General features: G+C 37.3%; 1 protein-coding gene across 1 annotated transcript, besides 1 other annotated feature; it reads left to right on the forward strand.

Moving 5' to 3' along the window:
* Nucleotides 10,806–45,786, forward strand: TRHR (thyrotropin releasing hormone receptor). The gene is made up of 3 exons (NM_003301.7): nt 10,806–11,104; nt 11,646–12,522; nt 43,269–45,786. The coding sequence occupies exons 2-3, from the start codon at nt 11,734–11,736 to the stop codon at nt 43,674–43,676; spliced, it is 1,197 nt and encodes a 398-aa protein (NP_003292.1). The 5' UTR covers nt 10,806–11,104; nt 11,646–11,733; the 3' UTR covers nt 43,677–45,786.
* Nucleotides 56,608–56,808: a silencer, noted in NCBI's record as "peak7149 fragment used in MPRA reporter construct". NCBI's record gives its function as "represses an SCP1 promoter by STARR-seq MPRAs in K562 erythroleukemia cells {active_cell/tissue: K562}" and the evidence as "EXISTENCE:reporter gene assay evidence [ECO:0000049][PMID:32103011]".

The following is a 60,948-nucleotide window of genomic DNA, read 5'->3' on the forward strand; positions in this document are numbered from 1 at the left end:
GTGGGAAGATCACTTGAGCCCAGGAGTTTAAGGCTGCAGTGAGCTATGATCACACCACTACATTCCAGCCTGGGCAACAGAGTGAGATCTTGTTTCAAAAAAAAAAAAAAAAAGTTACCCTATTCATTCCCTTCATCATTGAATAGATTTGAATTCTGTCTTTTCCCTGTCAGTTCTCTGCAATACAATGAGCATGTAGCTTCCTGTAGATACCCTGCCACTTCTTGAAACCGTTTATGAGGTGGGTACAACTTCAGAAGGCTATGCCTCAAAAACCAGAAGAATTAGAAAACAGTTATTTTCTTCTACTGTAATTATAGTAACTGCTAACATTTACTCAGTACCTTCTTTGTGTGAGCTTAGTTCTAATAATTTTAATTCATATTATTCTACTTAATCCTAGAAAAAAATACACAACCCTATGAGATAGCTACTATTATTATTTACTTTACAATGGAAGAAATTGGGGTACAGAAAAGCTAAATGACTTACCGAAGTCCCACAGACAGTAGGAAGTGCTCTAGGACTGACTAATGACCAGTCAGCCTGAATCAGGAGCCACGGGCTTAGCATGTGTCTCTGCAATAGGACTCTGTGCCCAAAGAGGACTCAGGGCCTGCATGGGACATTCTCAGAGAAAGACAAGGCACCTACTGCTGTGTCCTCTGGATTTTCTCTGATGGTACCTTATCTCTACCCCAACTGGTTGGCCAGGGGCTATTTATCCAACCCGTTAGTTTTTTTCTAAATCCTGGGTTGGTCCTGTTGACCTTCTCTCTGGTCTTGTGAAATTACGCTGTACCATTTCACATGGAATTAGTCACTTTTAACCCTATACACCCTTAAAAATGTGCACATACCTCAATTACGGGACATGACACACTGCAGTATAATTGGCACTCTGTGTAAGTCACCCATGCCAAGCTGGGGACTCCTCTGTGATGTTCATATTCACATTTTTATCTGCAGTGTCTGGCATAGAGACTTTGAAATAATTGGCCCTCAATAAGTAAGCACTGAACAAGCATGAATGGACAAACAGTTGACTCTTCACAGCGAAGGTGAGAAATCACTCTGTAATATCTCCTCATTCTTATTTCCTGCCATTCTTCTTCACAGAGGCTTTGCCAGCAGACTGGAAAGTTTATGAGAATAGCCAATAAAATATTTCAGAATTGTCTTGCTTTAAAGGAAATGACTGTGACAATTTTATAAACTGAGGTGTTTTCCACACTAATGTCTCTTTTTAATTTTTTAATCATTGCCAATATTAAAGTGGCTTCTAATTCTCTAAGATGTTATACTTTTGACTTAGGCAGATCTTGCTTACCTCCTTCAAATAAATCATCATTTCCTATCATTGTCACTCTCAACAAGTTCCCACCCCACCCACTTCTCTGAGGGTGTGGGCCACTTCTGGGACTGTCAGAAAACATTTCCTCATGGAGATGTGGTTTGTTCTGCACATCAGTGCTAGAATAATCTCATCAATAAACCCAAATATTCAACTACTATTAACAAACTAAAAATTAAGTGACTAAATTTCTATCTGTAACTACTGTCCTTTTCTCTTTCAAAAAAATATATCCAGCTTCAATATTCTGTATTCTCCTTTCTGTCTTAAGGTACTACTTAAGCCAACAATTCTTAACAACTCAAACAAATATTTTATAAAGGTTTTCTATCACAATTATAATTTCAAAAACATAGGAGCCGGGTACAATGGCTCACGCCTGTAATCCCAGCACTTTGGGAGGCTGAGGCGGGCAGATCATGAGGTCAGAAGTTCGAGACCAGCCTGGTCAACATAGTGAAACCCCATTTCTACTAAAAATACAAAAATTAGCCAGGCATGGTGGCAGGCACCTGTAATCCCAGCTACTCAGGAGGCTGAGGCAGGAGAATCGCTCGAATCCAGGAAGCAGAGGTTGCAGTGAGCCGAGATCACACTACTATACTCTAGCCCAGGCAACAGTGTGAGACTCCATCTCAAAAACAAAACAAAACAAAACAAAACAAAAGTTAGAAATGCAATTCTACAAATGCCCTCATTTGTCATAATTAGGGTGAATGAACAAATTCTTACATTTTTATTACTTTTTAGTTCATGAATTTACTGAGGCTTGAACATTTATGTTATATATTTTATTAACTCAGTTTTAGAAGAGTAAGTGTACACAATCAATAATATGGCACTGGGATCTTCATAAAGATATATCGTACCCAAACCACCAAAAAACCCAGCAAGTTTAATCATATTATTTTTCATGATCCAAATGTGTTTATACAGTCATAAATATATTACACTTTTATTATGTGCCAAGTGCTGCACTAAGTACCTGAGATGTATATGTCATGTACACACAACTATTCTATGGATTATATTTTAAGTCAATCACTTCGGAAAACCAATTCACTCATTTATACAACATTTTGTACTATACACAAACCACTTTCTTTGTGTAGCGATGTGCTCTGTTACATGCTGGAGAACACACAAAATACATTAAGGAAAGTTTGCCCTAAACACAAAGAGTTATTTTCTGCTTTGAATTCTATATATGTAGTCCTTATGTAGATTTGTATGAAAACAAATTTGAGTTTTCTGAACTATAATTTCAAATGGCCTGGATAGCCTTTTGGGTGAAAAAAACAATCTGGTGTATAGAAGTGCAGCGTGACTCTTTGGGACACAGTAGAACAAATTAGTTAAGTGTATAGATTTTGGTGGCTTTTAATTCCTGCTCTGCTACTCATCAGCTATATAGTGTTGAAGAAATTGTTTAAGTTTAATGTCTCAATTACCTTATCTGAAATATGGACAATAATAATTCCTTTGTGGTGTCATTATCAGGCTTAAAAGTATAGTGCTGGCCGGGTACAGTGGCTCATGCCTGTAACCAGCACTTTGAGAGACTGAGATGAGTGGATCACAAGGTCAGGAGATCGAGACCATCCTGGCTAACACAGTGAAGCCCCGTCTCTACTAAAAATATAAAAAACTAGCCAGGCATGGTGGCACGGGCCTGTAATCCTAGCTACTCAGGAGGCTGAGGCAGGAGAATCGTTTGAACCCAGGAGACGGACGTTGCAGTGAGCCAAGATTGCACCACTGCACTCCAGCCTGGGTGACAGAGCAAGACTCTGACTCAAAAAAAAAAAGTATAATGCATATACAGTGCTTAAGACTTAATAAGTGCTTAATAACCAACAGCTGTTCTTGATCATAATCATCATTAGAGATAATATTAATCAAAAATAGAACAAAAAGAAAAAGAGTTGACAAAGTATGCTAACATCTTAAAAAATAAGTCTTTCTGTTGACAATGTATTGCATCTTTACAAATGTTATCTTTTTAAATACAAGTGTATATTAGTAAAAGATAAGTTGAGATCTGTATCTTAAATCAAAATAGATGCCAGATGAATTAAAGAATTAAATTTTAAAATGAAATGTTTGAAATATTAGGAAATAAGATTTGAGGTCTGTAGTGATAGAAGAAAAGATTAAAATTTTACACTATGTAATAGTAAAAAGCTCCGTATTTAAAAAGACAATGATATAAAAACACAGATACATTTAATAGATAATTTAATGGATATATCTTTTATATAATGAGTTTAAACAAATAAGAAAAACACTAGCTTCCAAAGGTAAACATGTACAAATACGTCACATAAAAATATTTCTAAAGCATTAAGAAATGTGAAGATAAATTGATTTCAATATTATTTTGTCTATTCAACAAAGATATATTTAAGAAGGGAACGTTTTGTGTGGGAAAGGATACAGAATATGAGGAAATAAATATAAAATAAGTAGCCACATGGTAGATTCAAACCTAACCCCACTGATAACTACATTAAGTGAAAATGATTTAAACACTTTGATTAAAAGTCACATGTTATAAGATTGAGTAAAAAAGTAATATTCAACTATATGTTATTACAAGAAACCCATTTAGAGTAAATATACAGAAAGGTAAAAGGATAGAAAGGAATACAAATGAAGAAACTAATTATAAGTAAGATAGAATGACTATACCAATACCAGATAAATAAACTTTAAAATAAGTTGTATTGGGGATAAAGAGGGACATTTCATAATAGTAAAGGGTACAATTAATCAAGGAGACATTGAATAACAGAGTTCCACAGGACATGGTTCAAGAAGTGACAGAAGTGAAAATAAGAAATAGGAAACTCCACAATTATCTTTGGATACCTCTGCACAATATCTCTGTAATTGATAAAACAGAAAAATCAATAGCGATATAGAATGCTTAGCCCTACAATCCATCTTGAACTAATCGACATTCCAGAATGGTCTACTCAACCAAAGAAGAACACATGGAGCATTCACAAAGATAGACTATATGATAGTCTATAAAATAAATCTTCATAAGTGGAAAAGGACTGACATCATGCAGAGTATATCTTTGGTCCACAATAGAATTAAAGTTGAAATCAATAACAAAACCCTATATGGAAAATCTGCAAACATATGAAAGTTAAACAGCACACTTCTAAAGACTATAAAAGGAAAACTGGAAAACATATTTAAGTGAATGAAATTAAAAATACAACATATCGAAATTAATGGAACTTAAAGAAATATTGGGAGGGAAACGTATAGTTCTAAATGCTTACATTTTAAACAGAGAGTTATAAATCAGTGATCTAAGCTTTCACCATAAGAAGCAAATTGGAAGGTGGTCAGGGGAGGGAGAGGATCACGAAAGATAACTATTGGGTACTAGGCTTAATATCTGGGTGATGAAATAATCTGTACAACAAACCCCTGTTTACCTATGCAACAAACCTCCACTGGTACCCCTGAGCTTAAAAGGTAAAAAAAAACAAAAAAAAAACCACTGTCCCTTTAAAATAATTACTTCTCATATCTTTTCTACATGTATGCATAATAAACCATGTCTTCCTCATTTTACATTGTGTGTTTTGTGAACCAAATATTTTATAATTATCTACTTTTTAAAGAAGCAAATTGAAGCCAAAGTAAGAAGAGAAATAATAATGATAATAGAGAAAATAGTAAACAATTAAACTAAAGGTTGATCATTTGTAAATGTCAATAAAATAAATAAACCTATAGCTAGACTTATCATGAAAATAAGGAGATTGCATGAATTGCCAATAGAAAAAATAAGAGTGAACATCACCATACATTGAGCAGATATTATAAAGAGGGAAATGTTCTGAAAACTTAATGCAAATAAAATAGACAACATTAGCTAAACAGGATAAATTCACTGAAAGACAAAGTAATCAAAACTAGTTAAGAAGACATAGATAACATGAATAGCTCCAAATAAAAATCACATTTCTAATTAAAAACTTTTCAACAAAGAAAACTCATGGTCATATGACTTCACTGATGAACTCTACCAGATATTTAAAGAGGAAATAATACTAATCCTGTAAAAATATTTCAAAATATATAGGAAGTGGGAAGACTTATCAACTTATTTTATCAGATCAGTGTTGACTTGTTACAAAAAACAAAGACATTATAAGAAAAGAACTACGTGAACTGGGTAATTTATAAAGAAAAGAAGTTTAATTGACTCAGAGTTCCACACGGCTGGGGAGGCCTCAGGAAACTTATAATCATGGAGGAAAGTGAAGGGGAAGCATGCACCTTCTTCACAAGGTGGCAGGAGAGAGAGAGTGAGAGGGAAGTGCCACACTTTTAAACCATTAGATCTCATGAGAACTCACTTACTATCATGAAAACAGCATGGGGTAAATCCATCCCCATTATCCAATCATCTCCCACCTGGTCCCTCCCCTGACATATGGGGATTACAATTCAACATGAGATTTGGGTGGAGACACAGAGGCAAACCACATTATTTTGTGCCTGGCCTCTCCCCAATCTCATGTCTTTCTCACATTGCAAAATACAACTGTCCTTTCCCAACAGTCCCCCAAAGTCTTAACTCATTCCAACATTAAGTCGAAAGTCCAAGTCCAAACTCTCATCCGAGATAAGGCAAGCCCCTTCTGCCTATGAGCCTGTGTAATCAAAAACAAGTTAGTTACTTCCAAGATACAATGGGGATACAGGCACTGGGTAAATGCTCTTGTTCCAAATGGGAGAAATCGGCCAAAACAAAGAGGCTACAGGCCCCGTGCAAGTGCAAAATCCAGAAGGACAGCCATTAAATCTTAAAGCTCCAAAATAATCTCCTTTGACTCCATGTCTCACATCCAGGGAATGCTGATGGCAAGAGGTGGGTTCCCAAGGCCTTGGGCAGATCCATCCCTGTGGCTCTGCAGGGTACAGCCCCCGCAGCTGCCTTCATGGACTGGCATTGAGTGTCTGTGGCTTTTCCAGGTGCACAGTGCAAGCTATCAGTGGATCTGTCATTCTGGGATTTGGAGGAAGGTGGTCCTCTTCTAACAGCTCCACTAGGCAGTACCCCAGTGGGGACTCTGTGTGGGGACTCCAACCCCACATTTCCCCTCTGCACTGCTCTAGTAGAGGCTTTCCATGAAGGCTCTGCCCTGCAGCAGACTTCTGCCTGGATATTCAAGCATTCCCACACATCCTCTGAAATCTAGGTAGAGGTTTCCAAACCTCAATTCTGGCCTTCTGCACACCTGCAGGCCCAACATCACATGGAAGCTGCCAAGACTTTACCTACTGATTCCAGTGACCAAATCTTTGCCGTGGTTTCTGTGTCTGAATCTTAACTCACTCAATACACTGCACCACATTCAGCACTTCTAAATCCAAAAACCTGAATAGTTATTTCTCACAGGAACCAGAGTCTCGTGCCAGTGCTCTCTGTTGCCAAATTTTCTACAGCTGTCACCTTTCTGAACATTGGTGGTTACTTAAGACTCAGTTTATTTCAGCTGCCTGGCCCTCCCGCAGCCTGGATTAGCCCATACCACCAATTTCCCGTCTCCAGACACCAAATTTTATTGGCACGGCTCAGTGGTTCTCAAACATCATTGTACACACCAAAGCTTGGATTTCACTTTATGACTAATTAGCTAAGAATGTCTGAGAGAGGGACCCACGTTTCTGTAATTTTAAAAACTCTCCAGTTGATTCTGAAATTCAGCCAGGGATAAGAAGCCTGAGAATAGAATGAGGTAAGTGATGGCACAAAGTGTAGGGAGCTCCAAAAAACTCAGCTATCAAGATAACATTTTACTATTAAAATACCTTTAAAAATCAAAATCACTGGAAAATAATCCATAATAAGCAAAACATCAAAAATGTAAGTAAGGGATTAGCACTTGGAGTCTGAGGCAAAAGGCAAAAATCATAATACTGATCTTGCCTTTTAAAAAAAGAAATGTTCTCCCATTTTTGTGCAGTTGTTTGCACATAGGGAACATTTATATTATCTGAGTTTACAAATAGAAAACCTACCTTATGAAATCATGCTTTGAAAATATAATTTTGCAAAGAGCATGAAATTGATTGAAAGTTTATTGAGAAGATGAAAGTTGATTGATAGTACCGTACTGAATAGGCAAGTCTGGGGTGGTAAACTCAGAAATGTAGCCTCTCCAGAGTTGAAAGAACAAGTTTAGGGGTAGAAGGAAGCGGGACCAAGGACAGTCTGAGTCAGTGCACAAGGGAGAGCGCCTTTATTAGAAAACCTGCCTGGTGGTCATCAGATGGTTGTCTCATCACCAGCTCAAATGCCTCATGGCCAAAGCTGAATCATAAAATCACTCCCCTGTCTCCCCAAATCCCTGGCCATTTTACACAGCTGACTCTTGTAATATTCTATTACTTCTAGTCAGAATGTCTTCATTTTCCCCACCTTTCAAAGGAAAGCTGTGCTTTTCTTCAAGGCTGTTCCTGAGAACAGAAGTTCTCAGAGGTTACGTTGCCTTAGAAGCCCTCTCTGTGCCTCAGCTGACTGCCCTGACCACCCACAAATGCCTTCCTTTCATAGTCCAAACCCTGTGATTGCACATTTTTAGTGCATATCTCTCTGTAACTGTTTACAAACCTGCTGCTCCCAATAGACCACAACCTACTTGGAGGTAAAAACAAAATTTTATGTACTAGCTGCCTGACACATAGTAGGACCTTAATAATTATGTGTTAAAAAAAACAGAGACACAGAAAAGAGACTCCGAATAATGGCCTTGCCTGTAAGTGTTGAAGAATGGCAATAAGAAAAGAATTGGAGTGGAGGTGGAATTGAGACAGCAGGTAGCAGTATATGGGTTCTCTCCTCTCATCTTGACAACTCAACTATAAGATTTGAAGTAAGCTGTTTTTAGGAGGCCTGAAGGCCAACTAAACTCCTTAGGGGAACAAGATGGGAAGATGGGATTTACGAAGTAAGACTTTTCAAGAGGAATTTTGGTTTGGAAGTGGTGGTGGTAGGGTGCAGTAAGGAGGAAACACCTTCATCTTAGAAAGCATTTTTCATTCTGAAAAGCAGGAGGCTAGACAAGAGACAAGCTTTTCACAGTAATCTCTGTCCTCTAGGCCAGGGAGAAAGGCATAGGGAATATCCATTGTCCAGCCTCCTAAACCAGGTGGAGGAGAAAACTAAAACTCAGACAAAAATCCTGCTTGGGATAAAAGAATGTGCATTTGGCTGGTGCCCTCCCTGTCTCTCTCAGGAACTTGGGTTTGATGCAGGGGTCAGAACTCAAACGGTGGCAGAAGGCAGGTATGCATGACTGAGAGATGCTGGAGGTAGTGTGGAGTGAGGAACCGGATGCACTTCCTGCACCAGGGACCCCTACAAACTCCTGACCACAACACCCACTCAGCCACAAATGATTATTTCTGTGAAGAAATGCAAGCCCCTGGTTGCCAGACCTTTCACGTGTTTCTGATAACAATCCCTAAAATTTAATATTCAATTTCTCAATTTTGAAAGGTAAAAAATAATAAATTGTGTTAAATCCCTTGGGCTTACCATGTACAGGCCAAACAATACATGTCTGAAGGCTGAACGTGGGCTCATAACTACAAATAATTGGGAAGGAGAAATGGGTATTCAAGGATTCCTCAATGGTTCAACGGGTGAAAGCCATTCAATATCATCCAGAACTTCACTTTCACCTTCATCTCATTGTTACCCATCCTTGTGCATGTTTTTGATATCCCTATGGTCCTGTCTACTCAAAATAGACTCTTCCATTGACCTCTTCTAGAGGTTTTGGTGTTTTTTGTTTGTTTGTTGTTGTTGTTGTTGTTTGGGTTTTTTTGGTTTTTGTTTTTTTGAGACAGAGTTTTGCTCTTGTCGCCCAGGCTGGAGTACAATGGCGTGATCTCGGCTTACTGCAACTTCTGCCTCCCAGGTTCAAGAGATTCTCCTGCCTCAGGCTCCCCAGTAGTTATGATTACAGACGTGTGCCACCACACCCAGCTAATTTTTGTATTTTTAGCAGAGACGGAGTTTTGCCATGTTGGCCAGGCTGGTCTCAAACTCCTGACCTCTGGTGATCTGCCCACCTCGGCCTCCCAAAGTGCTGGTGTGATCACAAGCATGAGCCACCGTGCCCAGCCTAGAGGTCTATTCTTAATCCACCAGTTACCTTACAGGAAATTTAGCTAAGGGTATTTTTCATTGTCAGTTAATAAAATAAAAGTGGAGAAGCATCAGCATTTGATGTATTCAGTTGGTATCTTGAGAAAAGATACATGTTTTCTGAGCTTCCATTAAAAAAATAGATTTAAGACAAGGCATAGTGCCTCACACCTGTAATCCCAGCACTTTGGAAGGCTGAGGTAGGTGGGTCACTTGAGCCCAGAAGTTCAAGACCAGCCTGTGCAAAATAACAAGACCCCATCTCTACAAAAAAATACAAAACTTAGCTGAGCGTGGTGGTGTGCACCTGTAGTCTCCGCTACACAAGAGGCTGAGGTAGGAGGATCACTTGAGCCCAGGAGGTCGAGGCTGCAGTGAGCTGTGATCATGCCACTGCACTCCAGTCTGGGTGACAGAGTGAGATCCTGTCTCAAAGTTAAAAAAAAAAAAACAAACTGTAGATTTGCCCACTGGCTACTTTAGAGAAATAATAATGCTGAAGTGTACTTTTCTTCAAAAGATGTGTCTATTAATTTTCATTTCAGAGGTTTGGTAACAGAATGGCACTGGTATAGATTTTTACTAGATGATTTTTCCACCTAGAAATAAACTGAGACAAAACATTGCTAGGTGGTTCATGTGACTGGAAATCCAGAGGACAGGTGAAGGTGAAAAGCACCCAGGGCCGATAGAGAGATTCTATAAAGTGGTCCAGAAATAAGAGTTGAAAAACTTAACAGACCCTACGCAGTTTAAATTGATGTTCTTAGCTCAAAGAGGCCTTTTAAAAATAATTGTTATAAGCATCAGAAGATTGCAGCTGAAATGGTTTGAAATCAACTTTAACTAATTTTCCATTCACAAAATATGAGAGGAGGAAGCCAATTGTACTGATTCACTTGAGAAACAGTACAAGGGTTTTCATAGTAGAGAAAGAGGTTGATTTCAGCTCAGACAGATATTTCAAGCTTCAAGGGCCATGTCTAGACTGAGAAGGATTTGCTAACCCCAAAGTCCTATCAAGCAAGGAGTGTAAATGTATTTCAGAGCAGCTCAGGTACTAGAGTTTCTGCAGAACTTAGATGATAAGCAACGACAAAGCCAGCTGCTTCTAGACCCCTGGCTTATGATTTCAGCTTTCCAAATTAAAGACTGTCTCATCAGCACATTTAATAGTAAATCCTCCAAGAGCAGAAGACTCTGAATCAGTGAGGACTGACTGGCATCTGTGAGTGTGTGTGAATGTATGTGTGTGTGTGTGTGTGTGTCTCTGTGTGTGAGAGAGCGAGCGAGCGTGTATGTTCTCATTAGGGGACGATCTATGATTTGACAGCCTCACTGCTGCTGCTCCTGCTGCTGCTTCTGCTTCTGCCGCGGCTGTATGGTTTGTCATTAGTTGGAAAGGGCTGTGAGGGTTTGGAGAAACTGCAGTTTTAAAGACTGAGCACTGCTAAGTGGTCTCCCTCTCAAATAGAGTAGACAAGATTTTCTGCAAGATTAGAAACTTGGAACTATTACCACTTCATCTACCCAGAAAATCAGGCAGCGCTACAGAGGATAAGGTAAGAGAAGAAATTGTCCTCTCTTGAATCTGTGGGGCAGGGGGCATGGGGAAATGTCATCTCAAAGGCTTGCTATTTTATACCAAAGACATCTCACCCTCTGAGAGCAAAAGAGGCAACAGCTAAATTTGTAACAAGCTTGATTATTGAGCTTCTTGGCTTTTTCCTCTGGTATCTTTTTCTTCTTTATTATACTTTTGCCAGGCATCTAAGAGGTGTATTCATATTTATTTTTCAGTTAGCAGATATTTAGTTTTTTTCAACTGGGCACTGTTTCAAAACAATTAGTTTTTACTGTTTCTCTTTCCTTAAGCATTTTTCTCCATTAAGAGGGAACTGGTCCCTCTTAATGTGAGCTGGTCAAAACAGTTACTCCATTCTACACTAGAGATGCAATAAAAGAAGTTTTAAGAAGTACACATGAGCCCTATTCCCATAGAAAAATGGGAAGTGAAAGGAGTGGAAGTGACGGTTATTTGTGATTGGGACTTGATCAGAAATTGTAACACTGTTAATGAATATGTACTATGACCCTTCACAGGGGGATGGAACTGCTGCAATAAAGGTGGGCGCTGGAAAGAAGATGTTTTGAGAAGTCAGTGTTTCCGAGAAACTTTAAGCTTCTAAAGATGGAAAACGAGACAGTCAGTGAACTGAACCAAACACAGCTTCAGCCACGAGCAGTGGTGGCCTTAGAATACCAGGTGGTCACCATCTTACTTGTACTCATTATTTGTGGCCTGGGCATTGTAGGCAACATCATGGTAGTCCTGGTTGTCATGAGAACCAAGCACATGAGGACCCCCACAAACTGCTACCTGGTGAGCCTGGCAGTAGCTGATCTCATGGTCTTGGTGGCCGCAGGCCTCCCCAACATAACAGACAGTATCTACGGTTCCTGGGTCTATGGCTATGTTGGATGCCTCTGCATTACTTACCTCCAGTATTTGGGAATTAATGCATCCTCTTGTTCAATAACAGCCTTTACCATTGAGAGGTACATAGCAATCTGTCACCCCATCAAAGCCCAGTTTCTCTGCACATTTTCCAGAGCCAAAAAGATTATCATCTTTGTCTGGGCTTTCACATCTCTTTACTGTATGCTCTGGTTCTTCTTGCTGGATCTCAATATTAGCACCTACAAAGATGCTATTGTGATATCCTGTGGCTACAAGATCTCCAGGAATTACTACTCACCTATTTACCTAATGGACTTTGGTGTCTTTTATGTTGTGCCAATGATCCTGGCTACCGTCCTCTATGGATTCATAGCTAGAATCCTTTTCTTAAATCCCATTCCTTCAGATCCTAAAGAAAACTCTAAGACATGGAAAAATGATTCAACCCATCAGAACACAAATCTGAATGTAAATACCTCTAATAGATGTTTCAACAGCACAGTATCTTCAAGGAAGCAGGTAAGCAAAACTGAAACTCCAAGTCAATAGAGGAAATGTGGGATAGAGTTCCTTGGAGATGGGAAACAACTTTTCCCTGTTTAGCTGATGGCGAAACCAAAATACAATCATGCAAATGTTTCACAGTGTAAGCTTCTGCCTAACATATTAAATCCATCTCTAAAGCAACTGAAGATCTAAAAATAGATAGGGAAAATTTGATAGCACATCAGCAGGCATCAGTTCAGGTGCTATTAAGATACAAAGAAATATAAACAGAAACTCTAGAAATTCACCTTTAATATGTTTATGCCTCTCTGGAAATGTTATCAGAATATTTGGAGAATTTCTGGCTTCTGTAGGAAATAATTCTATTGCATGATAAAGAATTATCTTTAAAAATTCTATTGCACAACAAATATTTGACAAGACAGTTTGAAAACAGGTTAGTTTAAAAATAAATGAAACTTTCTTTGCCATTCTATGGTTACTCACAATGGAGACATATACCTGAGAAAGGTTCCTGGACTTATTTTTGGTAGTCTTAGTGGGGAAAGATTCTATCACCCTCTCCTCCAGCTCCCTACACAGTGTCCCAGCATGCAGAAGCTGAAAATGCACTTTGCTCAGGAAATGTTCCAATAAAAAAGACAACATCAAGCTCAATTTTTCATAAAGAATGATTGAAATTTTTTTAAAAATCGGTTTTTTCCTGCTAAGCATACCTAAAAATTCTGTTATACTTTTAGATCACCTGAATGTGCATATAATTAGTTGAATAGTGGTTTTACTAGTGAACCAAGTGCAAAACTTTGTTGCAGTGTTTATGAAATGATATAGGAATAAAATACTTTTATATCATTTACACATTTATCTATATACAATTGTTCTAGGTTACTGACAAACTTAGCTTGAAGTTTCTTTTCCTTCTTTGTTAAACATAATGAACAGATGATAAATATTTATTCTCATAGCTGAAAAAAGAAATCTAAACTTGAAATCAACATGCTGATACTTTTAAATGGGTTGAATTTTCTCATATTTCTTGAAAGGAATATAGTTCTGTGTACATAGCTAGAAACTGAGTGTACTTTGTAAAAAAGTATACATATAATCATTCACACTGTTACTTCATAAACTCCAGCTGATATATGCATCGTAACTGGACACAGCAAAATAAACTGCTAAAAAATTTAAGTGTTTTAGATATGCATGAAATGAATAATGAGCCATAACTTAAAGGAAACATATACTGCATTTTAAATGGTGCTGTAATACTTGGTTTATATAATACTTATTATTAAAGATAACTAGATGACAGAAGAAAGACCTAAACAACTATTGTCAGCTCTTAGATTTCTTTTGCCTTGGATCTAGTAGTGATACCTAATATAAGGCTTATTCAGCCATTTATTACCCAAAACTTGATTAATGGAAATTTAGAGAGATCTATTGACTATCTTCCAAGACAAACATTGACAAATATAATAAGAAAGCAAAGAATATGTACATCTCAATTAGACACCAAACATGGGTTAATGTCTGCAGCAAGGAAGATCAGGGAGTAAATTCATTCATTAGACTCCAATTTGCATTCCTGCTATACATTTTTAAAACTTGTTTGTCTTGTCTAATGTCCTTTCTTTCCATTACAGTCATTAGTACCTATCAGCATTAATATGCTTTAATTTGCTAATTATGTTACATGTTCACAGTCTTATTTCAAAGCTGTTACCGATAAGCTGTCCTTACAGAGGCTGTATGATAGAAGAAAAAGCCAAAGACTTGGCTCCAAACAACCTTGGGCTTAAATGCCAGGATTCCATTCAAACTCTATAAACTTGGATAAGCAGAACTCTGTGAGCCTTAGTTTTGTCATCTGTTAAATGAGATAAATAGCAATATCCAAGATCAGTGTAAGGATCCATGAAATACCTCATGAAAAATGCCTAAATTGGAGTGGTGATTAACAACTGAGTATTAACTGGCTCCTTCTCAATTTTTAAAAATATTTTGGCAACTGTGAGGGAACTACAGGTTTTTCCTTAAAAATACACATTCACTGCTTTAACAAAGATTACTTGTTGAACAAATGTGTATATGACGTGGTAACTTCTTTAAGGAGTTTTTTTAAATAATTAGAGCATTTGGAAATACATTCTGAGCATTTGGGGTTGTCACATTAACACCACTGTCAGTTAGCCTCCAAGAATAAGGAATGAAGTTCCCTTGTTGCAAATACCAATAACACCCTAATTGAGAAACATGGAGTGACACATAAGCCAATAGGAGTGTATTTAAGTAGTGTGTCTTGTAATTCAACCCTGATTATAGATGGGATGTGAGTTCAGAGAAAAGAAGGAAAATTACTGGGCTACAGGGATCAGAGAAGTCTTTATGGAAGAGGTGGCATTTGAGATGGCTCTGGAAGGATGAAGATAATTTGAAAAGTAAAAGTCAAGAAGGACAGTATTCCATGCATAAAGGACAAGACATAGTGGCTGGGATGAGAATGGCATGGGTTTGGAGAGGGGCCAAGAAGGGGCACATAGAGTGGGACTTATGTGATGGAGCGACTTAGTTGTCTGAAATGAATGATGTATTTGTGGGAGTGGTAAAAAGTAAGACTGGATTGATGTGTGAAAGTGAAAGAAGAGAAAGAGACAGAGAGACAGAGAAGGCTGTGGAGGATCCAGACAATCAGGCAAAGAAAGGAATTTGCACTTAATGCAGAGGCAACAAAGAATGTGAGTGATGAGCAGGGAGCAGCAGTGATGAAATGGTGTTCAGGGATGAGAAATCTGACAGCCGTCGGGGAGGCAGATTTGAAGAGAGAGAGATTGGTGGAAGAAAGACCACTTTGGAAGTTGTTAGTAGTGATACAGGCATGAGGCAGTAAGATCCTCTATCAGGAGAATTTAAAGTAAAGAGTATACCAGAAAGATGTTTCAAAGAAAGAAAGGGTGTGATGTGAACATATTAGACATAAAGGATGAAGAAAGGACAATTCAATATGGCCCCAGGATTCTGAGTCTGGAAGAATGTGGTGCCCCGATCAGTGGGAATGAGAACAGTGAAGGGGAGCTAGTTTTGTACAAAATTAGTGACCTGCTTTTTTCTTCTTCCAAAATAGTTATTTTCTTAAACCTTTGAAAGGTTCAAACCTCCACCTTCTATAGCCAAAGGACTTTAATTTTAATATTTTCTCTGCATTTTTTTCTTTTAGGAAAGTTTAACTTACAGTTTAATAAATACTCATCTGGGTCAGGTCTTTCTAATCAAGTTCTTAAATTCAAATGTGCATAGCCTAAAAGAGAAACATTTAAAAAGGAAGTAAAAGAGCATTTACATGTAAGGGACAAATGTGAGTTTCTTCCTTATTTGTTTTTAACTTTCATTCTCTATGCAGAAAATCCAGGCCAAAATCTTTGTTTTCTTTTATTCAGAGATTCAATTATATTTTAGGAAAACATCTAAATGTTGGGTAAATTCCGTAAGATAAATTACCCAAACTTATGGCTTGGAATTGTGTAAACTAAACGGATTATCTGACTAAATACATTGCTTTTATAGTTTGTTATTTTAATATAAAGGAGACATTGTTTAAATTATCATATTTGTCTCATTTCAGCTCTATCTACACAATGCCTCAAGAGTCCCTCAGTTCAGTCAATTCAGGGGTTCAACATTATGTAGATACAATATCTCTATCATTGACTGTGTATTTCTATGTAATTGATTGGATTTTTGGTATTTTGAAAGCACAGAAACACCTGAACATCTTAGTAAAATGTAATATCAATAAATACATTCAATTCAAATATGTACTTTCTACAGGATGCAGAAATATGCAGAATATTTTATAGATTTATAAAACAGGCTACCAGTTTTATTATCAATGGAGTTGCTTCAATAATTTTTTTCTTAATTCTTACACAATAACAAGTAGAGAAACCATGTAACATAGTCTTAATAGAAGCTCTAAGAGTAATGGCAGAATTTTTACTATGGAATTCACTTGACTCATCAAGCCTTAAAAATATCGGTCTTTGTTTCCATGAAACTATTAAACATCTAGAAGGAATATTGGTAGCCCAAGAAACAGAAACAACTTTCCTTTTTATTTATTATTTATTTATTTATTTTTATTTTATTTATTTATTTATTTATTTTTGAGATAGAGTCTCCCTCTGTAGCCCAGGCTGGAATGCAGTGGCAGTATCTCAGCTCACTGCAACCTCTGCCCCCAGGATTCTAGAGATTCTTCTGCCTCAGCCCCCTGAGTAGCTGGGATTACAGGTGTGCGCCAACACACCTGGCTAATTTTTTTCTATTTTTAGTAGAGACAGGGTTTCACCATGTTGGCCAGACTGGTCTTGAACTCCTGACCTCAGGTGATACGCTAGTCTCGGCCTTCCAAAGTACTGGGATTACAGGCTTGAGCCACCGCACCCGGCACAACTTTCCTTTTTAAAGTAATGCACGCCTTTTGCTGTTATTGGTGATAATGACAATGATGCTATAAAAGCAGTCATGTGTATTATGGAAAATATAGAAAACTAGGAATAGGCAAAAGCCATCTCTTACCTCCTGACCCCACCTCTCAAAGACCAAAATCATCATCATTTTGTTATACCGCTTTTCTTATGTTTTCACTGGATCTTTTTTTTTTTTAAACACAATTATAGTCAAATGTATATGTAGTTTTGGCTTCCTGGTTTTCCACATACAATTTTGGAAATAATATTCTCAAAGAGAAAGCACAAGGCAAAGCAAAAGAAAGTGATCAGGATTAAGTTTGTTTCTCTGAGCCTCAGTTTTCTCATCAATAAAACAGGAAAAATAATGACCTCATAGTGCTATTGCTGAAGTCATATGAGATATATCAGAAAAAATTCAGATCTGCTTTCCTCCCACCTGTCCAGCCACCTACTCTTCCCTCTCTCCCATGTGTCTCAGTGATCCCCACCTCGCTGGGCACCCTCCTGACCCTCTCTTAAGCTCTCCTCAGTCATACAATGCTCATGGAAAATGAAGACACTCAGATAAAGAACTGGCTTCCATGTGTCTTCCGTCTTCTCCCCTGCCTCACTCCAACTCCTACCTCTAGTGCTATTTACTTTTTTTTTTTTTTTTTTTTTTTTGAGACAGAGTCTCACCCTGTCACCAGGCTGGAGTGCAGTGGTGCGATCTCGGCTCACTGCAACCTCCGACTCCCGTGTTCAAGCAATTCTCCTGCCTCAGCCTCCCGAGTAGCTGGGATTACAGGCATGCACCACCATGGCCAGCTAATTTTTGTTTTTTTAGGAGAGACGGGGTTTCACCACGTTGGCCAGGATAGTCTCGATCTCCTGACCTCACGATCCGCCAGCCTTGGCCTCCCAAAGTGCTGGGATTACAGGCATGAGCCACCATGCCCGGCCTATTTACTTTTTAAAGAATACATGTTTTGGGGTATGAATGAATGTTTAATTAAATTTGGGGAAGATATTGAACAATAATGACCTACTGCAAAATTTTACTTAGTGTTGACCCAGCTCTACCTTTAGAACTTTTGCTTTCCCTCCAACTCATTTAAAAAAAAAAAAAAAAGACTAAGAAGATAGTTACCGACCAGCCTTCACCTGTCTGGAACTTGGGGTATTAGTTTGCATTTTGAAGAATTCATGAGAGGCTACGTAAAACCTGTAAGACACATAGGAAAGGAGGCACAATGTTGGAATGTCAGGCAGTAGGCCTGGCATTTGGGACCATAAAATCTCATAAATTGTAAACGTAAGCAGCTGCCAGCTCCACCTACATCTAAGAGAACCTTTACTCAACAGACTCATTCTTCTCCCCAGGTAGCTTAATCAATGGTTAAGCTCACAAGGCAAATTAATGGTATTAAACTCTTCAGCATTAGGCCTAAATTAGAGGTTTCCTGAGAGTACTGAGGCTACAGGCTCATCTTTCATTTTTTTTTTTTCATTTTTCAAAATTTTTTTAGAGATGGAGGCCTTGCTCTGTCATGCAGGCTGGTGTGCAGTGGTGCAATCATAGCTTACTGCAACTTCTACCTCTTGAGTTCAAGAAATCATCCTGCTTCAGTCTCCCAAGTAGCTGGGACTACAGGTGCACACTGCTGCGCCCAGCTTATCTTTCATTTTTAATTGTATTATTTATTCCAATGTCTGGGTTCAACTATATACTTAATAGTGTAAATATCTCTAAGTTCAGGAGAAAAATGTGTAATTTTTGTGACAGCTCACAGCTAAGTGTGCCATTTTATTTTTATTAAAGAATAGTTTTCTATTTTCTGATTCACATCCTGTATAAGAAAAGATTTTGTACATATCCTATAAGTTGACTAATAATCTCCTAAAGTTGTGTGTTTTGTGTGCTTTTAGATAAGTACACATTGTTTATTCCTAATTTTATATTTGCATGTTGCAAATATAAAATTAGGAATAAACAATGTGTCTTTATGAATAATTGAGCAATAATTTCACTAGCAGATAAAAATAAATTATTCCATATGCCTACAAAAAAGAAAGACCTATGCTCCTATAGAATTCAATCTGATCACACAAGAAACATCATAAAATCAGCTAAACTTGAAGATGACAAACTACTTTATACTTCTTTACATAGTCTCTCATTAATTCTTCAACATGCACACAGATACTCCAAGTTCCAGACAGATGAAGTCTGATTGGTAAGTATGTTCTTAGTCTCCTTTAGGTTTTTTTTTTTAATGAGTTGGGGTAAAAAGCAAAAGTTATAATGCTCGAGCTGGGTCAGTGTTAAGCAAAATTTTGCAGTAGGTCATTCTTATTCAATATGTCCCCTAATTTAATTAAACATTCATTCACATCCAAAAAGCCCCTAGCACTATCCTAGGTATAGAGGCTACAGGGATATATAAAGACAAACTCTTTGTCTTCAAGGAGCTTAATATGGGCCATGTACACAAACAATTCTGAGCATACCACTACATTCTATGAGAGAGAACGTGGCATCAATGAGAGGAGAAAGAAAATGGGGGGAGGCTTTTGGAGTACATGGTATTTGAACTGGACCTATAAAGGTGTGATGAATGTCTACAAGCAGCTATAAAGTCAGAGAAAAAAGAAGGAAAGTTCAACAGAAAGGGGGAAGTAGATGGGAGAAGACTGGGCACGTTCAGGGAGGGAATAATCTGGTATTGTTGAAGCAAGCTATGGAAGGGAAGCGTCTAGAGAAGGAAGTCTGAGCCAGATTGTGGTCCTGCTACACCTAATTCCCGCCTCTCCTCCCCATCCTGTCCCTTGTCATTCTACATACTTTCTTCTACGCCCATGCTTACAACTTTCACCTGAGTCTTCAGTGTGTAGCTTCAGAAAAGACATCTCCTGACCCATACATACAATTGCTTTTTGGACATCACATAATTACACCAAATCCAATAGGTCTAAAGCAAAACACATTATTTTGCCTTATAAACTTCTACCTCTTTCTTTCTTTCCTGTGTTAGATTCCCAAACCAGAAACCTGGGGGTCCTTCTAAGTGCCTTTTTCTCCTGTTATCCCCCCGCCCCCCATAGCTAAGCAATAGCCACATCCTAGTGATTCCAGCTCATTATTCTCCTGCTGACCTACTTCTCCACTCGCACCGCTGCTGCCCTGGTTCACTGCCTCTCACTGCCCTATTTCACTGCACACCTTACCAGCCTCTCTGGCTCCCATGGCACTCTCCTCCAAATCATTCTGCACATTGCTCACTAAAGGATCTCTCTAACACAGAGATACTATTTGCATAATTTTTACACTCCCCTGAGCACTGGAATTTTAACTCCTTAGCGTCACAAGTAAGAGCTTGTCCCTTTCCTACATTTTCGGCTTCCTCTCACGTGGCTCTCCCAACTTACATATTACGCTCCAGCAATTCTGAATTATTTGTAGTTCTCTGAACATGCTGCGTTCCCTAAGCTGGAACACTGTTCATCTTGCAAACTCCCAATTATTTTTCAAGTCATAAATCAAATGATGCCCAGCCACCTCATCAAGCCTTCACTGAATTTCTCAGGTAGATTTATATAGCTGCATTCCTAACTACATATATGTTAGGTGTTCTTCCTATATTTCCACAGTACTTTGCATACACATGTGCTTTAGTAATTCTTGGTCCTCATAATTGGTAGCATGTCTTCCCACTCTCACTAACATCCCAAAGAGTAGGGCCTTGCATTGTGGTACCCTCAGCCCTGCATTTGGCTACAGTAGGTTCCCCAAAGTGTACACACTCAGTGGTGTGTAGCTGCCAAGGAGTACAGGCTTTGCAAGAGCAGGTGATTAGTCTCACTCCCCAACTCCGCATTCAGTGCCATCACACTGGTGGCTTAAAATTGGTCATGGTTGAATTACTTACTTTACAAAATCAGCAAATATGACAAGCCAGGGCCCCCTCTTTTTTTGTGGAGAGATGGTTGTTAAATACTTATCAGCACACTTTTGTGTTTGTGTGTATGTATATATACAAATATATGTGTATATATATATAAAAAAACATGTAATTTTACAAATATAGTAAATGAAAGTGTGAAAGAGTTCATTCGTACGGACTTAGGGTCTCGGTCAAGTCCAACACTCTATTTTGCTTCCTGAAAAATTATCCTTACATGTGACATATTCTTCTCTGATTTTACTTAAAATCTCCTTGTCTTTTATTAAATCTTTTTTGAATTCCCAAAATAACAAAAGTGCAACTTGCCAGTACGATGGTGATTGTGTTAGTGGAGAAGATGTTTTAGGAAGATTTCCCCCTCCAAATAGGACAGGCTGATTTGGAAACATGGCAAACTCAGATAATTGACTTCATTGTACAAGAACCTGTTGGCTTTCCCATGAACCTTTAAATTCCCTCCACAATAAAAGAGCTACCTTGGACAGAAGGCATAGAGAGGCAGAGAAATGACCACCCAGGGAAGGGAAACAAAATGAACAGAGGTATAAAGATGAGAACAAATTCATTTGAGTGCCCCTAGGTGACTAATTTTCCTCAAACAGTTTTCACACATCATCTTCTTAAAAATATATATATATATCTCCAAGCTTCTCTGAGGGCTTTCAACACCCTTTAAAATATGACCCTTTCATCCCTTTTCTGTCTTTGTTCATCCGTTATCTCTTCAATTCAATAAACATGTATTGAGCACCAATTTTATACCAGGTATTGTCTAAAAAGAACCAATAATACTCTCCTCTGGAACATTCAGTAGAATATGAAAGATCTACGTTAAAACATAAGGTTAAGCTGTGCAGTGTACAGAAGAGACAAGAAAGTGGTACTTACTGTGCATAAGGTTGAAGAGCAAGCCCCCAGTGGGATACAAGTCACTCTCAGGCTTGAAAAATGAGTAGGCATTCACTAGGCCAACATAAAATACAAGAAGACCCTCCAGTCTGCAGAAGTAGTCAATGAGGCCAGAAAAACAAAGCCCAAGACCACCACCAACACCTGCCTTCTCAGTTTTCTCTTCAAGCTATTGAGCAATGCCAGAGAATATCACATTCTACAGACAATGGTTTCTTCACCCTTGGAGTTTCCATTCCAAATGGGCCCTCAGGGATTTCTGTCTATACATTTGCAGAACCATAATCAGTTTCCTCTTTTTATTCCTTAAATTCCTATTTCAAAATTCCCTACTGTCCTCATGTCATTATACATGGAATTCTTTCCTCTGAAATTCCTCCCACATCCAGTATCTCCCTTCTATTTTATGACCGCAGTTCCAGTTCCACTGTGTCCTCTCTGCACTGTAGGCAAGAAGGCTGATCTCCTGCCTTGCCACATGTGAAGAAGCCTCCTTCCAATCCCCCTGCCTCTTTTCTTTTTTCTTTTTTTTTTTGAGACAGTATTGCTTTGTCACTCAGGTTGGGGTGCAGTGGCTTGATCTCGGCTCACCGCAGCCTCAACTTCCTGGGCTCAAGCAATCCTCCCATGTCAGTCTCCTGAATAGCTGAGACTACAGGCGTGTGCTACCATGCCTGGCTAATTTTGTTCATTTTTGTATAAAGACGAGGTCTCACTATGTTGCCCAGGCTGCTCTCAAACTCCTGGGCTCAAGGGATCCTCCTACCTTGCCCTCCCAAAATGCTAGGATTACAGCCATCAGCCATTGCATCCCCCAACCCACACCCTGCCTCTTGATTGCCCTCCTCCAGTTCTTCTTCCAGGGTGCTTGCTGCTAGAATCATCTAAAATGCAAACTTGCTACCATCACTGTGCTGCCTGAAATCCTTCAATCTTCGCATTTTCTATATGCTGAAATCCCAAGTCACTATCTTGCCATACTAGGACATTTATGATCTGCTCCCTGCTTACTTTCCCAAACTCATCTGCCCTCTGTCCCCCAACACACCCTCATACAGGCAATTTCTGTCTCTGTTACACTCTTTCATGCCTGCAAGCCAGCATGCAGACTCCTCCAGTCTTGAGCACTCGGTAGCCCGTTATTTGACCTGTTTCTTTCTATCCTCCCTGTGGTAGGTCACCTCTCAGAGCAGGCTTTCCTGACCACCACTGGCAGGGTTTGGTGTTTCTCCCTTCCCTTTATATCACTTTGTGCATTCATCTGTATGGTTCACCATTTTGCCGTTAATAATTTTTTCAAATGCCCCTTTCTCTCAGCGGATTGTGCATCCCACAATGGCAGAAACGTGATCCTATTTATTGTTGTGTCCACGGTGCCTCCATGGTGCCTAGGGACATACTGATAAATTACTAAACTAGTAAAGCCTGGATATACAGGATAAGAACATGGAAGAATCAAATATGACTCTAAAGATGTTTTTCAGGAAACAGAAAATGGTAGAATTATTGAAAGAAATTGTAAGGGAGAGATTACAGAGAGACATCAAGAGGAGGAGTTTTATGGAGGAGTTAGAAATATGGGATTGGAAGTGAGTGGTCAGGATCAGGCAAAGTGGATTTGTGAATCATAATAATGGAAAGGTGTGGTGGCGGTTGAATTTAAAGCATGAAGAGCAGACTGACAAACACTGAGGTCTAGAATATTTACAAATAGGAGGCTAAAATGGGATGGGAGACTTAGCTAGAAATAAAAGGACCTATTTTCTCCTCTTGGACATGGCTAGAGGGCCAAAGACACGTTTTAGTGGATTCTCTCAGTTGGGAGTAAAATTAAAGAAAAATGAGCCAAGGAGCAAGGGGAGACGCAGTTAAAAGAATAAATTAAAAGAGTAAGTGGATTTATCTAAAACAGAAGTCATGGTCTTGCCACTGGAGTCAAACACGACACTTGAGAGCTGCATGGAAGTACATGAGAAGAACTTGAATAAATTTAAAGCTAATTTAGCTCTGAGAATTAAACAAGGCCACATACATATGCACATGGATTAGGATGCATAATGTGAAACACTTGACAGCCATATTCAGTTGAAATAAAAATAGATAACATTTCAAAAAAGAAAACACTGCAACCTTTCATAAACAACACTGGTGACTTTTGGCTATAATCCTTGGATAGATTGCTCTGAATATAATTATATAGTAGCTGCAAGAAAGTAAATCATCCTATGCCTCTCCATTCTGGGCCTTTGTTGTTTGAGTTTTATGAGGATTTATGACTATGGGGAAACTCAGCATATTTTCTGTGGGCAGCAGCTCTTAGCTTAGAAAATAAGGAAGTGGCTCAGTGAGAGAGGTGGCACAATTGTGAGAGTGAGAGAGGACAGAGGCAGGGTGAATGCAGAGCACCCCATGAATTTTTAAAGATCATTTTTGTGTAGTCAAGTGACTCAAGCCCCTGGCAATGTGCAGAATTGACACCCTGCCATGTTTCCTCTGATAGGAGTTCGGCTTTGTGACTAATTTTACTTGACAAACATTTGAAAGATTATGCACACATAAAATTCAGTAGGGGAGGGCAGGAGAAAGTAATTCACTGGTAGATTTTCTGTTTTACCAGGAAAAATAGGAATAGGCTCAGATTCAGAGTATATTTACGGGAGAAATATTTAACTAGAGATTATAAGGGGCTAGGATGGACCTCCAGGGATTTCTTTAGGAATCAATTGGAAATCTCTCTGAATAAGTTAAAAGCAATCAAATCAATACGTTGGCATAAAACAACTGCAGTGCACAGTAGAGGTGCTATCCTGGAATTAAGCATGGTTTTTTTTTTGAATTCTAAAATAGTAATTCTATTATTACAATCCCTTCCAGCATGTTATATTATATGGGACAGGAAAATGGTGAAAGTAAGGATCAGATAGATTCGGACAGATTTGCATCTCCTCACCTATGATTTAATTAAAAACATACTAAATGTCAGGGACTTTATTAGCCATTAGGATGCAAAAATGATTAAAACAAAGCTTATGCTCACAAAAACATTCACAATCTAATACAGAAGACAGAATAGTAAGCTGATAAAGTCATAAAGAAACAAATGTTATCATAGTAAAAACACAAATTAGTGGCACCTGATCTACATGGCTTGTGGAGAGGCGGGCACCAGAAAGGCTTTCTGGAAAGGAGCACTCTTAAGCTGAGCATTGTGGATTCACAGGCATTTTGTAGGTGAAGGGAAGGAAGATGGTTTATGTACTAGGACCTACACAGGTGAAGACCAGAAATCTAGAAATAACACAATCAGTCCAGAAAATGGCAAGTAGTTCCTTAAGTCTGGGCAACAAAAGATGAGCCTAGTGAGGTAAGCAGAGATCAGGAAATAAGGCCTTTATTTAGTATATATATGAAAGATTTGGACAAGCTTCTAATGGCTATGGAAAGATATTGGGAGATTACAAGGCAAAGAGTGTTGTAATCAGAGTTAAGTTTGGGGAAGACCACTCTGTCTCCAATGTGGCCAAATAATTGGACCAAAGTCAAAGCCATTAGGAGAGGACTGGAACAATATGGGCAAGATACGAATCAATCTGCAAGGGCCTAACAGAATAAGGTAAATAGCATTGAGGATAGGGAAGAAAATGATACATTTGGAATAGAATCAATAGAGTTGGTGTGAGAAGATGTGTAGAAAGCGGAATAGAAAGGAGTCAAAGTGACTTTACTTGAACCATGGAGAGAGAAAGTGGTGTGACTGTTGAGAGCCTGAATTCCAATTTCACCCCTTGGAGCGAGAGCCAGGTTTGGCTGCAGACTATGTGACGTGAACAAGTTAACTTACAACCTTGAGCCTCATTTGTATATCTATAAAAAGAATGATAACAGTACCTATCTCACAAGGTAGTTATTAGGGTTGAGTGCAAAATTTCATATACAGTACTTCTCACAGTGCCTGGAACATGGAAATAATAAATGTTAGCTACTGTTATTATTAATTGAATAGTGTAACTTATGTAAGTGTTGACAACAGTAGAGAAGAAACATATTTCAGTAGGTTAAGCATGTCAGGTTTAGTTTTGTCCATGTTGTACTTGAAGCGTCTATAAAATACCAGGATACAAATAGAAATACAGATTTAAGGCTCAGAAGAAACATATAGACTGGAGATATAGCTTTGGGATTAATTAGTATAGAGATGGTTTGTTGAAGACACCAGAGTAGATGTGATCACTACAGGAAATTTTGTAAAGTAGAAAAGAAACTCTGGAATAGCTAGAATTCTGGGAGAATGAGATGTAGGGCCTTTGAAATAAACAGCGAAGGAATATTCAGAGAGGGAAGAGGAAAACCAGGAGAAAGAATCACAGAAATCAAAGAAGGAGACTATTTCAGTAGTGGTCAATGATAAATGTAAAGATAAGGACTGAGAAGTACCCAGTTTCTGAATGCAATTTCCATAAGGTGTTGGGGAAATAAATAAGATTGCATAATGTTGCTGAATGATGAATGGAGGAAAAACTAAAAAGAGGGTAAGAATATACTGCTGTCTTTACAAGCTTGATTATGAGAGAGAACAGTAATAACATGGAGAAACGAGGCAAGGTATTTTTGTCTGCTTTATTTTGCTTTACTTCTTAAGATAGAAGAAATCTATGTCTGTTTAAATTTTGATGGGAAAGAGCTAGTAGAGTGGAAGGAATTATTTGTAGATGCACAAGCAAGACTTGATATTGATGGCGCATGGTTCCTGAGGAGGCAAGAAGGAATAGGATAGGGCTCATCCTTCTTTTTCTTGTCAGAAAGGATTGTGCCTAATTCACTGATCTGTCTGCAGCACCTAGCACAGTATCTGGTACATGGACGTATCCAATACATGTTTGTCAAACAAATAGATAAATGAGTGAATTAAAGAAGAAATGAATGAGATGCAAAGAAAAGAAATAAGGATGATCATGGTTGCAGATTAATTTTAAGTAATGAGGAAGAAAGTTGTGAGTTTAGCAAGTTGGTCTCTATTTTTTCAGTGAAGTAGAATGGAAAGTCATTGATTGAGAATGAGGGTAATGGCAAGGAGAAAAGGCATGGCTGTTCATTGTGGGAAATGTAAGAAGTAGGGATGGGTAGACTACTGATAAGTTCCATTCATTTTTTTAAAAATAAATGAACTGGTGTGGTAGTAAATTACAGCTGATCTGAATTTCTTTGTGACATCTAAACACTTCCCAGTAAGTCTGTTCTGGGACTCATTCCCAATAAACCATATTTAGAAGAGCCACTTTATTAGCCAGTAGCTAGCTGGCATGGTCCTCAAGGTTGTTTCCTTTGCTGTTGCAGCCAGGGACACACCCAAAACAGGTACGATTTCATATTTAGCACTCTATTCCCCTTCACTGAGGCAAGGATCTTATAATTAGAGGCCAGACTGAATCATATTGGATGCACATCCACAGGGCAGGGATTTCTTCATTTGCCAAAAAATTCCGTCTGAAGCCCTAATTCCAAATCAATAGAAGCCAAGTGCCTCAATACATCCCTTACTCAAAAACATGTGAACAAGGCAAACTTATGAGTAATAACTCTGTTCTCACATCTTAAACCAGGTCTTTCCTTTATCAGCATTCCCTGATGACATGTCTTATGTTCACAGTCCATTTTTTTTCTTTCCCTCAAATATCTTGGCTGTTTCCACTTTATCTTTAAAGAATTCTAGAAACACATTTAGAAGCAATTCAATTAGCCTTGTGACAAAAGCAACGCACTCCATTTTGCACACAGTACTTGACTTTATTTTGCTACTGCCTTGACCTCAAAGGAATGTGATAGTGTGAGGTACGAATGCTCTTAATAAACAGGATCGATCAAGGGTGCTTGACTCTTGTTGTTCATGTGCAAGTATAGTGGCTTTTTTGTGCCTCAACAAAACCATCAAGAGTACTAAAGGCAAAAGCCAGAAAGCCTTTCTCTATCAATCTACCACTCTTCACACTTGAGCATCATGCAGAATGTTTGGTTGTTCCTTAGGGGAGCTCTCCCAACTCAAGAAGTCTGTGTCAGCCACTCAAAATCCAATGCAGACCCAAAATTGAGGCAGGTGGAAAACTGCCTGATCATGGCTTTTAAGCTAATGAATAACAGTTTCTGTTGCTGACTCCTCCTCAACTGCATCCACTTCCTCAGGATAATCAATCGGGAAAGGTTATTAAATCACACCGGGCTCACTGTTCCCATCATTAACATGTTTTAAATCAGACCAATGCCAATGCATATACCAAAAGTAGAGAAAGCAATCTTGATTTTTTAAAAAACATGAACACTGAGGCACCAGAAGAAAGAAAATTCATGTTCTTATATGCATTGTTAGTCAAAAAACAGAAACTTCTGGGCTGTGATGAAATGAATTATCATCTCAAATAATTTTTAGTTCTCATTAGAAAGATCTTGGTAGACTTTAAGGAAAGTAGACTAGATTTTTGCAAACTGATTCCTAAATATAAGCCCACTGCCAGGTAGCCTGCTATCTTTAAAGAGTTACAGTGGAAAATTATTACAGTCAGAATTCTACATATTCAGTAATATCATCTTTCTTCTTCAGCTAAAGTGACCAAACACAATTCCAAAAATTAATGCTAGAGAGTCAAGTTGCTTAGTAACACTGAGCAATATAAAATATTCTTTCAAAAGCACCAAAAATTTATCATAAAGACAACTTGAAAAATGATGATTAGCAAGGACAAAATTCACAAAACCATTTTTCTGAAAGAGAAATAGAAATGTCTACGTTCAGAAGTAAAACATCTTGGTAAAGTGTTATGTAGTACTGCTAGGGGAAATGCTATGCACAAAAGCCTTTGGAACGAGTAGTGATTTCCTTGTATACTACCTGGCCAATATTTTATATTTATTGCCATTTATAGTCATTATGAAGATTTGAATGTATTATATTTTAATATAATACCTTGTAAATTTATATATTGCAAATTTGTTGTTGTCAACATTTATTTCACCCAAAACCCCTGAAGAACAGGACATTTTCCCATCAGTAGCAGAGGTACATCCCAAGACAAATTCTAAAGATGAGGCAACATTGCAGACTCTTCAGAGAGCATAGTTTTGAAAATCCCCCCAGGTGATTTCTACAACCCTCACAAAACTTCCCCATCCCACTTCAAGCATCACTATTTAAATATTCTAGCCTAAATTCTTCAGTTAATATCACATTTGGTAACTGGGCACCGGGGCTCATACCTGTAATCTCAGCTACTTGGAAAGCTGAGGTGGGAGGATCGCTTGAGCCCAGGAGTTCAAGAGCAGCCTGAGCAACATAGAAACACCCCATCTCTTGAATAAATATATTTAATGCAACAGACTACATGTCTGATTATCTAACAATATAATCCAGAAAATAATCTGTCCCATTTGCATATGTGTCCATGTGTTAATTAACCTTTATAATAAGTAATATTACTGAGCTGTTATATGTGCCAGGCATGGTGGTGCTAAGGGATTTTCACACATCATCTCATTTGTATCTATGACATAAGTGTAATTTATCCTGTGATTTTTAAAGATGAGTGCTATAAGATTTAGTGATATTAAGTTCATGGTCACCCATTCAAAAAATGGAAGAGCAAAAACACTAATTCCTAGAATCTAATCCAAAGTCTTTGATGGCAACACTATTCTCTGCTTTTTCCCACACTTGCCAATGGTACGAACTCTCAGAAATGAGGTGCAGAGATAGAGGCTATATCTGCCCAAGAAAAAGGGAACATTGTCTTACATGTGTGACAATTAAATTCATTCATTCATTCGTTCCACAAAAATATGTTGAATACTTGCACATCTCTGAATCCCGAGTACTCTTTTAGACCTTGGGAACACAGCAATGAACAAATATGACAAACATTCCTGTTGCATGGAGCTATCTTTCTAAGGAGAAATGGGAAAACATGGAATAAAAAACAAATGCCCATATTATATCAAGTTGTGACCTGTCAGACAGTGGAGAAAAATCAAGCAAATAAGGGAAATAATGAAATGCTGAAATGAGAGGGGTCTAATTTAAATAGGGCAGTCAGAGATATTAAATAAACAGCCCATTTTCAGAGCATGTTGTTGTATTGAATCCATATGTTTTCCTAATTAAATTTTTAGTAGAACTTAAAAAGCCATGCCTGTTCCCTTATTTATTGACCATGGCTGCTTTCTCACTACACTGGCAGAGCTAAGTAGTTGTGACAGAGATTGTATGGCCCACAAAGGCTAAAATATTTACTATCTAGTCCTTTACAGTAAAAGCTTGCTGACTCCTGAGCCATTCCTAAAGAATTTATTTGTGAAAATAATTATATACTTGGTACATGTACTGGTGTATGATAATTGCTGAAAAGATAAATTATAAATACACATTAAATAAATATGTTTGCATTCCACAAAATTGCCAAATGCAGGAAAGAGCAAGCTTATCACAGGCAGCCTAAACTAGCAGCTAGTGCATCCCCTGCCTTCATTTTAACTCCTTATCTCCTAAAGAAAATGCTTTCTGTGTTATATTGGAGCCTGCTTATTTCAACAGGCCCTAAAAATACCAATTTATAATCTAAAGATACAGAGTGGCATCATGAGAAATAGCCTTCTACAACTTCATGAGTGAAGGAGGAGCAACAAAAGATTGAATATGACAGCTGACAGATAGGACAGAGCAAGAATACCTGTCAAACTGAGCTTTGTATCTTTTGGAGGCAAATCCCATTTTAGGTTGGTATATATTAACATAGTGCCGATCAATATTCAGTAATAGGAAATAAACTTAGCATAAATCATATTGAGTTAGCATTCCCTTAGCTCTTTATTTTTCCTAAGTTCTTCATAACAATATAGCCAATAATTCTTTATTTCTACAGAATAACAGACTGTTCCCCGAAAAAATTTTCTTCACTGTAATTGCATGCTGCTCTATCAATCATGTCCTTTTCTGAGAAGGAATCTTTACACATTGATGCCAAACTTGTTTTAGAAGTTAGAGATAAAAATATGTAATACATATCCTGCCCTTTTATATACCAGGAAAGAAACCAGACACAATATAATAATGACACTTGTGATTAGGAATGGAAATGTAAAATGGCAACATGGAACTCCACAGAGGCAGGACTTAGACTAGCATTCATGAACTATTTTTCTCATTTGTTTATTCATTCATTTCCTGAACGTTTATTGCACCTACTAAGTGCCAGAGCCTCATGTTGCCCCTTGCAGGTAAAGGAGTGGAAACCCTCAAGGAGGCATCATTCTATGGAATAATGAGAGACAATACATAAGTAAGCCAATGAAGGAACAGGATCCTTTCAGGTTGTGACTATTAGCACAAATGAATAGACAGGGAGACATGAGGGAAAGTAACTTGAAGAAGAATTAATATCTACCACTCTCCAGAATTATTAATGTCTCAGAATCTGTTTTTCTTCAGTTGTATAATAAAGAGAATGGAATACCTGCCTCAGAAATACGATAAAAGTTAAATAATTCAATAAAGTCCCCGGTTCTGTGTTTAAAATATAAAGTGTTCAATAGGATATTATTATTATTTATCATCAAAGGCTTCATCTGTCATTTGGTTAAATACTACACCTTTCCCCAGTGATGGGAAATCTCATCCCCTTAAATTATGGAAAATTAGCTGTCTTTTATTGAGAACCATACCCTATGCTGGTGCATTACCTAAACTACCTCATTTATTCTTCGTACCTCTTTGTATTTCACAGACGTATATACTGAGGTTTACAAGGCTGAAATGTCTTATCCAATGCCATACAGATAGTAAGTGGCAGAACTAGATTTAGATTCCAGCGAGGTCTGCCTCCATAGCCTGTCCCCTTCACCACTATACTAATACTGCAAACCAACCCTGACCATATCATCCAAAAGAGACTCTGATGCAGTAATAATCTGTGTTGAATGTTGGAACTCATAGCCAGGGCCAGCATGGTTTGTAGGCTCAAATTATGTTCTTAATCAAGTAGTGAAGAAGCAGATAAGTGCAAAGAAACTCCATTCAGTCTGCTAGGTTAACACAGAGTGATAAAGCTGGCACCTCTTATCAAGGATGCAGATTTCAAGACAAGATAAAGAATATAACAGCCCCTTATATTAGAAAGGTATAGTACATATTACAATGTGTTTTTATGTTCTCCTTGTAATGAATCCTCATGCATATATTTTCACACATTAAATGCAGACATTAAGGCTCAAAAATCTTTGAGTAGCAATGGTTTGTAAAGCTGAAACTTAAAACCAAGGTTTCTGATTTTGAGTATCATGTTTAGTTGATCAGAAAGCTAAAATCAGTGGAAAAGGTTGAATTCATGGTTTGCTGAAGGAAAGAAAATGTGCCTATCCCTTGGCTGACTCTGTGAGTTCTTTTAGGACAGCTAGAAAATTAGCTCCGTAACTCCAGGCCTGAGCATAGTACAGGCTGTCTCCCTCGGGAGACACACAGGTGGAGAAGGAGTCCGATGCCTCCCAGGTGCTCCCAGCTCTACGATGAGGGACTTTGTCCAAGATTTTTAGAAGCAAGACAACTAAGTGCCCTCTTAAAAATCGGGCAGCTCTGAGAATTTTACTTCTATTTAAGGATCACCATCACCTCTCTCCTTCTCCATCATTTGCATTCTACATTTTAAAATATCCCCTTTGATTTCCCAGCCCCTACTGGGTAAGCAGCTGAGGAATCACTTATCTGTGTCTCTGTTTACAATGTTACCCTTACCAGGCTATATAGCCAGAGAAGCACAAGGGAGAAAAGAGGCTGTGAAATATCTCCCCTGGGAAAGATCAATGTCTTCAGAGAAGTGTTACAGCTAGCAGCTCAGAGCCAGCCTAGATGCCCAATTAGAATTCCTAAAAACTAGTTCCAAATGAAAATATAACCAGGAGAGGTAACCATACCCTAGAGAGCAAAGTTAAGAAAATTAAAGCAAGCTATATTAGGGCAGACTTTTCCACAGGCTTAGCTATTTACCAGTAACATACCTAGAAGAAAGAATACTTAGAAAAGGCTAAATAGCAAACTCAGCCCATGGCAGATCAACGGTAGCATTTTTCCAGCATGGCTCATAAAATAATTCAAAATGACATTTTATTTTCTAAATTTAGATGTTACTGTAATTTGAATCCAAATTCTGCCAGTTGAGTTTTTCTTTCTCAGTGTGTTTCCAAATATTCACCTCCTGTGAACAAGAAAACATTCAAGCAATAGGAGAAAGGCCAACCTCTCATCATTCATGATTGCCAGACTCCACAATCAATACTGAAACCTCAGCACTACAATAGTTGCTAGTATTGCAGAAAGTGTTACATCTAATCCTCAAGTCTAGATGCAAATCTTACCTAGCACACAGCTGTTTTCCATTCTTCGAAGCAGAACACTGAAATCAGAAACATTTTAAAAATATGTTCCATAAGGACTTAGTATCACAGCGTGAATAAGAATACCTTTGTTAGGTGCGATAGGCATAAACTCTTGTGTAGAAATAAGAGTTAGTTTTTCATTCTCCCTGCTCCCCTCCCACATACGACCTCCACCAATTCCGACCTTTAAGCCCAAGTTTTGTTTTTAGGTTTTTCAAATTTCAGGAAAAATATTCCTTCCCAAAATTCAATGCATAATAGTAAAGAGAAAAAGATGATGTTGGAGTCCAATATATCACTTTGATATACCAATGCCTCAAAAGTGTGGCTTTTGATCACCAGCATATAAACTTTCTGACATCAGTCTTATCCTCTCTAAAATGCAGATAAAAAGTAGGGCCGTTAAGGTTAAGTATAATAAAAAAAAAAAAGTAGGGCCGTTATGAAGAATATACTAAGCACCATGCCTGGTGCATACTAAGTATTTCATATATTTTAATTATCTTTCTTCCTTTAATCTGTGAATTCCTATTACTTAGATTAGAATACCTTCAATTTTCATCTAGTTTTTTCCATTCTAGATTAAAATGTGTTCAGAAAGCACTGCATAGTTCCTGTCTCACATAGACTGTCATTGATTCTCAGAAAGCAAGGCTCACTATCACTTGGAGCCTCTCTTACACTGAGAAATGTTGGTGCAACTTAGCATTGAACCCCAGTTCCACTAACCAGGACAGCTCAAAGTCCCATCACTTTTCCCACTCTTCATGTATGTGTGCCTCTCTCTAACTTTCTTCTTGAAAGAAAGTACAAGGCTTTGAGGGTTCATCCCACACCAGAGTGAGAAGCAGAGCTCTGTTGATTTTCCACTGGAAGTACCTTCACACGTACATTTGGTGATGCTAAGTTATTTTCCTAGAGAACTGAAGGTGTCACAGAGGAAGGGTCATGTCATGTTCTACATAGCTTTATGTCATCCTGTAACTCCTACTGTCATCTGTGCTATGATATCCGCCTAATGACAGCGTCAGCTCATGCCCCTACTGGTGCATGCAGCCCCCCTGAGATATATAGTTTCCTGTCCCCTCAAATGTCTTGCTCATAAAAGAACCCCACCTATCTTTCTCAGCACACTCTAGAATTGTGAATAAAAAACTTTTTTTCCCCATTTCACTGGATGTGCCACACTTATAAACTTATATTTTAAAAATCCTGTCTGGGTACAGTGACTGTAACCTATAATCCCAGCACTTTGGAAGACCAAAATGGGAAGATTGCTTGAGCCTAGGAGTTCAAGTTTACAGTGAGCTATGATTACACCACTGTACTCCAGCCTGGGTGACATCGATAACTTGTCTGTGAGAAAAACAAAAATAAAAATCCTATGTCACTTTTTTTTTTTCTTTAGCCCTTCTTCTATTTCCTTAAGCCTTATCAGATACAACCAAAGTTTCTCTATTGTGAATCCCTGCTAATATTTTCTTGAGCATTTTTAATCAGAATAGAGCCCAGAAAACACTCCATAATGCTTGCCAGAAAGGCTATTCTGAATGAAACATTTAGGTTCAGTACTTGACAAGCGAAGTCAAGAACCTATGCATTAGCATCCCTGGGTGGCTTCTTGGCAAGAAATCCATAAGTAATGCACAACACAGAGTATGTCAGTCCACGGTCTTCCCACCATGAATCATCACTCAGCCTTTATTCACTTTTATTACACAGTAACTGACAAGTTGATGTCAAGCCCTTTTGTAGCCCCATCATTCAACTTTTAAGCCCCATGAATGATCTCACTCCATGATATGAAGCACCCCACATTGATTATAACTGTCTTTTAAAAACTGAATGTCAGTTGGGTGCGGTGGCTCACGCCTGTAATCCCAGCACTTTGGGAGGCCAAGGCGGGTGAATCACTTGAGATCAGGAGTTCCAGACCAGCCTGGCCAACATGGTAAAACCCCGTCTCTACAAAATACAAAAATTAGCAGACATGGTGGTGCACGCATAGAATCCCAGCTACTTGGGAGTTGAGGCAAGAGAATCGCTTGAACCCAGGAGGCAGAGTTTGCAGTGAGCCGAGATCACACCACTGCACTCCAGCCTGGGCGACAGAGTAAAACTCCATCTCAAAAAAACAAAACAAAACAAAACAAAACAAAAACAAAAAACTGAATGTCCAGAGATAAGTCAAAACAAAGCAGAATAATCTGCAAGAAGAAATTCCCAGAGCTTCCAATTAGTGTGGAAGCTTGGCTAAATTCAGATTTGTTTAATTATCATGTTAAGTTCATTCAGCTGGCCCAATTATTGTAACAAAATTTAAATAGTCATTGATCACTTTGCTGAGGGCCATCTGAGAGTATAATATTCCCAGTTACAGGACACTTTGTTAATATTCAGAAATACTGGAGAACATGGGCAGAGTCCAAGCACAGAATGTATAGTTACCCTCTGAAGAATGGCATTAGAATATTAAAGACTAAATGTTTTGTATTCATTAACAAGAAAATATTTCCAGAAAGAAGTATATTTCTGAAAATGAGAATATTCCAGCCAGAAGAAATACAAGAACTAGCATACTTTTGCTAATTGAAAGAATTCTAAATCGATGCATAACTCCATAATTATATTTTAACATTTGTGAAAAATAAGTATTTACTCAATAATAATTTAACTGTGCTTTCAGTACTTATGTGTCAGGCATATGTACTAAAGACTTCTCCCAACCTTTTGTGCAGTACAGATGAAGTGAAGGTTTTTTGTTGATTTACTTTGTGAATGAAGCCAAAAAAGGGTTTTGGCATTATACAAAGTGGGATCCAAAATTGATAAAGAGTCTATTCACAAATTAAAGTTATCTGCTTATAATGCTCTTGAAAATCACTCATTATAAAAGAGGTAGTCTTCAAATACAAGTTTAATGATAAGGTTGTCACCATCTGGTATATGACTTTGCTTTTTAGTACTAACAGAGCTTTTTCACAACTTAAGATTGCCCTGGAATTTAGATAAGATTCAGACAAAAGTCATATGACCTGCCCAGTGTCTTCAGAGGCAGAAAAGGACTGTGAATCCAAGATGCTGAATGCAAATTCCAACTCTTTCTTCTATACCTACTACATATTGTCATTCAATAACACATAGAAGGACAAAGCCACAGCCTTTATTTCCAAAGCAAGAGTATCCAGATACTAGCAAGACCCATGAGCATGCACAGAACCTTTTCTGAATCATATATAGAATCAAAATTCAGAATTTTTTCTGAATCAGTACAAAAATTTCGACTAAAACTTCTAGGGAATTGAGGTATGAATCAAATCCTTATGACTCCCTAGGCAAACTAATAAGCTAATCTCTGACAAATAATCAAAATGTCCCCAGATACTATGTAACCAGAACCTAATAAATGGCATACTATTAACTGGGCTGTGGCCCAAGAAATAAAAGTTTTCATTTTTAAAATTTGATTATTTTTGCATTTTTAATTTTCCTTTTTTCCCTCCCAGGAAATAGATGAGTATGAAGGAGTTCTGTCTCCCTTGTTACGAAATCTTCTTCCTAATCAGTGCTTTCTGAATGTAGCACTCCTGTTTGGGGTAAAACCCCCATGATTCCATAGTTACCAATGATTTCTGGCAACAATATTATGTCTTTCAAATAGTTCATAAGCAATATTTACAGTGATTAAAATTCTTCAACTCACTATTTATGTTGATTTTGTGTGATTATCTGGAAAGAAAATGAGAGCTAGACTCAGAAAACCTTGGTTGGGTAGCTAACTTTGATACTTATATGTATAAGCTGTATTGCTTTATTTCTCTGCTTCTCTAAGCTCAGTTTTTACTTCCTCATCAATGAAATGGTAATGATAACACTTGTCCTACAAATTTCAGAGTAATATGGCTCAAATGGTTCAATTACAATAAAAGAACTTTGTTAATTTCAGAGAATTCAACAATTAACTGCTTTCAGAACTCCACTCAGGATTTGGAGCATTGATGAGAAAGGTGTCATTTTCTCATGCATTTTCTTGATCTCTTAAATGTGTGACTAAGAAATAAAAGAGGCAGATGTTTTAAAAATGATTTTCTGGATATGCTTAAGATGAGGCCACCCCCACACTGTGCACTGGACTATTCATTATTCTAGAACAGTTTCCCTAACTGTCCTCTTCCAGTAAAATTCTCAAAAGATATGTTTACTATCGCTAACTTCACATCTTCTCCCATTTTGGCAAGCCTGTTTGGAGCAGGTTCAAGAGAGAATGGTTGATATGTTATGTTGAGAATGGCATGTCACTCCTGTGGCCTCCCTCTCAAAAATTCATAACTCCAGTCTAACCATGAGAAAAACATCAGCTAACCTCAACTTAAAGTGCATTCTATACAATACCTGATGTATTCCTCAAAACTATCAAGACCATCAAAACAAGGAAAGTTAGAGAAACTGTCCCAGCCCAGAGGAACCTAAGGAGCTGTGACACCTAAGATAATGTGGTATTCTAGATGGTATCCTGCAACAGAAACGGGACTTTGGGTAAAATGTAAGGAAATCTGAATAAAGCATGGAGCTAACTAACTCCATATAAAAATTATTGACATGGATTTATTAATTGTGACTAATCTACCATACTAATGCAAGGGGTGAATAATAGAAGGACTTTGGTGTGGGGTATATAGAAACTGTCTGCATTGTGTTTACAACTCTTCTATAAATCTAATACTATTCTAAAAACAAATAGGCAATATACAGATGTTAGCTAATAGTTTTGGAACTTGTAGTAAGAGTCATAGCAGTAGTTACAATAATAGTAGTTAGTAATAGAAGATTCAAAAGCATGCTAGAAGAGATAACCCAATTAGCCTGTTTCTTCCATGCAGCACATATACGCAGGGTTGAACTGCATATATAGCCCTCTTGAGGAAGTATAATCTTAATTTTAGCAATAAGAAATCTGTCCAATTCACATTTATAAAAGATAACTGCCTGAATAGGATCCTTATCTGGAGGCTTTATAAAGATGACAAAAGGGCGTGTTGAGAAGGACTGAATCCAAACTTTTGTGAGAGGTTTATGCCACTTATTCTACATATTTAAATACAGTGGAGACTGAAAAACATATAGCAGAGTTTGGTATCAAAATTTCCAGCTGATATTCACAAAGAAGATAACACTTAGTAGGGTGGCCAAGGACAAGCCATCAAGCCTAGACCCTCATGTTCTCACCTACCCTTTTCCTCAACTATCTCTGCCTGCAAGCTCGCTCTCTAAATACTAAATTTTAATCCATTAATTTTTGCAATCTCTTTTGATTGCCTTCAATACACTCTACAAAAATGGCTGCCTGCTTCTGTGTTGACTAAAATGGCTCCACAGAGCCAACATTTTCAGAACTCAATATGCCTGTACCCCTTTTTGCAGCTGTATCTCTCTTTCTGTAGGGAAGACAGAAGGAATGGAAGGCAAGCACTCCACGGAGTGTGACATCATCTTATCATATAAAAGTAATGACTTTGTAGTGGTTTCCACAAGATTACTAGAAAAAGAGATAGTGTTACTTCATTACATGGTCTGCAATTGGAATTTGCACATTAAATTACTTCTAGTCCCATGATATACCCACTGTTACACTTCCAGATTGTCACACATACTTAATCTCTGCAAGAACAGTCTTCTCGTCTCTCTTTATCTTAAGATTTTAACTGGATCAGAAAGCCCCTGCTAATGACTTCTCAACCCCAAGTTTATATCAAGGGTTCTCTTAGAACCAAAACATTCCTCTGTATTAGCAGTTGTCATATTGTATTATAATTGTTCATCAGATTTAAGGTACATGATTGCATTGCCATGTCTCTCTGGATCACCGTCAAATCATCAAGAACCAGAACATTGACTGATACACAGTAGGGATGCAAATGCGTAACTTAGAATGGATGGATAGATTCCTTCCCAATCAAAAGTATAGTATAAGATCATTTTTACTCAAAGATTGTGTCATGCTATTTCTCAAGGACCTTTAAATCTTAGGGCAGAGGCTGACGTAAAGAAGCTGTCTTTCATATCACCATACACCCTATACGCTACTCTGATCAGATAGTTGTAGATATGCGGCGTTATTTCTGAGGGCTCTGTTCTGTTCCATTGATCTATATCTCTGTTTTGGTACCAGTACCATGCTGTTTTGGTTACTGTAGCTTTGTAGTATAGTTTGAAGTCAGGTAGCATGATGCCTCCAGCTTTGTTCTTTTGGCTTAGGATTGACTTGGCAATGTGGGCTCTTTTTTGGTTCCATGTGAACTTTAGTTTTTTCCAGTTCTGTGAAGAAAGTCATTGGTAGCTTGATGGGGATGGCATTGAAGCTATAAATTAACTTGGGCAGTATGGCCATTTTCACGATATTGATTCTTCCTATCCATGAGCATGCAATGTTCTTCCATTTGTTTGTATCCTCTTTTATTTCATTGAGCAGTGGTTTGTAGTTCTCCTTGAAGAGGTCCTTCACATCCCTTGTAAGTTGGATTCCTAGGTATTTTATTCTCTTTGAAGAAATTGTGAATGGGAATTCACTCATGATTTGGCTGTTTGTCTGTTATTGGTGTATAAGAATGCTTGTGATTTTTGCACATTGATTTTGTATCCTGAGACTTTGCTGAAGTTGCTTATCAGCTTCAGGAGATTTTGGGCTGAGACGATGGGGTTTTCTAAATATACAATCATGTCATCTGCAAACAGGGACAATTTGACTTCCTCTTTTCCTAATTGAATACCCTTTATTTCTTTCTCCTGCCTGATTGCCCTGGCCAGAACTTCCAACACTATGTTGAATAGGAGTGGTGAGAGAGGGCATCCCTGTCTTGTGCCAGTTTTCAGAGGGAATGCTTCCAGTTTTTGCCCATTCAGTATGATATTGGCTGTGGGTTTGTCATAAATAGCTCTTATTGAGATATGTCCCATCAATACCTAATTTATTGAGAGTTTTTAGCATGAAGGGCTGTTGAATTTTGTCAAAGGCCTTTTCTGCATCTATTGAGATAATCATGTGGTTTTTGTCGTTGGTTCTGTTTATAAGCTGGATTACATTTATTGATTTGCGTATGTTGAACCAGCCTTGCATCCCAGGGATGAAGCCCACTTGATCATGATGGATAAGCTTTTTGATGTGCTGCTGGATTCGGTTTGCCAGTATTTTATTGAGGACTTTTGCATCGATGTTCATCAGGGATATTGGTCTAAAATTCTCTTTTTTTGTTGTGTCTCTGCCAGGCTTTGGTATCAGGATGATGTTGGCCTCATAAAATGGATTAGGGAGGATTCCCTCTTTTTCTATTGATTGGAATAGTTTCAGAAGGAATGGTACCAGCTCCTCCTTGTACCTTTGGTAGAGTTCGGCTGTGAATCCTTCTGCTCCTGGACTTTTTTTGGTTGGTAGTCTATTAATTATTGCCTCAATTTCAGAGCCTGTTATTGGCCTATTCAAGGATTCAACTTCTTCCTGGTTTAGTCTTGGGAGGGTGTATGTCTCCAGGAATTTATCCATTTCTTCTAGATTTTCTAGTTTATTTGTGTAGAGGTGTTTATAGTACATTCTGATGGTAGTTTGTATTTCTGTGGGATCAGTGGTGATATCCCCTTTATCATTTTTTATTGTGTCTATTTCATTCTTCTCTCTTTTCTTCTTAGACCTATGGTTACATATTTTAAAATAATTCCTTCCATGCCTGAATGTATTCAAGTTTTTTCTTAGGGCCACTTTATGTCACATAGTGCACTAAATCCCTGAGAGTAGGGAAATGAAGAAATTTTCCCATACCCTGAAGGAGTTTACTATTTATTTGAGAGATCAACAAGTATAGGTCACTGCAATGAAATGTTTGGGAATGATGTCAAAGTATGCCTGGAGGCGCTGTGGAAATGCACAGGAGAGATACTAACCTTGAAACAGGTTGCTCTTCTCCAACACAGTGAAAGTTGCTCCCTTCACTGACATTCCGTGAAAAGAGGCAGGTAGGTATTACTTGTGGATTCAACATTTTACCTGACAGTTGTAGGGAAAGATAAAGGTAGTTGAAATTCAACCTTTCTTCTGAAATTTAGCAGCAGTAAGTGTTGTTGGGTTTATAATTGAAGAATTTAAGTGTTTGGGTGATCATAATGGAAATAACACAGTAGAAATGTTATCGAAAATGCAAGAAACATTCATGGAAAGGGCAAAGTATATAGGAAGGAGCATGACCTTTGTCTTAAGTAGACAGATTTGAATCACAGCTCTGTCACTTACTACTCATGTGTCTGTAGACAAATCATATAAATTACCTAAACCTCAATTTCTTCACATGCAAAATGAAAAGAATACTAGCTTACTCATGGAATTACTATAAGTATTAAATAAGATAATGTTTATATGGCATTTTTCAGATTACTTGGGCCATCTTAAAGGACTAAAATGTGATGGTATAGATCTAATTGTAAATTAAACTAGGTATTTCAATGTAGGATGCTTTACCCCTGACAGGGAGTGGGAGAATGTTGACAAGTGTGAAGCAGTGATCTGATTTCAGAGTGCCTGGAGTACCAAGCAGAGAATAAAGGCAAGGGTGTGGTTCATAATGACGAAGATCATGGTGATGATGACAATGAAGATGATAATCACTACATCTCCTTCCAAAGCTTAGAACATTTATCACTTTGATTTCCTATGACTAATTATTTACTTATATATATTTTTTAAAGTCTACTTAGGAAAAATCATGTTTCAGTTAACCCCTTTGCTAAGTAGACCCTCTTTGGCTCTAAAAGAAGTCAGAATCTCTGGAATGTCTTAGTTGGTATTATATGAACCAGTGTGAAATCACATATTCTCACTGAACAATTTTTCTACTCCTAGTGGTAAGATACGTAGCCTTAATATCCTACATACATTGAGTCAGAATGAAGCTCAGTGAACAGTGAGCAATCTGGGATATTGACCTCATCCTACCTATTGTCTTACTTCCTGTGCATTGCTTATACTTAGGAGTGGCTTCAGCATTAGGTAAAATTCCAGCATTTGCTTTCTCTCTCTTTCACTTCCCTTTAACCTGAAAGAGTGCAAAAGCTTTGAATTCAAGCTCACTTGGACAGTAATCCCAGCCCTGAGACTCTACAGCTTCCACCAAAGTACTTAACAGCCTCTGTACCTGTTTTCTAATTTGAAAAAGTAGTGGGTACAATACCTATTTTAGGAGGTTTAAAACTTTTTAAACATGGTAACAAATAAACACCTTGGATAGTGTCTGGCACATAGCAGTCACTAAACATTCAATAAACACTGACTTTTTTGCATTATTCTTTTCATGCACTGTTACCTCATTTGATTTAGGAGGGCAATGTTGGCTCCATTTTACAGATGAGCTATAAGATAGGTTAAGATAATTTCTTAGGCCACACATAGGGTAAGTAAGGAAAGGATTTGACCCTAAGTCTCCTAATGCTTGTCACAGACACTTTTGGTGCCCTGTGCTAACATTCTCTTACAAGACTCTGATTTCAGCCATAGCTGCAGTAGATGGTTCCTGCAGTGGGAAATATCCCACTTCAGGCATCCACTGTACCATTTGTCTCTCCTCTTCTTGGCCTCAAGTGTCTCTCTAAAGGCCCTAGGAGTTTTCAGGCAAGAGAATCCTGGAAGTACACAGGAGTTAAAGTCCTTAACAATATCCTTTAATGAATGGACGCTGGCATTCATTCTCTTACTTCTGACAGATAATTCTCAATTGCATTACTTGAGCCAGAGTTGGCTATAGGGGGAGCTATCTCAATAACACACTGCTTTGGCTTTTCCTACTTTGGCTTTTCCTTGTCTATAGCATTCTAATTGATAACCCTTAATCCTGCTTCCTGGGATCACCTCCCCAATAAATGACCTGCACCTAACTCCTTGTCTCAGACTACATTTTGGGAACTAAAGGTTTGGGTGAGAGAAGAAAGGGGGTTTTGTTTTGTTTTCATTTGTGTTTGTACAGCATTTCTCTCTATTTCTCCCTAGGTCACCAAGATGCTGGCAGTGGTTGTAATTCTGTTTGCCCTTTTATGGATGCCCTACAGGACTCTAGTGGTTGTCAACTCATTTCTCTCCAGTCCTTTCCAAGAAAATTGGTTTTTGCTCTTTTGCAGAATTTGCATTTATCTCAACAGTGCCATCAACCCGGTGATTTACAATCTCATGTCCCAGAAATTCCGTGCAGCCTTCAGAAAGCTCTGCAACTGCAAGCAGAAGCCAACAGAGAAACCTGCTAACTACAGTGTGGCCCTAAATTACAGCGTCATCAAGGAGTCAGACCATTTCAGCACAGAGCTTGATGATATCACTGTCACTGACACTTACCTGTCTGCCACAAAAGTGTCTTTTGATGACACCTGCTTGGCTTCTGAGGTATCCTTTAGCCAAAGTTGATTCATGAATTAGAAGAAAATGGATGACAAAGAAAATGAGAATCTGTGCAGTCATCAACAAAAGGGAGAACATGGCCAATAGTCATATGTGAAGACAGAGCAGATCAGTCTTTGTCAATGCTCTAACAAATTCTGGCCCTAGATACTTTAACCCATGAGGATGATTCAGACTTTCCTTCTTACAAACTAATATCACTAAAAATGGAGCAGATCTGTGAAATAGCTAAATGATGGAAACTTAAAGTTTAGCCCTTTTCATTTAACTTAAGAAATTCACTATATTTTCTGGACTTATAGAGTTTCAATAAAATCTAGACATCAATTTACATTATTCATAGTAACCTTATCAAATGTCACTTTTCAACTTCCCTAATTTATTTATACATTCGATAATTTGACAACATGCAGATTTTTAAATGTTTGCATTTAGTATTCATTTTAACATAGTACAGGGCTAGTTCATGAATATCTGAAATTAAAGGGAAAAATATTACAGAAACATTTTATTTATTGAGTAAAAATAAGATTTTAGACATACATGTTAACTGTATTTTAAAAGTTGCCATAATGTTTATAAAATTCTGAGATGATTTTTATATCTTAGAAGGTAGATAATCATCACTCAACTTTAATGTAAAATAAACCTCAAAATATCTGAAATTATTAATTAAGGAGAAATGTAGATTTTAAGATAAATCCAACTCTTATCAACTCTTCCAGCCTCCCACATGATGGGTGGAAAAAGGCAAAAGCCCAGATTAAGTAACTGTGAAGATACAAACTAACATACAATTAAATTTGAAAAGTATAGTCAAGACAAAGCAAGTATTTATAATTAGATTTTGCTTCTTCTCTGACGCTTTTAAGCAATAAAATCTTTTTGAACATTCTTGTTTATAAACTACTCAGCCATGTCAAGCAAATCATTCAAGCAAAATCTAGCTGAAAAGTCTGAAACATTCTTAAAAGCTTTGTTGTTATTCTAAGTCAGCCAAAATCCTGGTATCCCTCTTCCAGATAAAGAGCTCCCACTGAGAATTGTAGTCTATGGATTTTACCTTGACTGCAATTGTCTTTCCTTCCTATCTGCTTGTTGTTTGTAGGTTCTTTTTTTGTTTTTCTCAAATGCTAGTGATATTTTGTTTACAGATTCTAAAAGCAATGCAAAATTCTGTTGGCTTTATTTTCAGCAGAGTTAAAACTGATTTCATCATATTATCAGTATGTCATCTTTATATTTATGACTGACATCTGCTATTCCAGTGTTTATTGGAGACTTGTGAATGAATCTGTCCAGGACACTTGTCAGTTCCTACCTGAATCTCTTACCTATTGAGATTTGGCCAACCAGAATCTCCGAGGGCAAAAATTGCCCTTGGTGATGGTTCAGTAGTCATTGATTTTTAATGAGTAGATCAAAAAAGTACCCATACCTTTACATGCCCGTAGGCTGTCATTTTCCCTCTCCAGCCTATATCCCTATTTTATGGACTTTTCTAGAACCTAATCGCTAATGATAATTATGCCTCCCCATCTTCTTAATGAAGAATATACCATTCTTCTGAAACTTGTTTTTACGTGCTGTTTCATGGAGACTATGCTATCCAGAACCTCATTCTAGAGTGCGCTTTTTTTTTTTTGAAAATTGGCCTTATCTACTCCAGCAAGACATTTTTATCCTGTTACTATAACAGTAAATGAATGCAAGCAAATATTTGCAGGAAATACCCTAAAACCCTACCTGCATGACAGTAAGCAATCTATGTTAACTGACTTTTCATTCTGGTATAAATATTAATCTTGGCATCATATAAATAGAGCACCAGAGTGACCCAACCCCAAATCACACAAGCACATGTGTGTTTATAAACACATACCCACATGTTCATAAATTGGTGAAAAAGGGGATTGGAATATACGAGATTTTTTCATTACAGAAAGGACCTAATATCATTGAGCATCGACTATGTCTCAGGTATGCTGGTAGGTAGTCAATCAACATTATCTTCATCACAATTTCACTACAGCTGTAATTTCTCTGATGATTAGACCAGTATTCCTGTGACCTAATTCCTAATTAATAAAAAGTTATGGATTTTGCAGAATGATTATATCAGGTGTTAAAAAATACAATTAGTTTAACATGATATACACAGAATACAAAGATGCTCTTCTTATCTTTGGAAATTTAATGTATGGGCTGAATTCTTTCACTTTAATTTTTAAAAAGTTATTTCTCAAAAATCTGTTAGTTTTAGACCACATGGGAAATTCATAAGAACTCAGTTCATAGTGTTTTAACTCTAAAGCAAATGCCATTTTAAAATTAAATGTTCCTATATAATGTCCAATAGATATTTGAATTTACACAGAAGAGATATAACTTTTTAAAATATTCTTTATCACACTATACTCAATCATAAAATATTTCCACAAATAATCAAAACTTAATATACCACCAAATGAGAAATAAAGAGCTAGTTTAAAATTTGCTGGTGAAATCAAGTAATGTTATTAAGAGCCCTCCTTAATAAAAATTCCCTGTGTTCTTTTGTTACTTCCAATTTCATTAATTGCTGAGGGTCTTTGGTTAGATATCATACCTGAGGTAATTGAGTAAAGGGCACAGATCATGAATAAAATGAACAAACATAAATTCCCTCTTAGGACCTAAGGGCTGTGAGTATATTTCTAGACCTTAACATACAAGGCAAATATTCTAAATGCTGAAGAAAAATAAGACAAGTCCAAACTTTACAGTCATTCTTAAACAAATTGAATGTACAGAACAATACACCCTGATAATATACCAAAATTAATGGCTGATTTGGCTAAACAATTAGCAATGTCAAAGGAAAAGCTACAGCCATAAAACTTAGTTTAGTACAACTAAGTCTTGATGGATATTTGAAGTGTTTTATTTTCAGAAGACTATGTTGGAATAATAAGAACAACATGTCTTAGTAAAAGTTGGGTCAACATAGTTTTGGTTGGCTCTTCAAGAATAAAAGAATTTATATCATTCTAAACTATGTTAAACCTGTAAACATGATAAAGAGAAAATATTAACTTTCAGAAGGAAAAGATTTTATGTGGTTAACCTGTCAATGTATAAATTCTATAAATATTATATTTAATATCATCTTTACTTCTCAATTGCAATTAAAACAGGGATTGGAATATTTATATATGAAGTAGGGAAATTCAATGTGAATGAGAGTACACCTAAGAAGAACTAGTCAGATCCAGAGTCAAGAAAAAATGTTTTCAAATGTTTTAAGTCACTCATTCCCCTAGGGGGAAGCAAACATGAATATCTCCAGCAATTTATTTCTTATGTATCCTTAGCTGTCTACAATAAATAGCCATCAAAACCAAGATTTGACTGAGTCAACATAAGCTTTCAGAATAATACACATGAAGAAATCTTACAGAGTTCTGTGGTCATAAGTATTTTTCTCTCTCTTCCCTCTCCCCACCAAACTCTCATCACTCCACAATCATCACTATCCTCATAGCAGGAAGATTCATCTAACTTCATTCAAGACTAAACCTGGACATGAAATATCTTAAGTAAAAATACGAATGTTCTTTCAAACATATTTATCTATAAAAATATGTCATTGTTTTGCAAACTTTCATTTTCATAAAATCACTTTTAAACATAGAAAAACTGATGCTTTAAATTAGAGTTCTCTTTATGTCCTCATTGACATGGTAGGAATCATGTACAGAGTTGAGAAGTTGGCATTTTAGAGGTTTCGATCAGAAACTAATCAAAGAACACTCAATATGTGCAAAATTGCTGCAGAAATTTGTTTCAGCAGACAAACTCTCCCCTTTCTTATGAAGCTCACAATCCTACAAGAAAAAGAAGACCAACATGTCATCACCTGAAGATATAACTGTTTGGCAATATTTAGAATACAAATCTGAGATATCAGAAATATAATTTAAAGAAGCAATTGTTAATGGTCCATTTGAAATATCATAAGATGACTTTTAATACAAGAATCAATTTTGCATATTCTCATTGTACTTTATGGACTCTAATGAGAAGTATCTGTTAACTTAATTCTTCACTGATTACACAGGAAAATAAGGTCAGATAAGACCCTGTACTATTTTTCCGATATGTTCAGTCTATAAGTACAATCTCATCACTCAACAGCAAACCTCATTTATAGGAGTTTCACATCAGAGAACAATTTTGTTACTGACATGGTTAACACCAAATGATGACAATGTTGACATAAACTAAGTCTACAGGGTTCTGCTTCTAATATTCCAATACAGTGCTCCTCCATATCCTCCGGTGATCCATTTCAAGACCCCTAGTGGATGCCTGAAACCGTGGGTAGTACCAAACTCTGTATATACTATGTTTTCTCGATCTGATAACCAAGATGGCTACTAAATGACTTGCAGCAGGCAGGCAGAGTGCACAGCATGAATACAGTGGACAAAGAGAGGATTCACGTTTTGGGTCGGATGGCACAAGATTTTATCATGCCACTCTGAATGCCTCTGAATTTAAAACTTATACATTGTTTATTTCTGGAACTTTCCATGTAATATTTTTGTGTAGAGGTTGACTGCAGGTAACTGACACCACAGAAAACCAAACCAAACTGTGTATAAGGGGCAACTATTGTAACCTCTTTTGACAAGAGGGATCATGAATGTGTGTGTACAATGTTATCGCGTCTATTTACATTCTTCTACACCAAGCACATTCATGATAAAGCCAATATAAAGTTATTAATTCATATTTTGGAAATGAAATCTGGAAAAATAAAAGAGCTAAATGAAGTAGTACAGCTAAGACAGTACACTGTCCAGAATTTTCAAACATGGATCCAGCAAGGAAACAAAGGATAGTTTTAATGGCCAATAAACAGTGAATTCACACTGATTGCCTGCCTGGCCTCATGAAGAAGCATCTGGGTTAAGTCCATACTACAGGCTCTCAACTGGAATAATGGAAATGAAAGTACTTTGTAAATTATAAAAGTTGAAAGAGTGGGATAAAGAGTGGAGTCAGCTGGAGCTCTTTCAGTGTATTTGAGCCCTGAAGCAGCACCCATAAGTGGTTATTTCATTCCTCACAGAATAATGAACTTAATTATTGTGCATGTGGCTGTTTTCTGACTTCCAGAAAAGAGAGAGTATGAACTTCCTCAAGAATGCCGTGGACTGATATTGATAAAGATGGAGGCTTTGGATAAAAACAGAAATAAATACAAGGCAGCAGAGTAAGACTCCATCTCACCAGAGATCTGAATTCAGAAGTCAGTAAGAACATTATATTCCTGAAATGGCATAAGATGCCCTAGTAAGGAGGCCAAATATTTAATTCCTAGCTAAGAATAATAAAACATTCCTGCTTTCATATACATAAGAGTTACCTGGGAGCTTATCTTAAAATGCACTTTCTTTTGGTCTTGCCCTAAGAAATTCTCATTTATTAGATGATTTTGATGCCAATAGTCTTCTGAGCACACCTTGAAAATCACTGAACTCAGGCCCTCATATAGAGCCTTCAAGGCTCTTACTTATCACATAATTCTTAATAAGCAACTAAACGGAAAGATCCTTGAGGGTAAGTCTTTTTCATCTTTGTATTCCACAAATTATCTAAACTATTATTTAGTTAATTATTTATTATCTATTGGATGATATCCCTAAATATCTGTAAAATGAATGAAATCAATCCCAGCTCAGAAATACATTCTAAACTTTTGATAATACCCAATTTGCCTATAGATCTATCTTCACAATCAGATAACTCATTGTGCTTGTTTTATTTTTTAAATAGTTTTCCTGGCTCATTGAAAGGCACTGCATGAAGTATGCCAGATGATAGTCAGAACAATCCCTTATGTATGTAACATGCATGACAATTTCAATGGTACTCTCATGTCCATCATCCAATTTAATAATGAGAAAAAGGAAGACTAAAACATTGTTTCTGTTTTCAAGGAGATTACAATTTAGTGATAACATATTAACACAGAAACATGCCAGAAAAAAAAGAACACATAATTGGAAGCCAAATTGTATGATTTCAGACTATAAACAGCTGAGTTCTTCAGAGGGAAGGGGGCTTCCATGGGGCTTGGAGTCGTTAAGGAGGGCTTTGTAGAGAAGGTAGGACGTCCTTCAAGGATAGATTTCATTTAGATAGTTAAAGAAAAGATAAACCGTGTGAGAAAAATAAGATGAGTAAGGAAAGGAGACATAAATCAATCTTAAAGCAAGGCTCTTGATATTAAGAATGTATATCCAGAGCAAATCCAATTCATCAGGGATTGATTAAGGAAGGCAGCTAGTCCAAAAAAAAAAAAAAAAAACAAAAACAAAAAACCTGACAAAGGAAGTAAGGGACCAACCTGTACTTATATTTGGTGAGGAAATGTTCACTCATTCACAAGAATATAAAGTAGAAGTGTATATAAATCTGCTATGTCTATTTTGTAAACTTTGTGAATTTCATCATCTATAGAAAATACAGTATACTATTTGTCTTATGTTGTAATTCTAAAAGTATTCTTATAGTCCTAATTTTCCAAGTGAAAAATATATGTATATATATTTATCTTTTTTCTATATTATATTATCATATATTTAAAATATTTATATATGTGTATATTATTCAGGGGTCCTAAATGACTCTGGACTTATCCAATTATGCTACATATAGAGATCAGAGCTAGCTCAGGGACCTATGCCCTTCATGAACCTAAGCTTCAACATTAAACATGAAACTGAGAAACATGTAGTGATTAGCTTCAGGCTACTGTGATAACATTGTTGACTTGCATGTTGCTTATGATGTGTCTTGGAATGTTTTGGCTTCCTTCTATCAGCTTTAGAAAGTTGTATGCTGACTCACTTCATCATTTGGGAATTAAACATTGTGTCCTTGTGGGGCAAACACTCTTTTTTAAGAAAGTGCAGTATTATGTGCTTTACTGTGAGAAACTGTGTGTCTGTTCCAATATTGTATGGTGAGCAATAAAGAATCAAACTGAAAGAGCTGGCTCTTTAGCTTTCTTTTTCTTCCAAATTATTTCATTTTTGGTGTGACTGGACCTTAAACCACTTGCCCCAAAGAATTCATTTTAATTCAGTGCCACTCACATGTACCACTGGTGGTTTTTCGAAATAATGGTAAGTAATACACAAATAGACATTTTAATTTTAATAATAAATTGAATGTGTCCATCCCATCCACTCCACTTAACTTCCCATTCTACTGATACATTTATTCTAAAAGGTGAGATAACGTAGACAAAGCTATACAAATAAACCACTGGGGTAGTAGCCACTTGCGGTTCCTCATGCCGCATCTCCTCTTTGGTCCCATGATTTCAGGACAGCTATGGTAGACCATTCCATATACATTGCCATTCTCCCATCTTCAGCAAACTAAAGTAGCAGAGTGCTCCCAAGCTGTGTTACATCACTCAGTATAAGCACAGGTAGCCAAGGATTTCAAGGGAGTTAATGCCCCTAGGGACACCAATCAAAAAGTGGGGAATAAAAACCAATAGAAAAATGTTCCAGGCTCTTATCTTCTAATGGAATATTTCTGAGGCATCTTCAAAATGATTCTTCAAAAGGTCCTCAGCATTACTGAGCCCCTATTCTTCATACTGGAAACCAACTCACATACCCTTCACCAACTTTTCCGCCTTCCTTGTCCCACTACTTGAACTTCCTCACTTTTACAAAGTTGAAAATATTGTAGGTTGAAGATGTATTTAATACACCTAAACTAGTGAACATTGTAGCTTAGCCTAGCCTGCATTAACCATGCTCAGAACACTTACAGTAGCTTATAGTTAAGCAAAATCATCTAACACAAAGCCTGTTTATGAAAGAGTGCTGAATATATCATGTAATTTATTGAATACTGTACCAAAGTACAGTTTCTACTGAATCTGTATTGCTTCATACCACAGTAAAGTCAAAAAATCATAAGTATTATGAATCAAACTATGGAAAGTCAGGGAACATTTGCATTTCCAATCAGAAGTTGCTTTCTAAACTATAGAAGAGGTAACATTGCATATGTATGTCAGTTAAAATACTTTTAATATAGCACAAATTTCATGAATTGCAGAAAAAAATAATTGTTTCTCTATACTCCTGAACCATAAACGATCTTGTTATTTCAACTTAACTTTGTTCAAATTCTCCCCTGTGTAATTTATAAGTATTTTACTCTTATAATATAATAATTGCATCTGTAAAATAGAGATAGAAACACGTCTAATTCATGAATGAATTATGAGAATTAAATTAAGTTACATTTAAAAGTAGTTATAAGATACAAGGCCCATAGTTTGCACTCAACATTTCCTAACAATTACTAATCAGACTCAATAAAAGGAATTCCAAATATCTGAAGCCATAAATACTCATTGAGAAATGCTGGGTACAAGGCACCTTCCTTAGTGCTACAATAAGACAAAAGAGGAAATAAGAATTGTCCTCAAGAATCTTACAATCTAGCTGAAGAGACCAAATACATACATTTTAAATTTAGGTAACAGTACAAGGTTTAACTAGCAGTCTAAGACACCAGGAGAAGAAAAAAGGAAGTACCTGATAAATTCCCCAATCATTAACATAAACAATAATGGTCATGAAATTTCAGAAGAGAGAGATAAATTACTCCAGTCTAAACTAGTATCTTATTTTGTTACCTGCTACAACAAAATATCAGATCAGGGTAGCTTATAAACAACAGCAATGTATGTCTCACAGTTCTAGAGTCCAGAAAGTTCAAGTCCAAGGCACTAGTACATTTGGAGTCTGGTGAGGGCTGCTTCCTAGGTTCATAGCTGGTGCTTTCCTGTTATGTCCTCACATCGCAGAAGAGCCAAACGGGCTCCCTTGGGCCTATTTTATAAGGACACTAATCCTGTTCATGAGGGCCCCATCCTCAAGATTTAATCATCTCCCAAAGACACCACCTAATACTAGCACACTGGTAATTAGATTTCAACATATGAATTTGGTGGTGGTAAGGAGCCACAAATCTTCAGATCATAGCAGCTAGCAAGAAAAGACTTTGAGGAGGCAGTGAGATATGTGCTGAATGTTAAATGGTAGTAAAATATGAAAGGGCAGAGAAGGTATGGGGTGGAGTAGACAGAAAAGGAGACATTCAAAAAATGCCTGAGCTAAAGTAATGAGAAGGAATAAGATGGTGTGGAGACAGACAAGTGAGATAGAAACTGGAAACTTGTTTACCATAGAATATCAAGAGTAGAATAGATCTAAAGTCAGGTAATGCTCATTCAAAAAAGGAAATTTAGGGCCAGATGCAGTGGCTTACTCTTGTAATCCCAGCACTTTGGGAACCAAAGGCTGGAAGATCACTTTAGCTCAGAAAATTGAGACCAACCTGGGCAACACAGTGAGATCCCATCTCTACAGAAAATTTAAAAAGTTGCCAGGTATGGTGACATGTGCCTGTACACCCAGCTACTCAGGAGGCTGAGGTGGGAGAATAGCTTGATCCCAGGAAGTTGAGGCTGCAGTGAGCCATGATTGCACCACTGCACTCCAGTCTGGGCAACCAAGTGAGAACTTTTCGGGAAGGGAAGGGAAGGGGAAGGGGAAGGGAAGAAATTAAGAAAGAAAGAAAGAAATTTAGCTGGGCTATGTCTTACTTTCAAACTAAGGTATTTTTTCTGAAAATATAAAGCATGATAATAATAATAACAGTTTTTTGCTTAACTTTTTTTCTGGTTTAGAATAATGGTAGTAGTATCTTGGCAACTTTTCTGTAAATCTAAAATTATTCCAAAAGAATATGTTTACTAAATAAGTAAATGTTGGTAATAGAAGTCCAAAAGAAAAGTAGTTTGATCTAGAATATTTCTCCTATAAGGCCCCAGATTATTTTGGCACTAAAGTTTTTTTAAATTAACCAAATGGCAAAATTATTTAAATTCTCTTTTCAAAATGACCAACAATGCTCATAATTCTTAAATCATAATTTGAGTGCAGCAGGGCTTTTATTGCAAGGATCTTTTTGAATGACTATCCCTTGAGTCAGTCAGTTTCATGTTTTCTTATGTAGCAATATAAGCCAGAAAAGTCCATCTCAATTCCAAACTACACACACACACGCACACACACACACACATTGCCAAATTACAGAATTTTCAGAAGTATAAATCATAGGAAGCACAGGGTCAACACAAACATCTTTCTTCACTTCATACACACATTTATTCATCAACTAAAATATATAACCTACCTACCACTCATGACTTTGGTTATGCTTTTCCAATATGAAATGGATACCAATTGACTCCATTTCATTAGCAGTTTCTAATTTCATTTCATTAGCAGTTCCTAATGACTCTGGCTTTGCCAAGTTGTCCTCAGAGAAACTCCATCACTGATGATTAAATGGATTTCAACTTTTACCCCACACTCCATACCTTGAATGTTAAATGTCTCATGCCCTCGGCTATTATGACAGGTGACATGATTGTGACAACTTCTAACTTTTACGGAAGACTAACTCTTGAGCTGAAAAAACTCTGAAAAATAGGCAATAATACCAACAATTAGAATAGTTGTTTGGTTAGCTTCTAAGTCCTATTTGTCATGGTTGGATAGATGTGTACAAAACTATTTTGAGACATTACCGCAACAGACAGATAAAGAGAAGAAAAATAGAATTTAAAAAAGATCAATGAGAAGTCTTCCAAATAGCACATTCTGGGTTAGATTTATTGGGGGAATGGTTTTTAAGAGTTTAATATTAAATATTTCATGTGAGTACCATTACTTCATTCACAATCAGTCATTTTCTTAGGGAGGAATGCAATTGGCCACCAGAAGGATCTGAGACAATTGAAAGAATCTGTCCCTTTGCTTGGCATATTGAACACATTGTTTTAATGCCAACATATGAAGGATGTGAAAACACTGATTTCCATGGCCAGGTGGCAAACTACAACTTGGGCAAATTGGGTTGTTGCTGAGTTTGCCATTACTTATTGATCATCTAGGCTATATCTCATGATGCCCTTCTGCTTGCTGATCAGAAATGGCAATGAAGATGATTATAAAATAATCATTCTATAATTATAACAGTATAAAATACCGTTCTTTAATTTCTTATGTCAGTTGCATATATTTGGGATTTTTATCAAAATTTAATATTGCCATGGATTATGATTGACATGATATAGTCAAATAGAAGAGCTAGAGGGTTTGGGACCTAGCATCAAAACTGCTGCCTACATGAAGCAGACACTAAGAAGAAAGTATTGAGGTGATGGTCATCTATCTGTGGAAGCAGAGAAAGAATTCAGTCCAATAGGGAAAATGTCAAACACATAATCAACTGAAGGCAATAAATAAGTAGTCAGATGGAGACCATTTATAATTCCAGGGAATTCTCCAAGACTAAACAGTGTCTGTGCTTAAAACAATTGACTGTGCCTTCTGAGAATGTAAAATTAGTAAGCATTTCTGTCTTGGTTTTATGTGCTTTGTATAGAGGTGATATGTAATGGCCCTCTCTTCCTCTTCTCAGCCTTGAGTTTTATTCTCCTCTTCCAAACCATCTCAACCCCTACACCTCATACCCAACACACAACTCAAAGAAGTAAAACTTAAAGACGAGGGTGAGAATATTTGTTTCAAACATTTCTTGATAATAAAATATACCAATCATTTAGTAATTTTCTTTTCTTAGACTGAGTCAAAAGTGCCTGCTCCAAAACCTCTGGGACAAGCTGCTGCATCAAAATGTCACAGGAGCTACAAGCTTATTTACCATGATGGCCTCAAGGCAGCTTTAAAATGTCTTCTGATCTTTCTCATCATCTTTCTCTTTCTTCTTCTCTACCTCCTTCTCTACCATTATTTTCTTCCTATTCATTCTCTTTCTGATCCTTCACAGAGCGTTATTTAAAACATGGTACTAAAACATCAGGGAGGGACAAAGTGGGCTTATTAATAGAGATTCTTCATGCTTTAATCAAGCAATATTTTCCTAAACAGGGAATATTTCCCAGAAAAGATTCTAAAAGCTTATTCAATTTGCCACTGTTTTGATCAAAAAAAGCAATATATGTCAGAACTTAAATCTATAATTTTTAACATTAAAAACACATAAACATAAAGCTACACTTTCTCTATATCTGTTATTGCAGATTGAAGTAAAGATCTTTATTCAATTAAAGATTGACTTTATATATTTAAGGAGGATTAATGGATACATTGATGAACAGATAGATAGAGAGATAGAGAAATAGATCAACCCAGCCAGACAGATAAGCAGATATTATTTGAATATTTAAGTTGCTAAACAATGACTTAAATGCTCTTTAAAAATGTTTTTAGGGTTACTCTTGGCACACTTTTTCCTCCTACTATTCTCACTACAAGTTCACTTTCTAGAAGTCTCATCGAAACTTCCACAAGTTCATAAGTTGCCTTTCAGACATCCCTCATCTTCCACTCTCACCCCTCTTGCTAAAAAAAGGCAACTAACTCATTCCACACACTATCATCTGCCAGAAGCAATTTCTGCATTTGTTTTTTATTACCACAGTAGGATTTCACATTCTGCAAGCTTCCATTTCTGAAACAACACAAAACAAATAGAAAAGTTTATCTCATCAGATTTTAGAAAAAGTCATCAGATGCAAATGTGCTGAAATAATGGAAATGCAGCAAAAAGAGTGATCTCTGCCAATAATTTGGCATTAATGCAAAGTGCCCTAAGGCAAAATGTAATGCCTCTGTTTTCAAGTGAATTGAAATCTGAAGTCCCAAATACATATTTTTACGGTGTGAAACAGGAGGAAATGTAGTTTGTATTCCCCTGGACTTCACCAGCCTATGGGCATAAACTAAGTCACATTAAGGTTAACATGCAATTTCACTGGGTGGCTAACCTCCCTACCTAAAACAGAGAACCTCAGCCTCCCCTTCAGATATTTCCTGCAGGGTGGGTATCACACTGCTCAGGGCTTATCTTGTTCTTCAACCTCAGCCTCCTTTTTGACTCAAAGCCACAAAAGGATAGCACTTCTTGCTGCCATGGCTTCTGGTTCCCCTCATGATAATGCAGCTTTACCCAAGGAATCATCTCTTCTGACTTCAAAAGTTGCAAAAATTTCCATTGTCATAAAGAACTGCACTTATTTCCCTGCTCCATGTAAATATCCCCTATCTCCTACATCATATCATCTTTTGCCATAACCTTGGTTCCAATGTCACTGCTTTTTCACTGTGTATAAGAATGACTCATGAAAATAGGCTGTCAGTTTCCACTGCAAATGCTCTCTTGCTAGAAGATCAAATCCAGCCCGGGTCCACCCTGTCTTCTGCCTCCTCCACCTCTGCTCTCAGGCACTCAATCACAAAAAACTTCCATCTCTAGCATATCTTCCCCCCAATATAAGTCAACTCGCAAAGGTAAATAGCAGGCACTGGCTCTCCAGAACAGCAGACTGAATTGCAGTGTCGATTCAGTGAAAATTACAATTGTATTGAAAACAGGCTGTTTGAGAAACAAAGTAGATATGCTAATTTCCTTCTTCTTTTTGGAACATAGAAGAAGAGTAAATGTCAAAGAAAAGAAAAACTCAAGGGATCCCTAGCTTACTTCAAATCTGAGTTCAACCCTACCCAAACAAGAAGTACTAACACCAACTAACATCAGATATCACTTATGGCTTCAGAATGTCTTTCAATCAGCAACAGCCTCAAGCATTCAGATGACATGAGTGAGGGGCAGAGCCAGAATGAAACAAAACATATTTGGCTGTCATTAGACTATAAATGACTAAAAAGAAAAATAATCTACTTAGTGTGGCCAACTAATATCTGATAAAGCTGAGGTGGAATTTTGAAATCAAACAGGGAGATTTAACTGTTAAGATCCTAAAAGCAAACATATTCACTGGTCTTTATTCTGCCTTCCAGCTGTTATTTTGAAATCCTGTAGACTGGACTGAGATTACAAAGCATTCTACCCAACAAACCTAGACCTACTGACTTTTTTCTTTTTTTCTTTTTTTTTTTTTTTTTTTTAGTGCATTTGGAGGGAAGCCACAGAGTCCACACTCCACTTTCCATAGCCGTTAACTGATGGATTCACAAAATTCAATTTTGTGGTGAAAGGCTGCAGCCTCTCTCCATGTTTTAGAGACCATCAAATTATTCATTCTCTCCTTTCACAGTGATCTCAAGAGAGAGTAACGTCTAAATCTCCACCTGCAGGTAAATAAACAGAACTTTCATAAGCAAATGAAGAATGCAAACCAGAAGTTTAATCTTGGTTTGTACATGCAAATCAAAAAGCAGCAGCTCAGCCAGGCTTCCTGAACCCAGTAAGACCAGAGTCAAGTAACATTCTTTAAATGGAATCCTGGAAGCTTATTTCCCTCTTTGTGTATTACCTCTCCTGGAGAAATTTCTCCAGCAATTAAAGGTGTCAAATTCATGCAGAGTGCCTGTTACACAGAGAAAACCGCACACAGAAAATTGGGAGACACATCGCAGCATCAAGTACTGTAATTAAGAAAATTGTTTTTATGCTTTTCTATGAATATGAATGACTGAATAAATGACTGAGCAACACCACAGCCTCTTCATTACTAAGACAGTCAGAGACCAGAAGAGGCTCCTGGGTCTTCAGGAGATCTGAGGAGGGTTAGAAGGAGGAATAGGGTCAGAAGCCAATTGATCTCAGTAAAACATAGGAGCCTGTACACTTGCAAACCGAAGATAAAAATAAATGAAATGTGCAGCCCAGGTGCAGGTGCTGAAACATAGCCTGAGTCAGAGATAGGAAATAAACTGTCACAGCTGGAAGGTACCTAGGAAAGGTGTGGGATCTATACTGTGAAAGTGGACTGTCAGCTCCCTGACCTTAACGCTGCTCTTGATCCTGGCTCTTAACTCCTACCCTACTAGGAACATTTACAAATTTCTCTGTGTTCACCTCTTTGTGCTTCTCCAGAAATCAGGGCTGGTGTAAACTGGAAGTTCTAAAAGGCTGAGAAAGAAGCAGAGAGACACTGAACTGGGCTCTCAGAAATGCCCCATGCCTACCTGGCAGAAATGGGGAAGGTCTTGGTCAAGAGTCACCTTTGGGAAAGCATGGAGGAGGAACTAAAGGCTGAAAAGGGGGATTTGAGAGGCAAATGGAACCCAACATACCAGGGGCAAATGAACAGCCAAGGAAGAGGAATTAGGGCCCCTTACTTGGGTATTGTTTGCAACAAAGAGGAATAGTTGCATGGTTCTAGCTCACAATTTCCCTGTTAGACTTGGTGACATATTCCAAACCAATCTTCAAATTTATTTTGCAATGTTCTAGATTTCCTTGAGTTCAGTCTTTCAGATTAAAGACGTCTTTAAAGATACAATTAGGAGCATTTAAACTTATGGCTCTGGTGTTCATTGTGAGGAAATATTTATAATAGATAGCAATTAGAAATAATCTAAAAATTCAACATTAGAAGATTAATTATAATTCTATAGATGGAATATTATGGGATCATTAAAATTATATAGTAGTAGTACTTAAGATATAAAGCAGCATTTGTGTAATATTCTGATTTTATATACATGCACATGTAATTTCAACTTGCATTATTTGTATAGAAATTTTTAAACCCCTTTATTTTTATCAAGCCAAGACTCACTTGAGTAGCCCTTTTGGTTGTTGAGGTGTAGGAAACCAAAATCTTTTGTAACTTGAGCAGGTCATGATCTCAGAAGAGTTACTTGGGAACCCAGAGAACTTCTGAAAGTCAAAGGAACACAGCCTCAACACTGTTGCCTGAAAGAAGAACTTAGGAAGAAAGTCTGATGGGGCTTTCTGGAATTGCTCCGGTCAGGTTTCATTGGCAAAAAATAGGAACAGGGCACCTGAAATAAATTTACCTTGACAAAAAGGTAGCTGTCTAGGCTTTTGACCCAGTCTTAAGAACACAGCCTAAGAGCGTATGTGGAAAGGCTGGTTCTAACAATGCATGCAGCTGATTTTGGAAATTCTCTGGAACCACCCCTTTGGGATACAGTGGTTGTGCACTCGGAAACATTGACTTAACTAAGACAATAGTCCTTGGGAATCCAAGTGTAGAATTTAGATGAAGCAGAATATGAAAGACATGCATGCCATCTGCCCTTTCAATTTAGGACTGGCCAGCTCCAGCATATGCACCAATTGAACCAGTTCTGAATGACTCCATAGCTACTGCTTTAAAAAAAATTCAATAGTTTTTGGGGAACAGGTAGTGTTTGGTTACATGGATAAGTTCTTTAGTAATGATTTCTGAGATTTTGGTGCATGCATCACCCAAGCTGTGTACACTGTACACTGTACCCAATGTGTAGTCTTTTATCCCTCATCCCCCTACCACACTCCCCTCAAGTCTCCAAAGTCCATTGTATCATGCTTATGCCTTTGTGTCCTCAGAGTTTAGCTCCCACTTATAAGTGAGAACATACAATGTTTGGTTTTCCATTCCTGAGTTACTTAATGGTCTCCAACCCCATCCAGGTTACAGTGAATGCCATTATTTCATTCATTTTTCATGGCTGAGTAGAATTCTGTGGTATATACATATACATATACACATACATACATACACACACACACACCCCACATTTTCTTTATCCACTCATTGATTGACGGGCATTTGGGCTGGTTCAGTATTTTTGCAATTGTGAATTGTGCTGCTATAAACATGCATGTGCAAATGTCTTTTTCATATAATGACTTATTTTCCTCTGGGTAGATACCTAGTAGTGGGATTGCTAGATCAAATGGTAGATCTACTTTTAGTTTCTAAGGAATTTCCACACCGTTTTCCATAGTGGTTTACTAGCTTACATTCCTATCAGCAGTGTAAAAGTGTTCCCTTCTTACCACATCCATGTTAACATCTGTTATTTTTTCATTTTTTAATTATGGTCATTCTTGCAGGAGTAAGGTGGTATCACATTGTGATTTTGATTTGCATTTGCCTGATAATTAGTGATGTTGAGCATTTTTTCATATGTTTGTTGGCCATTTGTATATCTCCTTTTGAGAATTGTCTACTCATGTCCTTACCCCCCTTTTGATGGGATTACTTTTTTTTTCTTGCTGATTTGTTTGAGTTTCTTGTAGATTCTGGATATTAGTCCTTTGCCAAATGCATAGTTTGTGAAGATTTTCTTCCACTCTGTGGATTGTCTGTTTAATCTGCTGATTATTTCTTTTGCTGTGC

Source organism: Homo sapiens, chromosome 8 (assembly GCF_000001405.40).
Source record: "Homo sapiens chromosome 8, GRCh38.p14 Primary Assembly".
Classification (NCBI taxonomy): Eukaryota; Metazoa; Chordata; class Mammalia; order Primates; family Hominidae; genus Homo; species Homo sapiens.

Bases quoted from the DNA above. Each gene is read 5' to 3' on its own strand.
- TRHR (NM_003301.7), top strand. From the start codon at position 11,734: ATGGAAAACGAGACAGTCAGTGAACTGAACCAAACACAGCTTCAGCCA. The intron at 12,523-43,268 runs GTAAGCAAAACT...ATTTCTCCCTAG, and splicing joins CAGTATCTTCAAGGAAGCAG to GTCACCAAGATGCTGGCAGT.